General features: G+C 33.2%; 2 protein-coding genes across 3 annotated transcripts; both read right to left on the reverse strand.

Moving 5' to 3' along the window:
• Positions 1–31,546: 31,546 nt before the first annotated feature.
• Positions 31,547–38,749, reverse strand: LOC137398568 (caspase-2-like). 2 transcript variants are annotated; one of them, XM_068084709.1, is made up of 10 exons: positions 38,149–38,749; positions 37,979–38,050; positions 37,013–37,105; positions 36,761–36,853; positions 36,449–36,633; positions 36,052–36,228; positions 35,338–35,557; positions 34,851–35,078; positions 33,444–33,556; positions 31,547–32,286 (listed from the first exon to the last, which is right to left on the reverse strand). In XM_068084709.1, exons 1-10 carry the CDS (start codon positions 38,657–38,659, stop codon positions 32,164–32,166), a joined length of 1,815 nt encoding a protein of 604 aa, XP_067940810.1. In that variant the 5' UTR covers positions 38,660–38,749; the 3' UTR covers positions 31,547–32,163. The 2 variants fall into 2 exon arrangements, with proteins under 2 accessions (XP_067940810.1, XP_067940811.1); XM_068084710.1 differs by lacking the exon at positions 36,761–36,853.
• On the reverse strand, positions 38,665–60,710 carry LOC137398237 (leucine-rich repeat-containing protein 1-like). The gene is made up of 10 exons (XM_068084344.1): positions 60,694–60,710; positions 59,532–59,672; positions 57,213–57,353; positions 55,819–55,959; positions 54,697–54,837; positions 53,230–53,370; positions 51,758–51,898; positions 44,139–44,258; positions 38,865–40,133; positions 38,665–38,674 (listed from the first exon to the last, which is right to left on the reverse strand). Exons 1-10 carry the CDS (start codon positions 60,708–60,710, stop codon positions 38,665–38,667), a joined length of 2,262 nt encoding a protein of 753 aa, XP_067940445.1.
• Positions 60,711–60,948: the final 238 nt, after the last annotated feature.

A 60,948-nucleotide genomic window follows, 5' to 3' on the forward strand; every position in this document is an offset into this window, starting at 1 on the left:
GTAATTTCGCAACGGAGGTCAGTTTTTCCAAAGAAATATGTCTCTCCTATGAAAAAGTAAGGAAAATATCCACCCTGTCCAATGCAAGCATGGAGCTTACGCGCGATATGGAAACACTGCCTCGCGGCCCAAGAAATGCATTGCGCACGATCACTGGGCCGCGCGTGATCATTGCGCTGTCATATGGAAACTAGGCTTTAATTACATACATGGTTTTACTTTTAGTAAGTTTTAAAAATAATTATTTTTTTCTCTGTATATTATAATAACCTGTTTATTTCATACTTCAATCATATTTGAGTCTTAACATGCTGATATTTTCCCAAAATTGGTAGCTTGGCAATCAGTCTTCATTCATCAAGGTGCTTAAACTTGATTTGCTTCATTTATTGGGCCTACTTGCTCTCTATCTAATTTTTTATTTTTTTTATAGGAGTAAGTTGTTTAGAAGTTATCCTAATTTGTTAACATAGTTGCGTGTTACAGCAATTTTTTCCATCAGAATACATTTTAGATAGTTTAATAAGTTCTACAGTAAACGCTAGGCATAACTTCATCGCAAGACTGCAAGTAAATATGCTCACAAATATACTGAACTTATAATACACAGTACACCTCAGGTTACACCATTACACCGAGCATCTTTGTATGCTCTGGTTTTATCAAAATGACTTACATTTTGACTTTGTTTATTAATTTATTTATGTGATCTTGAAGGTATTTATAAATTCACTTATTAGATTTGCTCTGCTTATAAGTTCATTTTCTATTAGCTGTCCCAAAATTAAACTGTTTTGAGATTATTATTGCTCAGATGTGAATTTCCAGTACTTGAGGCAGCAGAAAAAATAGTTTCGTTCTCACTTTATAAATTGTACCAATAACTCAGATTTTGTTTATGCTATTTGTGGCTTGATTGTGTAGAAACCTGATTCTTGCTATAAGTGCGAAAAGTCTTGTGTTCAAATACAGGTGAAGCCCAAATTTTTGTTTGAGATTGATTTAAAAATGTGTTTCAGCATACGCTTTGTTGCTGTTTGGAGACATTACCAGCAACTCATATTTGGTTTAAATGATGAGTGGCTTGATGGCTTAGGGCATGACTTTTGTTTTTGGTATAAATATTGTTTTACAAAGATTTATTCGCTTTCGCTGATGTGATGTTTGAGTGCTTCAACTAGTACAGATGAAACCTGTGTAAAACCTTAAAACTCTTACTTTAGTAGACAATTACTTTTGTAACTTACTCTTGTAACTTACTTAACTTACTACTTGCAACTCATGCCTTTTACTATTGCCTCTATGAAAGGCAAGTTTAAACAAACTTACCTTTTGTGTATTTTTTACATTTTTTTGTAATTATTATTGCACAAAACTATTTTAAAACTTTGCAGGTTGAATATTGCGAAAAAATTTCAACATAGAGTCAGTATTCACCACAGACTGCCATTGCATATCTAAAAATTTTGTTGTTGAAATGGACATAATTAGAAATTTGAGTGTACCCACTTTGTCATTTGCAGGCTGTTGTAATGCTCACTGAATGGCTGAAAAACAATGAAGTAAGACTAAGTACGATTATCAAAATATTTACTAGTTCAGATGCTGCAACTGGTGCTAGCATTGAATGCTTTTATGTTTGATTGTCTAGGAAATGCGTGATGTTTGCACCCAATGACTTGCAGGTATGTTTAGACACACTGTCACTAGTTTAAGTAGTTTTTATATCACTTATGTAGGTTTACACTATTCAGTGCATGTAATGCTTTCGATTTGTAATTAAAAATTTGATACCAAAAGTTATACTTTCCGGTAAAAGGAGGATAAGCCTGGAAAGCAGTGTTAATTGCAATGGCTCAATATCTTCAGATACATTGTAATCTTCTTATGTCGTCTTTATGCCAATTCGGTCTGTATACTGGATTTTTTCATTTAATTTTTTCATGGTTCTTTTTACAAAGCATTATTTGTGACTTTCAAATATTGCTTAAAGTGAAATGTAGGAGATAACTCCAAGTTCGCAGATATGCATAGACCAAAAGAAAATGCTTATTGCGCACCTGAACTCGCAATAAAATAGTTACTTTGCTATGTTTTTTTTTTTCAAATGAGCACTGCTAAAGCGTGCATAAGCATTTTAAAACACATATTTAAACAAAAACTTGTTTGAAAAGTACGTTCCTAAAAATAAATATTTATGTAATCTACAAAAAATATTGAAAATTGTTAAATTATGGTGCTCTAAATATATCAAACCACTGAGCATTTTATGCTAATAAACTTTAAAGGATGACTTGCAACAAAATTCACATTACAGTTATTTGGTATAAAAAGTTTCACCATGTCTTAGTCTGCTGTGTTTTAAATGCAAAATGTGTGGAAATGCGATTACAAGCTCTTAAAAGCTCAAAAACGATCAGTTGATCGCACCCATCACGAGACCGACGTAGATAGGAATCAGTTTATCTTTTTGATGTAGTCATTACATTTGGTTGTTTTATGTCACGTGATGCTCTCACGTAATTTGAAAGGCCAATAAAAGGTGCAATATAAAAATTCTCGTAGCCCTAGTTTCTGACAAACACCTCGGGTTTTACCAAAGACCCTGTATCAAATATAGATGCTCGATAGTTTATAGTTTTGTTGTAGCTCGGTCTAATCGCCTAGTCGTAATCTCATCATGTGACCAGTTTTTTGAGAACATATTCTGCAGCATTTTTTGATTACCACAGGAGACCAAAAGGCTCGTCATGTTTATCAGACAATGATATGTACTCCTTCGAGTTAAAGTTAAAAAATTAAACAAATTTTCACAGCAGGTAATAAGATATCAGTGCTGAAAGTGACAGCATTACATTGACGCTGAAATGGATGTGTAAGAACAACATACATGGTTTTATTGAACACTTGAAGTATATTTGGGAAAATATTTCAGCGAATGAGGTTGCATGAAAGTGTAAACAGAAGCCATCTTGTACAACTACATCCCATTTGAGCTGTTCTGGAAAGAGATTCTAATCTATGGCGGTTTTGTAATGGCTGCGATTAATTGTTCATTTTTGAGCTTTTAAGAGCTTTTAATCACAATTCCACATATTTTGACCCTACAACAAAGCAGAGTAAGACATGGTGAATATTTTGATATCGAAAAACTGTAATGTGAATTTTGTTGCAAGTCAACCTTTAACACACTTAAAAAATTAATATGTTGCATTAAATTGTGTAATAACTAAGCACGCAAAGTGAATGTTCTGGTAAAAACCAACAACTAGCATTTAGCAAATGAAAACTAGCAACTGTCCACTAGCCAGTAAATCTTGGTAGTGAGCAGCAAGCAACTAGCAAATAACACTAGCAAAGAATTTTTAGCAAATTAACTTTCTGACAGCTAGCAAATGCAAGCTATCAACTAACAACTGCCAAAAAGCAAATAAAACTTGTCGATTAGCAACCAGCTAAAAGACTATGAACAGGTCTACGATTGAAACCCTGAAGCTAGAAGACAATGAATAGTTCGATAAGTTCAACCCTAAAACTTTGAACTAATGTAAGTGTGTAGGACTAGGTTATAATAAACAACGGGTAATAAAAGTGCGACTTTAACAGGCAGCCATACTCAGGGTATGAGGCGGACATGAAAGACATATTATAGGCAGACATGGAACTGAGTTTACAAGTGGATGTACTTGTTCTAAAAGAATCTACAAATATACAAATCTAAACTATATTTTATATTAGAGAATGGTGGTCTTTTGGAAAGAGATTTTAATCTACGGCGAGTTTAGATAGCCACAATAATGCCCCAAATAATGTGCTGTAAATTTGCAAATTTACAAGTTGTATAGTAATAATCTATCAATTGCTACAAAAGCATGTTAAAAACAAGTGACATAATCAAACCATGTTTATAATACAAGCAGAAGTAAAAATTATCATTTTTAAAACCAAAATTATTTGCATATTTTTCTCCGCCAGTTGAGTTCTGATTGTTTTTTCTGTTTAAGCCTAGTTCATCTTTTTTTGGCTATTCATTACCTTCTGCTGTGTCTTCTGATCTCATATTTTCTGCTTTGATAACCTAGTCGATGTTAGCATTCAAAAAGTTTTTTAGCAAAGCTAAACTTATACGCGTTGCCATTCAGATTACACTTTCTGCAAAGGATAAAAAAAAAACTTGTGTATTCTTGCACATGCATGCCAAACAAAGTTTTCAGTCTCAAAATAGTAATAAAGATTCGACGGCAATTGATTAAAAAGGTTTTTCACATACATTAGACTATCAAGAGTGTGTTAAACAAATAATTACTATCAGCCTGATAGAAATATAAATTATTTTAATGATGCTGCTTTTAAAATTTTAACGAAAAATATATTTATGGAGTTAGAAAACAAACTTTGATATAAGCAGCAACAACAAAAAAACTTATTGTTATTGATGTAATCCAGTCATTGTTAATATGATTTTGTGGACACTTTATGCTGATCACTAACTATACTGGGTCCATAAAGATCACAGAATGTCCATGTGCTGGTCAAATGAAGGTGACATTTAATTAAAGGGTAACAATCTGATTTTTAACTATTTTCATATTGTATCAGTCAAATGAAGGTAGCATTTAAATAAAGGTGGCATTAAAATAGAGGTTTTACATTATTTTATGCTTTTAGATACAGTTCAGAATCAAGTTGCTTTTGTTCAATAATTTTCCAACTGAAAAGCTGAGATATTTAACACTCTTAATGAGGAGGCATCAATCCAGCTGTAAACATGTCTTCTACTAAAGACTCAATAAATAGTGTACTTGATGGAAAATTGATGGATCACGTGGAAATGGGTGTCTTTTGCAATATGCTTAACATTATTATCTTGCATAATCTTACATTTCTTTAAATATAATACTTTAAGCAACCAGGGAATAGGCGAAACTCTCTAAATAAAAGTTGTTCATGCCAACCTTTACTTTTTTAACTTTTTGTTGTCAAAAATGTCTATTTGAACTTCTCCCTCAAAGTTATATACAAGGTTCAATTGAGTCTAAATGCAATTTAGCTTTTCTACTTGGTCAATGTCTTTAAAATCTAAATTCATAGTACTTTTCAACTTAGAACAGAAGATTAGCAAATATTGCATAGAACAATGTTAATTTTTGTATTTTATATTCTTAGAGTATATTATAATCACTTAATATATTTAGTATAGCATTGATTTAGGAATTGATTATTGTCCTTGTTAGCAGTAGGCCTACTAGTCCACAAATGAGCTCAATGTTTCACGCCAATTTCACAATGAAGTTATGAAAATAATAAAATAAGTTATTAAACCAATAATAAGTTTAATAAAGTTATTTATATTAGCAACTTTTTCTATACAATGGTAGCAGCTAGTTTTACTTAGGAAAATATGATTAAAGCAACTTCCAGTTCAATGTGTTCACTATTGGTCTCAAAATTCTCCATCAAAGTCTTAGTGAGTGAGTTTTTCAATAAAAGTGTCAAAACTAAGACATGAATTTATTGGTGATAAGTAGATAAAATGATTCAAGTTTGCTTAAATTTTGAAAAGATTTATAGTTCACTAATGAAAAAGAGAGCACAGTAATGACCTAATTATAGACAAATAGAGAGCACAGTAATGACCTAATTATAAACTAGAAATAAATAGTCAGGTTATCAAGTTATGAAAATCTGTAATTATAAAACATTATTAACTTTTTCTTGTTTCATAAATATTCCAAGAAATACTTTGACTTTTTGATATATTTATTCTTGAAGTTACATTATCTGTGCTGTCGGTAAAATTACCTATCAGTTTTTTAAGTAACATGCATCATTATTTAAAAAGTTTGAATTATTTGAAAACTGTTTGTATACTTATTCAAATCTACTACAGCTTGAATTCCTCAACAGGTACTAGATACAGCCTCTTATACAGGACTTATAAATTGTTACTCTTTTACTGACTGAATCATTGAATATTTTTTCTATCTTGACTCATTTATAAGGAATAATTGCAGCAGTAAAAGTGTTACATTCAGGTTACATAAAGTAAATGTAATCAGGGCAAAATAAAATCTCGCAAATTTTGAGAGACAGAAATTCTACTGATGACCTGAATGAAATAAAGCTATATGCGAACTAAAAGTTACCTGCGCTCTTTCTTCAGGAAAATGTCGTATATTAAAAAATCTTTGCTGAAAAGTTGCGCTCCTGTTATAATTTGCTTTATAAAAATTATCGTTTATGTAGTTGAAAGGAAATCTTCCCGGTATGGTTAGATTTTGTATCCCTGGAAGATCTCTAAACTCACAGTAATCTGTCTGTTTTTGAGCTATACTTGCCAGCTCATCATCCCATACCTTAAAGTATATCACATAATAGGTAAATAATCAATTAAGTCATAGATACATGCATTTACTTATGTCTTTCTCTAGGTACGTGTTTAGTTAAGGCAATTGAATTTATCAATTAGTGAGTTTACATTATATAAATTTGCAATTTATACTAAATATTTATCTGCCAATCACAAATTATGGTTATATTTTGGTAGTCAACAGAAAAAAAGATAAACAGGAAATCTTGCAAACATTACAGAAAGCGATCCCAAATTATTATAACAAGTTAAAACGCTGCCTCTTTGTTAAACATATAGTTTTTTAAAAAACATTTTTATGTTTATATTCTGTGTTTAAAACCAAAAAGTGCCATTTTAAAAATATTTTAGCTACTTATTTTAGATAGAATGAGTAGAAGCACTGTAGGATTTCTATTTCTACAGAGTTTATTAACCTGTTGAAAATGTTAATTTACATTGTGAAGGAGCTAATTCTATATCCTTATTTGATTTCACTTAAGTGATCAGTCTCTAAATTAGCAACAATAATTATTTCATAATTATAATAATTTAGTCGCAAAGAAAAACACTTTTATACATGAACTGAGACGCACAAAGTGTATTAAAATACATGACCCAGCTGACCAAAATTTCCTATTTTATAGTCCATAACAAACTTGAGTCCCTAGTTACTTACCATCTTCTGCATGTTAATAGTATTCGCTTCACTTCGTAAGTTATTAACCATTTCTAATATGGCTCGTTTATCCTCATCGGAAACTCCTAAAATTACACAAGCCATTGCTTTAATTCACAAAAAAATAACCAGACACTATTTGGAGCTTATTAACAAATCAAGCCATGAAACTATTATAGAAACATTTTGGGTAAAAGTTGACAATTTCAGTGAATGGTTTAGCTAATGATCTACATACATGTATATTCATAGAAACAAGCATAGCAACAATTTATTAATAAACACCACATAGTAGTCTCTATCTTATTTTATCTTTAAAATATTACAAACTATTGTAGTGTACTTATCTATCTGCTGTTACAATTATTCTATTTCCTGATGATAACTAATAACCTTCCAACTTGCAAGTTAAGTCTTTGAAGTAAGGTCATGGAAGTAAAACAACTCGTGTTTGCTGCTTCAACTCGTGTAATCTTTTCACAAACCCATCGCTTATTGTATTACAACATGATAATATTATGTTGTAATACTTCCATGAACTATAAACACATGAGATGAAGCTGTAATGCATATATTATATGCATTAAAGCTTCAACTTGTGTTGTCTTTTTACAAAACTTTTAACTTGTAACCTATGTAAACATATGTAATCAGAGTGATAACTGATAACTGTAATCAGCAAACCAGCAAGCTTTATAAATAATCCTGTAAATAGTGCCCTATATATACTAAACTTCCAATGATAAGGCAATTATTTTGGAAAATAGTACGAAAACCCGAGCTTACTTTATTAATAGAAATTATTAAAACAACAAGAACTGTAAAGCTATACATGCAGACTTATGTTACACATACACAAAAACATACACACCACCAACATGCGTGATGGGGTGTGTATGTTTATGTTTTCACATTCACTCAATTGCACTCAAACACTTTCACACAAACCCCCCCTTCACACCCCCACGCCTACACCCACACTCACATCCACACCCACTCATCACAGGCATGCATCCAGACACACACATGCATGCACACATGCTTTCACATGCGTGTTTGCATACACATGTGTTTTTGTATACACAATTGTGTAAATGTGTATGCACAGTCATTCACTCATTCAATTGCGGTTAAACACTTTCACACCTGCACGTATGTACGCATGCACACAAATCTACACTCACACGCATGCACAAGCACGCATGCACGCACACACACACACACGCACACACGCGCACGCACGCACACACACACGCACGCACGCACGCACGCACACACACACACACTCGCACACACATGCACCTGCCAGTTTGTATACACACATATGTGAAGAATGCATGTTATTGCGTGCACGCAGTTGCTATTCACACACAGGCCACTCACACATCATACACACAAACAGTAAACATGCTCAAAAGCTACAAAAACACTAAGCACCAAAACATGTAATCCACATGCAAGTATGCCACCAGTTGATCCCATGCATAACACACACACACACACACACACACACACACACACACACACACACACACACACACACACACACACACACACACACACACACACACACACACACACACACACACACACACACACACACACACACACACACACACACACACACACACACACACACACACACACACACACACACACACACACACACACACACACACACACACACACACACACACACACACTACACACATCTCACTTTTATGCCATACACAAAATTAGAGAATGTACTCACGAGCTACACATGCCCCAAGACGCACACACATGCTCACAGCAAAATGGTCCTCAAGCTACGTAAGCATAAAATCCACAGATTTGGCAGACAACCAAAGGTCTGCTTTTACTACACAGCACTAATTGCTACATGGCAAATACTAGCCACAAACTGGAAAAAATATAGCACACGCATCATTGATTGCAAACATACACACTCCTAACATGTACTAAAAACTTGAACGCCACACAGACCTTGTACATGTGATGTGAGCATAACTAGCATGCATATCATACATTCATCATGTTTGCCACAAATGCTGCAAATTCCTTAGGCACACTGCATTGCCTGCATATACGATACATACATTTTTCATGCGGAGGGGAGGGGGGGGTGTTGTGCACTCACCCCTTCAATCACATACACCTGCACACTTACCCTTACAGGATCAGCAGTAAATGAAGCATAGCTGTGTGAGCAACCATACCTGTTGAGACAGCCATTCGTACCTTTGAGATAACACTTGTTGTAAAAAAAACGCACAACAGTCAAGAGAGCTAAATTTAAACTTGTTTGTGTGGTAACCCGTTGTTACAGATTTGTAATGTTTTTGTCATGTATGTTTACGGAAGCTCAAAATTCGAAGCTACATATTAAATGGCTACAAAGGTTTAAAAAAAGCCAATTTTGTTTCAAAGGAGAACAATTTTTTTACCCTACAGATACATTAGATCACAGTATGTAACTAATTTGGCTAGAACGACTAGAGTACTTTTAGAAATAGTTTAAACCAACTGTTTTAAAAATGCGGAAATGCTTTGGTGGTAGTTAGGGGTTTTGTTTGTTTTTGAAAAAGAAACATTGATTGAACTACAGAATCTCACCTGAGTTAGTAGCACGAGGGGACTTGGGGAGACAAGCAATATGATTGTTTAAATAGTAGTAGTACTTTTCTGAGAGGCAGTCAGGGAGCAGCAGCTGTGAGAACAAGATAGATAAATTAGCATAAACTAGTTTAACGCACTTAGAATGCATAATTGAATGTCACCTTCATTTGAATGCCACATCTATTCAAACACCATTACAGACGTGATGGTGTACCTAAAAAGCTCGATCATTACAATAATCAGAACTTCATTCTGAATCGAAGTTAATAAGGCCGAAATCTGATTTAGTGTCTTCAACTTCATCCAGAACGTAGTTTAAAATTTCACCAGAAAACTTGAAAGCCCTTTGATAAGTGATAGAAAGGTTTTTGAAAATTAATGTACAATGCATTAGCAGAAATTGCTGACATTTTGAAGTTCGTCTTTTTTAATTTGAGAGCTTTACAGGTTTCTTTATCTATTTTAAAGGTGACCTATTAAAATAATTAATTATTGAACTTGGCTATAATATGTTTTATTCAAAGTAGTTGTTCCTTAACTCAGTCTGATAATTTGACATGCATGGAAAATGGTTAAGCAAAAATGCTGAAGCTGACAGCAAGAATGTTGTTCTACTCAAAGAAAAGCGCAAACGTTTGGGTAAAATTAACATCGCTTCGATCTCATAAGAGTTAAACTTATCTATCTAAACTTCTGATAGGCCAATTGAAAAAAAAACATGCAACCCTCTATTTGAACGTAAGCTCTAATAAAACATCTTCAAGGGTAAACGTTGCATAACACAGGGCTATGGGATTTAAGTAGAGGTTTTACGGCATGTCACCGTTTACCGGTTGCTTGACGTTGGTTAGTGTCATAATGGTAAAACAAATATTTGCAAAACAAATGCTTGCAAGTATACCACAAATTCTGTCGAAAATAATTGAATTTTAAGATAAGTCAAAACTCTAAATTATAAGTCAGTTTTAACAGCGGCTTCTTAAAGATAGGTTTTTGTTTAACCCTGAGTTACCACCAAGTTATCTATTTTAGTATCTTACACACAAATGATGTTTAAAAACTGGCCACAATACTTTCTTACTTACTATAGTTTCACTGTCAACTGTAGCTGTTTACAGTTAATTCACAGTCTTGGTTTGTATTAGGCAACGTTTAAGGATCAAAGCTTAATAATTTACAAGTGAATTGAAGTGTTTTGCTTAAAATGATAGCAAAATTTCCTATGTTTTCACCAGCTATTGTCTACAATTTTGAGCTGCAATTGGAAATATCTAATTAAACTAGCGTATGGTTTCATTGGTTTGATGCATGTCAGGTTCCTCAACCACAATGACATGATGAAATAAAAGATTGCTTCAAGTGATATTCACACTAGCAACATTTGCTGTGTTCAACCAACACTCTTTAAATAAAACTATTCTAACAACTTTCAAAATTTTAAAATACCTGTTGATGCGTCGAGTGTGTATAGCTATAGTTTTGCCAAAATTTAGTTAACCAAAATATGGTGCGGAAAACCGGACGTCCGGTTTGCGACAGTGAGGAGAGGATTGTGGGATCTTAACTGCAAGAACGGAAAAGGAAGGAAGCAAGAACTAGGAACTAAAACTAGTTCAACATTGCTGAACAACCCGAGATAAGAAACAGAAACATCCAACAAGATGTACCTACTCTTCGGGAGTATGTGAAGTAGAAGAAATCGAATGGGAACAATCGTCAGGGCTTAAGGAAAAGGTAATAGTTAGCAGAGAACAATAGAGTGGATAATAGACAGGGCTAAAAAAAAAGATCAAGAGAAAGGAGAGAAAGGGAGGTGTGATGCGGAAAACCAGTTGTCCGGTTTGCGACAGCGAGGAGGAGATTGTGGGATCTTAATTGCGCGAACAGACGAGGAAGGAAGCGAGAACTAGGAACTAAAACCAGGTACGTTAGACAAATCATTATTGCAAATAATGATCCTGCAATGTTTATCGTTTAAAGGTGTGCCAATAAATGTTTTTCAATTTTGTAGCATTCATAGCAATTGAAGAACACAGATTAAATTTGTTCAAATTAACCATTTATTCTAACTTCAAACTATAGCCTCGCAGAAACAGATGGGCAAACAGACTGTGATCTCACGATACTAAACCTCTTTTTCAGTTTTACTTTATTTTAGACATTTGCAATAATTTTTATTGGAATGTCCAAGGTGTGTCAAAGGAGTGTCAAAGGAGTGTCAAAGGTGTGTCAAAAAAGTGTCATAGGTGTGTCAAAGGAGTGTCAAAGGTGTGTCAAAGGAGTGCCAAAGGTGTGTCAAAGGAGTATCAAAGGTGTGTCAAAGGAGTGTCAAAGGTGTGACAAAGGAGTGTCAAAGGTGTGTCAAAGGTGTGTCAAAGGTGTGCCCTCCTCTAAACTTTAACCAGCATCATGACACATAAATGAAATAAAAAGGATACGAAAAAAAGAATAACCTCTCAGACCCAAACCAGTAATATTGCAGTTACTGCACTGTTAATAATTATAAAGTTAGGTTTTCTTCTTTTTCTTTGTTAAAGGTCAAAGTTGTAAGATCAGGACAACCTTTGAATGAGTTGAGATATTCAAATGTATAATTTGGATCATCTGCTGTAAACACCGTAGAGTTTTAACGTTTTATAAATGCATTGTTTGTTGTAGGAGTGTCCGCTGTATAGGAATATGTGTTTCAACTGTATTAATGTATAGATAAAAGAGATGTGCCTGTCTGTATGTATGTCTTTCCAAATTCATAGATACAGGATAAGATGAAAGATTGTTACAAACAAGTTAAAAACTTTCTCCATTCAGCTTGGTATGCCGATGGTCAAACACTTGCGATCTCGACTTTAGTCGAGTTCTGGTATTTTAGAGTAACCATGGAGATATTTACAGTCTGTGCTTAATCAGCAGACATGATGATCACTGACAACACACAAGACTGCCAGGTTCTAGCATGTTTGCCAGTTCACTACATGTTCAGCCCATTATCAGTTAGATAAATATATTATGTAGTGTGTGTATTTCAAAACTTTTATTATGTTTATCATGCCAAAATTATAAATCACAAATAAAAAACTGTGATATATTTTTACCCAAATCTAATTAAGGTTTTTCCCAAAAAATAATCTTCTCATTTTATTGAAAATGTATTCTCAATTCAATTTAGTCCAACTCAGACAATTTATTGTAAATCGACTGAAGGAGTTTTCCTAGCAAATCTCTTTGGTAGATAAAATGTGGTCCCACATGGTTCCTTCTTTTTTGTAAAAAATTTATGAAGCGTAACTTGCTTCTCCTTTTGATTGAGAACCTTCCAAAAGTTTGCATGCTGTTTCCAGAGCTGTTTCGAAAGTTTACTTCTAATGTGCATGCTATGGTTTAGTCAAAAACCAAATTTATGTTTGAGATGCGAGACGAAAAACTCTCCAAGTTTTTGGTCAAAAACTGAGTTGTTTGAGAACTGAGGTTCCACTGTACCAAAATTTAGAGAAAAATGAATGGTTAAAAAGTTGGTATAAATTCGCCGCTAGTTATTTCAGAAGCAACTAGCTATTCAATACTTTTATATTTCATTAGTTACCCACAATAAGACCATCAATGCCTAAAACATTTTTCAATTTACAACAGATAACCAGCAGCAGGCGTATAGATTTTTAACACAAATTATAACCCTGCTTTCATGAAAAAAGTTCACAAACATATCCATTCATTTTAATGCACCCAGCATGGTTCTTGATACATTCAGAACACATCCAGTAATCTTTGTTTCTAGTTTTTAGTCAAATAGAGAGCGGTGCGTTTATATACAAAAATTACAGTTGAAGATTCGCGATTGCGATGAAGTCGCGATGAGTTGTCTTGCTTTTTTCATATTAAATAAGCCATCAATAACCTGTGGCGTTCTGCTCTGTTCCGTTCTGTAACGTCTTCTCTTATAAATCTTCCTCCACATGAGATTTTATAACATCACAGAACTCTGCACTTATTATAGTAAAGAATATTCTCTTAAGCTAGAAGGAAGTAGATTAGTACAGGTAGAAGAGTATCATACTGTTATTAGTAAGCTGGGTGATGTCATTGATTTCTTTACTTTCTATTCAGAGGGTCTGCTGGTGGATGTTGAGAAGTTTGGTTCTCATGAATGATATGAAGCTTTGTGACTAACTATTTTTCATCAGTGCAATAGAAGGATTGCAGCAAACCAGCCAAAATATGGAAATTCCTAGCATTTGCTCAGATAAACACATCTGCAGCCATAGACACAGAATGATGAGCGTGGAATTTATTAATTTGATAAAAAAAGTCAATAAATCAGAGAAATGTTGATTGTTGATTGATTGTTGGTCATTTGTATGTTTTACATCCATTATAATATTTTATAGGAAGTTAAAGTTTTATCAATTGGAAACTACTCATATTCAGGTATTTAACCCAAGTTAAACAGTAGGGGAAGGCGAGGTACAGTGTGCCAAGGGGCAAAGTGATCCACCATATATTTTTTAATTTTAATTTGTATTTGGAGTTATTGTTTTTACAAGAGGTCATGTGATCACTGAAGGCCCTTTTGAATATAGAAAGAGCACTAGAAAGCTGAAGGTAAGAAATTTATTAACGAAAAACTGACTTTTGATGTTTTTTGTAAATTTTCCGCTTTGAGTTTGTGGTCTTCATTTTGCATTAATGCTTTGTTTTACATAAACAAAAAAGTAGAGAAATATTATCCCATATGATTATAGTAAGCATGTAAAACATGAAAACTTTTGCTCATCTACATTTTCTTGCACGCTTATTTTTCTCAAGAAGTCAATTGGGGCAAAGTGAGCCAATGGCTCACTTTGCCCTTTACATACAAAACCTCTTGAAAATGTTACACAAAACTAAAGCAAATACAGCTTACATTTTAGAATGGTATGAAACTACAAGAGCAAACCTGGGCAGGCTGACATGAGTCAAGTAGAATATGCTGCAAAGCTTATTGGAGAAGGAAACGGATAGTCAATTAAAGAAGCTGCCAGAATTCATGGTGTTAACTGTATGACTCTTAAGAGGTATTTTGAAAAGGGATGTGTTGGAGGTGCACAGCGTAGAAGTGAAACTAGTTTACACCAACAAGCGAGACGAAGAGTTGGCTGGCCATGTAAAAAATGTAGACAACATATTTTATGGTTTGTCTACTGAACAAGTACGAGACCTTGCTTACGAATACAGCATGGCTAATGACTTGAGCACTCCACCAAGCTGGTCAGGAAACCAAAGAGCAGGTGAGCCTTAAAGTCTGTTTAAAGTCTAGCAACATGGTCTACATGGTTTGGATCTACGCTAAAAACATCCAAAGCAACTGTGACGAAGAAAAAGACAAGAAAAACTAAGAAAAACCAGCAGACTGATTCTTCATCAGAAGAAGAGATAGCCCAAGAACTATTGTGTTCCGAGCAAAAAGTCCAGATGAAGATGAAAGTGAAGATGTGCCAACTCTTGCTAGGGACAATATTAACATAAATGATCTTGTTTTAGTTTGGTATGAAACTGGTAAACTTAATGTTTATTATGCGAGAAGAGTCATGAAATGTAATGAAAACTCTGTTACCATCAACTTCATGAGAACAACTGGAGACTGCTTTGTTTATCCAGAGGAGGAAGACGTGTATGACGTCGACTTCGAATCTATAGTTATATTTCTGAGACAGCCTGTAAACACTGGTGGGCCTCTGAGGATTAGAAATCGAACTACATTCAGTGTGGATTTATCTGCTTATACTGTAAGATAAAATATTCTCAATAATACAGCTGATGGATACATTCTAGGCGACACACTTTGTACTACATTATTACATAATAATGCTTATACAACTTGCTCTCACATTTTATGTTATAAACTCTGTATATTTAGTTTACAATGTTCTATGTTTTAGTCATGAGTCAAATTTAGTTAGCCAATTGTGACACTTTATGTTTTAACACAGTTAAAGATATCAAATACAGTCAAACATGGATAACTCGTCTGTGGATAGCTCGAACACATGGTTAACTCAAATGGTTTCTTTGATCCGTTCCCACGTAATAATAAATTGCTATAGATAACTTAAACTCAACACTGTTAACTCGAACTGTTTTTTCCCCAAATGTTACCAAAACGGTTGTTATCGCTTTTGAAAATCACTTTATTCAAAGCCATAAAGGTAAACCTCAACTTTTCGTAATTCATAAGCGTCGTTGTTACCACCATCGGCAAAAGACTTTCGTCTACGACTTTTCTAAAGGTTTGGTGAAATTTAATTTGTACCAAACATCCGCTTAGCGATTGCTCTTCGGAAGCAAGGTAAAGTGAAGTAATCTTTGCATAAACTTCAAGAAAAATCGGGAAAAATTGATCATGGGTAAAACGCTCAAAAGAAAAAGATGTCTTTTCTTTTGAGCATTTCAACAACGATCGGCAAAATTGATCTTGGGTAAAACGCTCAAAAGAAAAAGATGTCTTTTCTTTTGAGCATTTCAACAACGATCGACAAAATTGATCGTGGGTAAAACGCTCAAAAGAAAAAGATGTCTTTTCTTTAGAGCATTTCAACAACAATCAAGTTTTCCCAATGTCAATCTAAAAAACGTCCTGGCAATAACATCACCTCAAACAACAAACCAATCTCAAGGGATAGAAAAATCTCTATACTTTTTGATAAAAACGTTTTAAACTTTACATTAGAAGCATTCAATTTGAAACAAGCCATATGTGCTTTATATTTATATTAGAGTTTGTATATGTACATGTATCTACTAATAAATAAGTAAATACATGGACTTGTAACAGTGCTCTGATAACTTGAACGCTCTGATAATTCGAACACTTCCGCTCGGGCTACATTTTATTAGAGAAACAAAAGAATTGGCTCACTATGCCCCTTCTTCCCCTAAATGGTTACATCCAGTAAAATACTTGAGATTAAACTTTTAAATAGTTTGACCAGGTGCAAAGTGCCTGACGATGCTGTAACCTCATTTACTTACCGAGTTTGCTGGAATTATCATTACAATAACCATAACAAGCCTTTCTACCCTTTCTATAGTCACTCTCTGATACATGGTTGGTGTACCTTGTCTGCAATAAATTATAAGGAGTTGGTAGATGTTGCTAAAGACCTTGTAGAAATAATTTCTTTACTGAGCATTCATATATGGCTGGAAAATGACTCATCTCTCTTTATAATCTACACATTGGTCACAGAATGTGCTTGTTGGGCATTTTAAATGTTATAATGAAGTAATTTAGATGGTTTATTGAACATTTTACTTCATAGTTCAATCACAATTTAACTAACACCATGCTAAGTTTGGCAAAAGACCGTGACCTTTATGGTGAAGGAAAGTGCTATTGGAGGTTAGCAACAGGTTAACTAATAAACATTCAGACAGGTAGAATCTGGGAATGTCTTATTGAGTTTTAACAACGTTCTTTGGTAAATGGATGAAACCAAATTACATTTTTATAACTGTAGAAACCTTTCAATCATTGTTATTTTATAAAAATGCATAAATTATTCACATTCCCTCCTATCTTTTGAATTTTCATTTGTTTTTTGAATATTTTTCATCTGCGACAGTTTTTCAGCATTCATGGCCAAAAGCGTCTCAATAATTTTTTTCACATGTAAAGCTCTTGTTAAACCTAACCTCACGCGCAATTTTCAAATTTTCATTATGGAGGAGAAACAATAAATAATGACACAAATTTAGCTGCAATTGCCCATAAAAATCAAAATTACATGTATTTACCTACTAATATAATTACTTACTCTAGTTTTAAAGCTTTGTAGAGTGTAAATGTTATTACCTTCCAAACTGTCCAGCAGTTGTCTCTATATTAGTGAGTAAAAAAATTAAATAAAACTATAGCTGCAATATTGATGATGTCACTGAACTAAGTGTGTAAATAGTGGCATGGCAGGAATTAAATAAAATTTAAAAGTAGTTTTCATAGCAAAATTCAAAGAAAAAAACCAGTGATTGGTTTTTGACGCAGTGAAAAGCTCAAAGAAGCTTCAAACTGAATTTTGACTATTGCAACTATTGTCGTAAATTTTATCATAAATTTAATCAACCACAAATCTTAACCAGCTATAGGCCCAGCACTTTATAATAATTTATAATTATTAAACTATAGAGGAAATGTGTTAAAACTAAAATATATATTTTAATTTATCATCAGAATACTTTTATGTACAAGTACAACACACAAAACTATTAGAATGATTCCGTTTTATCAATAAAAAACTTCAGCTAAATAAAATGTACATGACTGTTGGCTGTTATGCGCCCATCATCTTGCTTTTTTCGCTAAGCCAATGAAATAATAATTTTCTAAACTAATCAGTGACATTATCACATAGGTAGTGACTCGATTACCCTAGGACACTTATGTATTCGCCTCATCTAACTTTCGCGTTTTCGCGGTGTCATCCTCTCGCGAAAATCTCATGTGCGAACTAAACTATTATAACAAACGAGAGAAGAAGCAAAACTAAATAGCTTTGTTCATTGATAGTCAGGCCGGTAATCACTGGATGCAAGTTGGTGCGGCTAATGTTAGGCGTCTAGTTATACACACCTAGGGTGTGGAGGGGGGCGGTGTAAGCCCCCAACAGGTTTCTTTCATGTAGGGCCTTCGGCCAGGCCTCTCGTATGAAGTTTTAAAAAAAATTATCGGAAAGTATCAACATTTTTCTATTTTCTTGAGATTTGTTTTGTTTTAGGTGATGTGACCGACGAAACATTTTAAAATTAAAATAGGCAAAACTTGGCCGCAGTTAAAACGCTCAGAAAAAAGACATCTTTTTCTTTTAAGCGTTTTAACAAAGATCAATTTTGTGAATTTTATTTTAAGTTGATTCGGAGGCTTTTTTGCATTTGATGGGACATAGCCAAGCGGGTGTTTGATAAAACTTAATCTTTTGCAAACCTTTATAAAAGTCCTTAACAAAAATATTTGGTCTCTGATGATGATAATAATGATGCCTAAGAACTACTAGAAGTTGATGTTTGTCTCTATGGATTGGAATGAAGTGATATGGCCGTGTCCATGGCTGTTGGGCAAATAAATTTTCAAATAAATGATGTTGAGGTCGAGTTATCTGAAGCAATTTATCATTGCATTAAAACTGACCAAACAAATCCGTTCGAGTTAACCTTGTGTTTGAGATGAAACGTTACATTTTATCCGAGTGCGAGTTATCCGAGTTGGACTGTTCTTACCGTTAAAAATTCCCAAAAAGTTGTGGCGGCTCAGCCGGCCAGCCGCCCCAAAAAAACGGGCCTTTTGATAGTCCAAGAAACAAATGGCAGCAAGCGATCAAATTTCATTATCAACTTTGCCCACATCATTCTACCTGCGGTTCACAATTACAAACTAGTCGCAAATTGAAATTTTTTTTTATCGGTGAACTGAACCTGATTTAATTATGTTCGTTCCACTGCATTTTTTTCACATCACAATATTTTCGCACTTATTAGAGCTGCGAATTTAAGTTGCTGCAAAATTTTACTCTGTGAGCTACTCACGAAACTAAATACTAGAGAAATATAAGTGTCCTAGGGTAGTAGGAAAGTCAATTGGGAGGATGATTGTCATGGGTTCAAACCCCATTCAAAGCAACATATTTTTCTAATGGGCACAATTATTCTAATGCTCTGAAGGTAGATGAAAAGCTCCGGTTGTTAGAGTGTCAATTGTATAAATTGAAGGTGAATCTGTTAGGATTCATATTTCTAAAGGTTTTATTTGTCTTAATTATTATTTCTGCAGAGCCTTTTGATTGCAAGCAAGTTGACCTATGTAATCTTTTCATTATCAAGTGCACACAATTTCAAAGTGGCGCAAATACCAAACTAGTTAGGAGCCAAATTTTGCTGAAATTAATGCCAAATTTGTCAAAGAATTAACTTTTATTAACATTGTAAATTTGAATGTTATTTTGGATCCTATAAATTTATTTAACAATCTTGTATAAAAGAGCGTGCAGTAAAACTGCCTTGTTACGTACAATACTAGAATAGTTATGAGCGTTGATATAATACAAACCCAGTTTTTATAAAAGGCTTGGGTCTATCAAATGGTATGCTACAGATCTCCAAATTTATGAGCAATCCAATAAAAATTAAATATCTTTCACAAATATGCATTCAAAAACCAACAAAATTTTCATAACTGCTGAAACCAAATTAAAAACATTTGAATAGGTATTTAGCATTGTAAACTTGTTGGAATCGCTGCCAGTGTATTTTGTCCTTCCATTTAACTATCTCACATTTGGTTTTACCAAAACAAGTGTGAGAACAAATTGATGGTAAGAATAATAAGCGAAAGCCTCGACATGCCATTTCTCCATGATGACCAATGCAAGTTTTGCATGTTACAACTGCAAGTGTTTCATGTTAAAAATGCAAGTGCTGATGAAATTGATCTTGCACAAAATCTTAGATGATTTTATCAGAAAGTATCTGTATTTTTTAAACTTTTTCATTGTGTTTCACGTTTGAGGTGATCTGACAGCCAGGATGTTTTTAGATTAAAATTGACTACACTTGATCATGGTTAAAATTCTCAGAAGAAAAAAATCTGTGGAACGATGTCACTATTGGTAATCTGTGGGATAGTTGATATCAACTATTGGATTTGAATTGCGGCGTAATGCAACTTCGTTCTGCCGGTCTCTTTGCAACCGGTGATAGCATTTTGCAATTTTGCTTGATTAGTGTGTTTCAACTAGGATCAAGTTTTGCCAATTTTAATTTTGAAACATCTTGACAGCCAAACCACCTCAAACATAAAAAAAACAATCAAAAATGAAAACAAGTAATGATATTTTTCGATAAAATCAAATAAAGTTTTATGTAAAATCTTCTTTAACACGATGAAGGCTGTGGAAGAGCTACGCTAAAAGAGCATAATTCGAGCACCATGGACAAGCTCAAAGAATTGCCAGAAAAATTTGCTAGTGTCATGATCAAAAAATCAAAAGCTTTGCATGCATTGCTGAAAACTTCCAAAAGCCTGTGCATAAGTGAAAACCTTTAATTAAAAAACCTGCTTGTGAATAACAAACTGGTAATTCTTTTTGTATCGTAACCAACCATGTTAGAATAAAAGACAGGTCCCAACATACCAAACCTGTAAGCCTACCTGGTCCTCTTTGCGATGTATATTTTTGAAATCAATTCCTTTATTTGTAAATTGGTATTTTAACAATTAATTATTGATTTAAGATCTGTATTTCTATTTAAAGGCTAATCTCTGAAACTTTAAAGTTTATCTCGCATGGGCAAACTGTACACAGGGGGTTAAAAGTTTTACTCTACTAAAAACTATGTAGATGCTAATATAAACCAGCTCAGCAGGCAGAAGAAGAGTTGATGTGGGAAGAAGGCAGTAGAAAGTATCGAACAGTCGGAAGAAGAGTTGATGTGAGAAGATGCAGTAGAAAGTATTGAACAGTCAGAAGGAGAGTTGATGTGAGAAGATGCAGTAGAAAGTATCGAACAGTCAGAAGAAGAGTTGATGTGAGAAGGTGCAGAAGAAAGTATCGGACAGTCAGAAGAAGAGTTGATGTGAGAAGGTGCAGAAGAAAGTATCGGACAGTCAGAAGAAGAGTTGATGTGAGAAGGTGCAGTAGAAAGTATTGAACAGTCAGAAGAAGAGTTGATGTGAGAAGATGCAGAAGAAAGTATCGGACAGTCAGAAGAAGAGTTGATGTGAGAAGGTGCAGTAGAAAGTATCAAATAGTCAGAAGAAGAGTTGATGTGAGAAGGTGCAGTAGAAAGTATCGGACAGTCAGAAGAAGAGTTGATGTGAGAAGGTGCAGTAGAAAGTATTGAACAGTCAGAAGAAGAGTTGATGTGAGAAGGTGCAGTAGAAAGTATCGAACAGTCAGAAGAAGAGTTGATGTGAGAAGATGCAGTAGAAAGTATTAAACAGTCAGAAGAAGAGTTGGTGTGAGAAGATGCAGAAGAAAGTATCGAACAGTCAGAAGAAGAGTTGATGTAAGAAGATGCTGTAGAGTGTATCAAACAGTCAGAAAAAACTGAAATAAGTTTCAATAAAAGCCACAACAAGTATGAAATTAAATAGGCACACTTTAGATTCATCTTTATAATCAAAGAATATTTCAAACTATTGGCGATTGGTAATTTGACAGGTATTAACTGTAGAGTGACATGTTAGTTCTTTCTGTTGACATGGAGAATACCTGTTACTCATCACCATAATCAATGAATCAATAAAGTCATGATCAGATGCTTGCACTTTTTACCATTCCTTGCAGAGAACTACTCTATCATCATCTGGATCATCACTCAGCAGTGGTGGAGCAAGCTTTGCCGGAACATGTATCTTATCCAGGTCTTTATCAAAGTAGAGTAGTATGATCTAAATGGCAAGCTGCGGTCATTAGGCGTCTCTTTGCATATCTCAATTCTCTGTATCTGAAAGTTCTAGAACAGAGAAGCCTTTTCTTTTCCTTGCCTGGTTGATGGTCTTCTGGAGCTGGCTGCTTCTTTGCCACTTGTTCAGCCACTTCGAAACTTTTTAATCTATTCACAGTGCCTTTATTAGGAGCAACTTACCAATTATTCGCTACAAGCTTTCGGTAATGCCTTTTTTTAGCTGTTCTCTAATTTCACTAAGACGTTTATCACAATTCTTTGCCTCTATGCCACTGAAATGTTGGTGATGTTTGCTGAAATGAACCTCTGTTCAAGGTGACCTTACACATTTAGGTATACATTATATACTTGATAATTCATAGCTGAAGGCTAATATCCAACTGTTGACTAACAACAACGTTTTGCTCAAACTTGTGGAAGGTATAGAGAAAGCAACTTTCGCGGTGAGAATATCACAGCTATCACGGATATAAAGTTACTTCAATTTAACAAATTTAACCAAAACATCACACTGAGATGAGAAACTATATTTTGGCATTGAAAAGAAGTTGAATAGGTCAAGAGACATTTATTATAATATTTATTTATATTTAATGACGCTTCATCAGCCTGGAGTTACTGTGAAAAACACATTTAGTATTCAGATACTGACCAATTTATAGGTAATCAACATTTTGTTATCCTGAGACACTGAGAGAAACATTAGTGTAGCTGATAATTATAATATACCATGAGCTTTCCCCATATGATTTTAGTTTGTTCCAGCGTTAGCATTGCAAGGTGAAATTTTTGTAAAGAAACCCATAGCAAATATCTAATGCAAATACATAAATACCCATAAAAATCCTTAAAACTTCATGAGCAAGCACTGCTGTTAAATATATTTGGTAGATATTCAAAAGTATTATCAAAATAATATGTTAACTTTAGTAACAATAGTAACCAACAGTAACTTTAGTGTATTTAGTTGTTATGCTCTACTATCAAATTTAACATTACAATGTAATATTTGCAGTACCTACCGTGGTATAGCATTAACATTGAGTTTAACTTAAATGAATTTAGCTTGGTAAACTCATACTTGAAGCTAAATTTTAGCTTGTCTTTTTAACTATTTTACCGAGCTTCAACTTTTGCTATCTTGCTAGTTCAGCTCAGTTTTGTTGTTCTCCTACTTAGCTTCCCTATTCAGACTCATATTTAGCGTTGTTCAGATTTTTTTAACTAATAGCAATGAACTAACCCAATAACTTTTTTACCTAACTTTTAGCTAATAAATGGAATCAATTACATCAATCATCAATATCGGTTATCATTTGGAGTTTTCTACAAATTATATTAGTTACATCGTTTTTTCTATACGCAGTTATATTATTATTTTGTTTAATATGCATTATGATTATTATATTAACCATAAAAAAGTAATCATAGATAAGATAATAGATCAATAGAAAAACCAAATCAAAAGTTACCGTTTTCTTTTCTTACAGCAAGAACAGCACGGTCATATTATTTTTTTAAGATTATGGCTGAAGTCAACTTACAGTCTGTTAATATTGACAATAATAAAGAAAATCAATTGAATGCTGCAGTAGATACACAGTAGAAAAATGACAAATGAACAAAAATTCCCATTCCCATTTCTTATTCTAAACGAACGGCAATCGCGGATGTTGCATATAGACTATACACGCGCCGTTCGTTGAACAGAGGATCTTCGGAGCATATTTGTGGAGATCGAGTTAAAATTTGAAGCACAATAGTCAAAATCTGCTCTTCTGTTTTCAAAAATCATGGTGAAGGGTTGTGGGCAAACGCCTTTACCACACAATGTTTGCTTGATTTTCCTGAGAAACCAGAGCTAGTCTGTAAATTATGTACTATCGCCAGAAGCGTTTCACATCTCAGAGCCAAAAAAATCATTATACGTAACGGCGGTAAGGGTGCGCAAATCCGGCACATGAACATTAAGTCGATTTCATACGTCACAGTTTTCGGGATTTTCGAAGGGTTTTCCCATATATATAGTAAACCCTAGATATGCGAATAATCAAAACAAGTGAGGCCTATAATTAGCTTGACCCAACGTCATGGTGATGTGCAAAGCGAATCAGCTGATCTATTAACTTCTATTGACTTAGCACTAAAAACTACTCAATTTTTTCCATAGTTTGTGCATCTGAGACTGCATATTTTATTGAAAATATGTAAAACTTATATACAGTAATACTTCAACTTACGTGTGCCCTAACAACATATGAGAAACATGAGATACGAGCCAGTTTTCAAGCAAGTTTTAGCACTAACATCCGAGCCATGTTTGAGATACGAGAACATGAGTCAGTTGCCAAGTATGTCGGAGGTGTTTTATGGGAACAGCATCACTCTGTATTTTTCAACTGCTCAGATTATACTTTTTTACCATGTTTTTTATGCCGTTTTTCAGTGCTGAATTATGTGAATTAAAAGTACCGTGCGTAGACCGAAAGTTTGCCAGTAGAAGGATAGATAATGCAAAGAAAAAGCGAATGATAACAATTAATATTAAACAGATAATTATTGAAAAATATGCAAAATATGTATGCGTGATTGAGCTAGCTCAGCAATATGACAGAAATACATCCACAATTATCAAACACAAGGATTATATTCAAGGCATTTAGTTTGCAAAAGGACTAACCATAGTTTCTAAACGCCGCAGTGATCTTCATGACCGCTGATGGTGAGACTCTAAAGCCTGGTGCTCAGGCTTTAGATAAATGACAAACAATTAGCCGGTGACGGCGTAACTGAAACGATGCTACGTAAAAAGGCCGGTGCTATCTATCAAGACTATAAAAATAGACATTCGGACAAGTTGGCCAGTGGTCGTGCATTAACCCTTGGTGACGACATCTGTGTTCGTCCTGATCGCAACATGTTGAAAGGGCGACAAAGGCAAACGTCCTTAGACAGGTTTCTCTTAAAACCACCGGCTGGTCGAGAGAGCGAAACAAAATTAGCTAACCAGCGAGAAAGTTAAAACTATGAACGCCGAAGAAATTTTAATTACGTTAAGTTAAAGATTAAAGTTTGCTTTTTGGTTTGCTTTTAAGCTTGTCTTTTAAGACTTGGATAAAATCCAAATTTATCAAAGTCAGCTGTTGTAATGAAGAATAACTTATCTCTCTCTTTCTGGCAAATGCTAGCGTTAGCTGCTATTGTATGTATTTAATTTTACATTTTAATTAATCACATTTCCTTGCATTATTTTTTATTTGTTGCTTTTTGAAAGCATGTGGTAAGTTAGGACAATAACCAACATGTTCTTTCTGCCACAATATATTGTTTTGAGTGTTTTATTTGCATTTTTAGAGTATAGAAACCAATCAATATATATTTAATTGTTCTATATATAAATAAATTGCACCAACATGCGAGTAAATTGACATACGAGCTCAGTCTCTGAACGCATTAAGCTCGTAAGTCGAAGTATGACTGTAATGACTTTGGATGAGAGAGGCAAGAATCTTACACACATGGTAATGAATAATACCAATGATTTAGAAGCTTCTATATCATTGATAATACAAAGAGTGACCAAATAGAAATTAAACTGATAACAAACTAATGAGTCAAATGGGATTTAGAAGAAGTTACGCTGGACCACTATTAAACACCCATTAGACGACTGAAAATAACTAGACGAGATAGTTTTTTGTCTAAGGTTGTTTGAACTAGATTCCTGCTTTGAAGCGGCACAGTGTATTCTGATTTTAGTATAGCGATTTACTATAGTTTTGAGTAGACTGTTGGCATGCACTGTACATTTAAAATCTTGATTGAGGTTATGTAATAAGACATATATGTTATTGTCTGCGATGTTACTTGTTTAAAAGCTCTCTGTGTGATACCATAGCTCTCCATGTGTGAACGTAGGCACTTTTCTGCAGCAATACATATTCGGCCTATCAATCTGGTCACCAATCCTCCTTTGTTTTTAACTGAGATTAGGGTTATGTCATCACTATTTCTATATCCCACTACTTCTACATTGGTCAAGAACTTGATACAACTCCTCATCTTCGCCTTCCTCAGCTTTTGTCTCTTATTTCTTTTTCTTTCTAGCCAGAGAATGTAGCAGGAGTTGGCCAGTTTTTTCAGCCCTGCTCACATCCAGATCAATAGAGTTAACATTGGGATGTGGTGTGATATCTGCTTTTATGAACAGTGCTCGATTTGCAGATCTAAAGCACTGCACATCCGGGTTATTGTTATAGCCACCCTTAGATTGTATTGTGGAAAACAGAATCTCAATGTGATCCTGGTTGATCTTAAAGGTTAGGAAGTAGTTGATGTAAGGGTAGTTGCTGAAAAGATATTGAGCAATGCCATGTACAGATTTGGCTGCTGACTCAAAACCAATGACGAAATGATGATGATTTTTCTATTATTTTCCACTAGCAGCTTTCAGCTTGGTGTCTTTAATCAGCATAGATAGCTTAGGATATTGTTGAGAACTTCTTGTTTTGAGTTGAAGTTCTGTCTTGTTATGGGCAATTCAAAACATACCTGGGGTGTTGTGGTCTCTTCTGATGACATTTCACTAAGAATTTGGTCTTATTGTTACGTTTATGACTTAAAACTAGCATGCCATGCGTGCTTCCACTACTAAACTTATTGCTCAATTGAAGGCTTTGATGCTGTGATGCATATCACTACGACGTAACATCGTGAAAACAACAGCCAATTATAGGCCTCACTTTTGCTCCATTGTAATGATAGGTATTCGCCAATCTAGGGTTTACTATATCTATGGGTTTTCCGCTGATTCTTTATTTGGTAAACCTGTGTTTGGCTGGCTATATCTCAGCTTCTAATGGGTCAATCTCCTTGATTCTTTTTTTAGAAGATCAGTCTACACCTCAAGATAACTAATAAGCCTAATAATATTATGCTTTCTCTATTCTTTAAACAATTTGTAGAAAGCTTGCTAGATTGACCAGTTAACTTGTTTAACTTTTTTTTATAAATTGATAACCAAAGGTTTTCTAGATATATGAAATAACTCTCAGATACATTCAATAACTTATCTGTTCTTCCAGAAAATCAATGATAAAATAAATGGGTGTAAAAAGCACTGCATATCCTTTTCCCACACACGACGTGTTTCAATTTCATTTGCCACATTGTTAAATAATCATTTTATAATTCGAAAATGTATTTGCATGATTTTGTTTTATGTTGTATGATTGACATTAGGAAAAAGTTGGTTCAGCTCGACCTTAAAGCTAATCAGTCGTCAAAGAAACATACCCACTTTGAAGAAATCTTGAAAAATCCGGGTTACACTGTTAAAGTGCCCTTTAGTGTGCAGACAAACAATACCCAGAAAGTTTGATTCACTTTTCCACGTTCTTTACCTTTCCACTACTTGTTGTATGTAGTCATTTTACGCTATTCAACGATGAGACTTTTTGTTGATGTTATTAGTCTGAGGAGATGAGCCGTTCAGGGACAAGGGACGTTTTGAGGTTGCAATGGATGGTCACATTATTCTTGCAAAAGGAAAAGTTTTTTATGACTCTCATTCATGGATAGTTGTTGATGGGTAATTTTAGACCTCTCTGGACATGAATAGCTTTACAGGCATATCAGAGGCTCCATTTGTTTGTATAGGCAACGCAAGCGAATGTATAGTCATAAACCTTCCATCAATCATATACTGTAAAGCATCTATTTTAGCGACGCTATGCTTTATTTTTCAAGCCTTCTTCCATAGTGGCTTTGAATTAGAGGTCACGTTCAAATTGAAGCGTGGCACGATACCTTATGGCTAGCTGGTTTGACTTTAGGAAGTGAATTAACCCTTTTTACGGGCAAATTGACTCTGATGTCACTTTTATTTTTACTATCTCTGGAGGCTAAATTAGTGTAGTTGGTGTCAGGAATTTTGCTAATTGGTTTTTTAATTATGTCGAAATAACAGACCTCACTAGGCTAGAGACTAGTCCGAGTAGAGGTTATTAGATTGATACATCTAATACCTATTTTGACGGTGTTGCCTTCAAACTATTGAAAAAAAACGAAAAGCCATAGAGTTGGAAAACGAACTTTAAAACTTTGCAACAATTTTGCAACAATCTGGAAAGTTGCTAGGGTCATACCTATTTATAAAAAAGAAAGTAAAGAATTATCCACTAACTATAGAGACCAGTGTCTTTAACTTGCATTACTTGTAAACTTCTCGAGCATGTTGTATCTTCTAAAATTCATGATCATCTAAACACATATAACATTTTGCACGATAGTCAGCATGGATTTAGAAGTGGAAGATCTTGTGATTCCCAGCTTGTTTATACAATAAACGATCTTGCTTCTAATCTGGATAACAGAATTATTACATATGTAATCATATTAGATTTTTCTAATGCATTTGATACTGTGAATCATCGTAAACTTTTACTCAAACTCAACTATTACGGTAAAAATGAAAAACTTTTTTTTTGGATAGAGGATTTTTTATCGAACCGAAGGCAATTTGTTTCCGTGGAAGATGCCAACTCTCCATTTTGTCCAATTAACTCAGGAGTGCCCCAAGGGTCAGTTATGGGACCCCTTCTTTTTTATTGTACGTTAATCACTTGCCAGACCTTATGGTGTCAGAATGCCGGCTGTTTGCTGACGATACTCTTTTATTTAATTCCCGCGTCAACAAAGCGGTATTGCAACAAGACCTTAGGGTACTCCAAAAGTATTCTAATGAGTGGGAATTGACTTTTAATGTTTCTAAATGTGCTGTTCTTTCAGTTGGAAAGTCGAATTCAAAAGCAAGTTATTTTTTATGTTACCAACGTTTAGACAATGTCGATTCACATCCTTATCTTGGCATTGAGTTGCAAACTAACCTGAAATGGGAAATTCACTATGTAAAAATAATAAGAAAAGCTAATAAAACATTACATATGCTAAGGAGAGTTTTAAAGCATGCTGACACAAAAACTCGGCAGATTGCTTATTTTTCTTTGGTGAGACCACTTTTAGAGTACGGTTGCACGGTATGGGACCTGTTTATGAAAAAAGATATTAAAAGATTTGAGAAAATACAGAACACTGCTTTAAGGTTCATTTTTAAACTAAAGGGGCAAGTCAGTTTTACAGAAATAAAAGCAAATACAGGGATCGAGAGTTTAGCTAAACGGCGAAAAGATATTAGGTGTGCATTTTATTTAAAAGCAGTGGAAAGGAACTTTACGGTCCCTGATTTTAAAAATACTATCAAGCACCACAACACTCGACAGAAAGCAGGTCTGTTTGTGCAAACAATTCGGACAATGCGTTTTTTAATTCTTTTTGGCCGAAAACAACTTGAGACCTGAGAGGTTTTTAGTAAAGAATTTTTGTAACAAAAGAGTTCCCACGCCTTTCCTTCTTTCTAGAAGGGTGAATTGGGAAAATTTTTAGATTAGATTAGAACAATTGCTGCTACTACGTTGTATGCTGTTCTTCAAGAATATTTTCATCAGTCATCAAAATATGTTTATAAGGTATAAAGTGTTTATATCTGGTTGCAAACCATGTTTTGAATAAAATTGGAAACAATAAAATGGATTTAAACCTTGATGACTGCGAATCAGAGTGTAGTTTTGATGATGGCGACAATCGGTGTCCGCAGACACTCCTTCATTAAAACCATTGTAACAACTAAATAATTAACTGTTATTCATGTAATCCAGTCCTTATTGAACCATTTTGGGAAATATTTTTTACTGATCACATTCTATTATGGGTTAATAACAGTCAAATGTAGTGACTTCCAAAGGGAATGTCGTCATCTATTAGATATGGCGTTCAAACAGAGGTGGTGCTCAAATAAAAGTTTTATTGTAATAACTCTAATGTATGGTTTTATTAGCTTCCTAACCTGATTCTGGCATAAAATGTACCTAAAGATTAACTTGCTCAAGTTTTAGTAGACTTTATCAGCAAGTATATGTATGTTCTATCATTGGCAATTCATTTTTATGTTTGAAGTGATCTGAGTTCCAGAATGTTTCAAAATGAAAATCAGCAAAACTGAATCGCAGTTAAAATGCTCAGAAAAAATGCTCAGACTCTCAAATTGACAACACTAGTTGGAATAGTTGATATCGGCTATTTCATTTGAGTTGAAGCAATATGCATCTCTATTTATTTCAGTATTTTTGCGACTATAGATGTCATTGTCATACTTTCACTTGCTGTGGAGCATTTTAACAAAGACCAAGTTTTACTAATTTTAATCTTGATAATTCTAAACATCAAAATCAATTGCTAGTGATAGAAAAATATCAAGACTTTTTCATAAAATCAACTAAAGTTTTTTGCAAGTTCATTTTTAAGGAGACTCATTCCAAACCAGTAAATTAAGAAGTGATTCATTCATGTTGATGTGACTCACATTGACAACGAATAAAAATGATACAAGCATTTCAGAAAGGGAAACAGCATTACTGAAGATTTAATTGAAACAACGAGGAAGCCTGCTATCTGCCAAACTTTATGACATACAAAATCTATGCTTTGTAATCATTCAAATGAGTACACTAGTTATGACAAGATTTAGAGGTGGATAAGTTACTTGATAAATGCATATGAGAATGTGAGCAGAAAACAGATTTATTTTGTATGTAGGAAGATTTATCAAATTTTTGAAATTTTGGTAAACAGAATGATAATTACTGACAACATCACCAGATAGCTTCTTAGTCTTTCTATGAATCTGTTGAAAGCTATAAAAAAGATTTTCCCGTGAGCATAAAGTGGAAAAAATAAATTTAAATTGATATTGAAAGTGTGACGCTCCTCTCCTGAAGAATTACTCTAATAATGGACCTTAAACCAAATGAAAGTGATAAGAAAAATGGAAGAAGTTGTCGACACAAACAAATAATACCACGGTTACTGTACAGCCATTAACTTATTTAATTTTAGAAACCCATCTCAATAGTCAAGGCTCATCGAATTTTAAAACCGTTTTTTTGTTCAACATGTGCAGTTTTTTGCTTCATATATCACACGGCCTTCTAAATTGATTTTAGATTTAACTGCTCTATTGAAATATGTGCAGCCATTAGCTCTACATTAACATGCTGGTACACTGAGAATGTAATTATCTTCTCTCATCAGTAGTAATGAGATAACTCCTAAGAGACATTGACAGTAACTGATGCTGGCAATACGTACTTGCACAAACAAAACTGCCAGAAAACAGTTATCTTCTCTTGTCAGCGGCAATTAGATAGCTCCAAAGAATTGTTAAGAATCCTTAAAATTTACAAGATGCAAAATCATCGTCACCAGTGATGGAATGGTTCATATTGCATTTTGTTTACAATGTTATTGCTACTAGATAAAATATGCTTGACTTGACAAATGTTCTATTTTTGTTCGCATGGTTTAGGGAGAAAATAATTTGTTCGATCACAATCAGTGCATGAAACATACATCTCAAAACGATTTTATTATAAATGAATTTCTAGGGGCCGTGAAAGTACAGATGACATCTCACAAAGAACTAGAGAAGTGTGTTCAAACAAATCAGTTTACAATAAGAAATGGTATGCATGAAAGCAGCAGCATTTGTTGGATTGGTACAGAAAGCTTGTACAAGACTAAAATAGTGAACAACTTATAAAGTAAAAAGAACTGTGTGTCATAAAAATGGTACCAGACATTGTTGAGGCGCATGTAATACCAAAAGTAACGCCATGAGCATATTCATAACCTATGAAATACTTGATTAAGAATGTATGAACTACTCAGAGCAACCTCAAATGTGATACCATCTGGTTCCTCAATAATAACTTAGAGGAAATCAGGTAAACCAGAGGAACACATTATAAGTAATCTAATAAGAATGTATTTATATATGTACCACAATGTAAGAATAGAATATATGAGAGTTTCTATGTTCGACAAGTCATCCCTCAAAACAGTAATATCAAAGGAAATAAAAAGAGATGTATGACTTGTCACTCCCTTTAACTTTGTCTTTCCATTGGTCAGTAAACACGACGGCTGTCTATAGGCATGAAGAGTGGTAAGGCAACAAAGGATTAGCAGGTGATTATTCAGGGTCAGGTGGGTTGTATCCAGGGAACAAGAAGAGTTTCTTCTGAAGAGTGCAGCTCATATCTGGTTGTTGACCTTCTCCATATTGTATGCTTCGCTTTCTCACTTTCTTCCTAATCTATTGTCACAAAAGACAGTGTCATTTATGCCAATGTGTAATAGACCTATAAACATGTTTTGACAATATATAAAGCAGTTATCTACAATTTTTGTAATGGCAAATTGAACCAACCAGTTATAACCACTTTGCATAACATTAAAACAGTCAGACGTTAAGTTAAGATCACATAAGATAATGCAATTAGTTGTGCATTTCAGAAACTATTTGTCTCAACAGGTAAACTAGTTTTCAAATATGTCTGAAGTTTTTTTGAACATCTCCAATAAATACGTGTTTACAGCTCCCCTTCAAGTAGTTTGATTCTATGTTACTCAAATAATGTTTAACAATGCTTCATTTATACACTTCCTTAAATTTTAAAATAATGGACCTCAGCTAGAATTGTAGTAAAAGTGAAAAGAGGAAATTTAAAGAAAATTTAAAGCCGCTTTCAAGAAATCATGGTGTATTTTTGTATCAATTATTTCAAAAATCTCTGAAAAGCTGTAGCAGTTGTTGCAACAGAAGGCTCTTTTAAAATAACAACGTTGTCTTTGTATTATTACCAAATATGGCCAAATGTTAAAAATATAGCTATCATGAAATATGCTGCGTGATGAGTAAAGATTCACTCAGTCTTACATGTATTCATACACTTGGAGTTATCATTTATATGTGACTCTCAGTACTGTTTTCCTAACACAGTAATTACTCTATTAAAGAAAAAGAAATGATTCTAATAAAATGTATTTTCATACACTGAACTCATTTATAACTAAGCAGGTGTTTGCACTGTAGAGTGAAAGCATTTATTAATATGTCAGGCTATGAATTTTGTTAATGAGCCACCGGACAGGCTGTTATCGCGTGTCAACAGCCCATACCCAATTTTATTATGGTGCATCTTTTTACCTCAATCAAGGAAAATGCAACTATATTTTTCCTTAATTTCGAGGAAAACGAGATAAAAATACGAACCTGATCAAAGCAATTATTGAATCTCATAGAGGTTTTGGGTTGAGCTTTGATTGTGCTTGGCTCATAGTTTTACTTTAAAAATTGTGTAATGTTGCAGACATAGGTATAATAATATTAACAAACAAATGTTGAATGCTGAGATAGGCATCAAATTTAGCTCGAACATGAAATTCCCATTATAAATAGTTTACTCTTACCTGTTTGTCAAACAAAGTCTTGAGGTCTCGATGGCAAGCATGTTTGGAAAGGGACTCAACCACAGCATTAATAAACCAAGAGCCATATCGTAGGTGTCTATATGCCATGTGACCTGTCACATTGGAATAGAGTTTCAGTGTTTAATAATATTTGTGTAGGTGAACTGAGATCACTCTTAATCATTTGGGGCCATTTTCGTTCTACTGCCTAAACTTTTGTGTGACCCGAGTGCCATTTTCATAGCTCTGTGAACTTGCAGTGGCTCAGAATCTACACTATCACACCCGGCAACTGGTGAAAAGGCATAATATTTTTACAAAATATCTACCAACCTAATATATTTACAGTTACAACAAATCCTGGTTGCTCACAGGGCAGTTTCATTATAGTGACAAAACTAATAGCTAACTGAAAAATAAAACGCTTTTTGTTGTGATGTTCTGAAGAGTTCTATATATTTATCGCAATTTAAAAACTTTGTAACAGCACATTTAAAATAGGCTTCATTATAGCATAAATGTCTGTAATTCTGTAAAATATTCGAATGAATGGTTAAAGTGCTTGGTAGTTGCTGAACTCACCAATTAAAAATAGGACATCTTGAAAAAGTTAAAGATTCGAAACATTTCGTTTCTACTAGCAATAATTACAATTCTGTTTTGTGACTTTGTCCTATGTTGTTATAATTATTGTCAGTTAAAGTTCAAAACTATTATTTGTTAGAGCACTATTCTTCGTTCACTTTTGAAGGTTTTTGCTATTACTAGTTATTATTATTATATTTTGTACAATACAAACTTGTTTGTTAGTCAACCTTAATCAATCAACCTTCCGGGTTTGTTTTATATTGTATTAGGTTATGTGACTCTGTGGGAAATTATTTTAGTCTCTTTGAACTGCTATTATGCTCTCTTAATACTTTTAACAGAAAAATAAAATGGATAGCTTTTACACAATATAAGCCATAGCCCAAACAACTGTTTTTTGCTTACTTCCAAAAGCATATTCCAAATCCCAAAAGGCTTATTTTTATATTTGGCATCATCTGGTTTGCTGTAAGGTCACCCAAGACAAATACCATAAGTCAAATTCTGTTGTTGAGAGGCTTTCAGTGATATTTTTCTAGCTTGGGTTTGTCAAAACAAGTAAAAGCAAAGGCCGAGCCAAAACAAAATGCTGTGTTTAGTTGAAACAAATGCTGCAATGAGACACTTTGAGTAACAAATAAAATTTCAGTCAAAACGCTTAAACAGGATGTACTGAATATCAAATATGTACACCTCAAAACGCTCACCAAAGTTCAGTAATCAATTTGTTTAAATATGCAATGAAATACAGCGTTGACCAGCGAATATATTCTCAATCAATTGTTTCAATTTAAAAGTGTAGTTAGAAATCAGACTAACCACGAAAACTGGCTTCCCAGATTAGCAGGTCATCAGTTTCTAAGACTGCATGAGACCCCGCTGGGTGCATCCAAACGGAAGATGTGATTGGTGTTGAAAGTGGTAGAGTCATGGTTGAGGAAGAAGGAACTTCATTGGTAGGCAAGCCAAAAACTGATGGCAGTGAAGAACCTGGATGGGGTGATGAAGTGGCAGGTTGTGAGTCAAGAACCACTCTATCTTGCAATCCTACAATACATAAGGAACTCATAATAGTAGAACTTAATAATGTAGAAAAATGTAGAACTTATTATAAAAATTGTTCATTGAGGTTTAATCACTGATAGTAATTACACCATATTTAGCAATCAATAGCAAAAAAATATAAGATTCCAAGTGTTTAGCAAGATCAAACAGCTATTACTAAATGGCTGTTTTATGCTGAATAAATGGAATAAGGTAAGACAGACTCATTTTTACAAATAGCTGCAGAAACCAGGTAACTCACCACCAGAGCATGCCTGAACAATAAGTAGTTTTGGTTTCCTAGCCATTGCTGGAAAGTTCTGAGCTGATAAGGCATTATTAATGTCTGTTCTCTGTACCATTGTTCCATCAGTCCCAGATATGCCTGTCTCAGAGCCATGACTCATGATAACCAACACAAACATGCCATAGTTTTCATCTGCATGTCTGCCTGTCTCATTTCTGATAACTTCCAACATGCGCTGAAAGGCGTGAAAGAATTGCAAGTATTAGAAGCGTTTGAAACTCAACAAATAAAGGAAACAATTAAAATTCAGGAAAGGGAAGTTAATGTATTTTATAAACTGATTATTGACACTGATGCAGAATCAATACAATTCTAAGTATCATTTTGAAATACCAATAAAATATTGCGGGATGTCTGCAACAATGTTTTAGCATGAACTGCACTATTTTGATCTATTCTAATGATTTACTCGATTGGTTTGCATTTTGATAATATTACAGTAAATGCAGCATTATTAAAATAAATATTATAAGTTTTATACTTTATAACATTAATCTATGCTTTGATATCCAGATATTTAAAATGTCAACAGAAAAGTTAAGATATAATATTACTTCACAAAATAATTTTTCAAATACCAGTCTGTGTTCACCAAGTTTAAACACATTCTAAAGCATTACATTTTTTGGAATAGTTGTTAAAATAGCGTAAGCAGATTTTATCACAAACCTGACTAGAGAGATTTTCCTCACTAAAGCAAAGAAATCCGAGTTGGCGAAACAGAAACAAGATTCTCTGACCATCCAAAGCAGAACCTTCCCTGTTATCTGAAGTTCCATTAGGATATGTAAAAGTTATGTTGTTAATAAGAAGGCAACGTCCTCTCATGGTGCTCATTCTGTACACCTGTTCAAACAAAAGGCGTCAATAGAACCCACGGTAGAATATGTTAATGACTTTTCAATTCACACTCAATCGATTACAATCAAATCAATCAATCATTCAATCAATCGATCAATCTATTAAAGCAAGCAATTTGTTTACAATTGCAATAGATACGTAGAATGAAATTTTGATTACTTATTAGATACTAAACTATTAAGGATTGACAGGCTAACATACTCACATAATCTGAGTGATAGAGATCTTTGACAGAAGATTTAGAGCAGAGTTTAACAGTCCAACCCTCAGAAGCCTGGTCTAAAGTGTCAGATAGCTCACTGTCACTTTGTGAGTTTTCACTTTGTTGTAGTTGAACAGAAATTGCAAGGCCCTCTGTAGCTGGTTGGGAAACAGGAGTTACCGGATGCACTGCAAGAGTAAAATTATGTTTAAAATATGTCATAAAAGAGATCTTTGACAGAAGATTTGGAGCAGAGTTTAACGGTCAGTTCCTCATTAGTCTCTTCTAACATATCAAAAGCAACAGATAGCTCACTGTCAATGGAATCTTCGTCTTGTAGTGGTTGAACAGCAATGGCAAGCCCCTCTACGTGTTGTTGACGAACATGTGCCACAACCTGCGTTGTAGCTGTAAAATTATATACAATCAAATATTAACCATTTGACAGGCTAAAAAGACTCATATAACTTAAAGGAAAGGTATATTTGACGGAAGATTTGGAGCTGAGTTTAACAGTCGGTTCCTCATAAGCCTCATCTAAAGTATTGAAAGCATCATAGAGCTCACTGTCAATTGAGTCTTCATTTTGTTGTGGTTGAACAGGAGTTGCAAGCTCCTCTATGTGTTGTTGACGAACTGGTGCCACAACCTTTTCTGTAGCTGTAAAATTATATGCTAATGTTCTATCATGATGATGTGTCTATAAAATGGAGTTGAACAAAATAACAATCTATAATAAAAGCATTCTCACAAACCTTTTAAAAAAATGCATATCCCAAATATTTAATGCAGTATTATAATATTCTTACACGTGACCAACACATAAAATTTCAGTAAACTTGTACAGTAAATCTCTATGAGAATTTTGGAAAGAGAAAATGGATTTTGATAAAAAAAATCAAGATCATTTAAAAAATTGATAAACTCCTGTCTGTATTGACATAGGAATAAAACATAGTTTTTTTATTTTTTAGTTTCAATTAAAAAAGATTAGTAAGAACTTATTAAGGTATAAACTTTTCATAAATTGCCAGTATAAAGCCTGATGTTCATAGATGATTTATGGTCAGTAATTTTTCAGTAACAATGAGAAATAAATCCAAATTTGTTAAAACTTAACACAACAAAAAAAATAAATTGAGTTCAGTCATTTTACTGACCAACCACTATTATACTCAATACAGTTTTTATCTTAACAAGTAATTGTTAGCTAGCCATCCTTAATTGTTAAAATTTGTCTACTGGCAGTTTTATTTCTAAAATATTAAATATTTTTGATGCTATGTGACCCATACAGTATGAACTATGTAGAGACAACTAACAAAACTTGTGATAATTCCGTTGTAATCGATGTCAAATCATCATTCAAAGTTATGGAAATTTATCTCAAGTGACACTTATCTCTATTTTAACTATTGAACTTGATCTTATTAAAGGAAAAACTACTCGAACGCATTAACTTCAGTTCTATTGAACCTTCAAAGACTGTCAAACTATAATTGTAAGAAAATTGCTTTTAGATGATGCAAGTACCTGCAGATCTCACAAGAAGAGTGTTCAGATACTCTTGTATAATGCGTCTTTTCTCTTCATCAAGCTGATGACCTAAAGGTAGATTGGTATAACATCAATGTAAAATAGTTAAACTGATAATAATTACCAAAATGTTTCATTAAATTCAATTAGTTGACATTGTAACTCACAAGGCCTCACAAGAGCTGATAGTACATTCTCCTGGTCATGCTTTTCACAAATTAGCTTAAGCACTCCAGAACAGCGTTCAACTGTCAGTGTGTCACCTTCTTGACAGAACCAATCTGGATTGAAAATTTCCTCTGGGTCTGGCTCTCTCAAAAATAGGCAATGACCACAAAAGACACGAATATCTGACCAACTTGCAGGCCAAACAGTTGAAAGCAACTTTAAGATGCTGCCAGTTGCTTTTTCGAGCTGTTTCCAAATACCGCCAAAATGAGGTTCATCAGAAGCAACTTGTATGGTAGTCTTTTGCCCATGGGCATCATGGACTAAATGCAACTCCAATCCATCGTGGTACACTATTGCTCCATTTGCGAAAACTTTTTGTGTGTTTATGTTACTTGAGAGCTCATTTAGCACAGCCACTGTCATTAATTGAAAGCCATAATTGGGCAGCGGAAGTCCGCTCAATTCGACGTTAAGCCACAGTTGAATCCTTTTTTTTGTCTTCCACATCTCTTCTATGTTTTCCTGTGCAAAATATGGTATCGCATATCCATTTTTATCCTGTTTTGCGTTCAAAACTATGGGACCATGTACGATCCAAAAGCTTTTTAGCAACTCAATTGCAATTTCAGGCGAAAACTCTGATTCAATTTCAATGAGACGGTTTAATAGTGCCTCATCAAGGATGCCATTTCGTTTAAAGTTTTTGACAAACTTTTGATAAGAGGACTTACTAATAAATCTCCGTTTAAAATCGAATTCGTGAAATTCTTGTTCTCTTTTCACCCAAAGATGGTCTGACTTGTGATGAAAGAGAATGGAAATCATTTCAGTCATTGCTGGGATGTCACGAAATATGTAACTCATCAAAGGCTCTACTGACTGAAACCACAGAATATTGCCTATGTTATGCATGTAACGCAAAATATGCAATGAACTCTCGCCAGGAAAGCTAGCTTGAATTTCTGACACAGTGACTACAGGTTTTGTTAAACTCTTTTCAACAAAGTTGCACATACTATTCCATTTCTGTGGTAGAGAAACCTTGTGCTCCATGCAACGAATATCAAGAGCTTTTCTGAGATCTTTTATTTGATGTGACTTTTCGCCAAACACAAATGTGTTCTGTTCAGTAAACACCTCAACTCCCTTGTTTGATAAAAATTTGATTTTATGGAGAACTTGCTTTTTTGCTCTAGTTCCTTGTTGCTCAACTTTTAACATTTTATCCCTGAGTTCCTTGCAATACTTGAACAGACAATCTTTGTAACTCTGTTGCTCTGAATCTGAAACTTTATCAGAGTGAGTGAGAACTAAAAGAGGAGACTCTACTAACAAGGGACATGCAAGATAAATGTGAGCCAACCACTTCCAGCAGAGCTCCTCAGTTGCTGCTTTTTCCCCTTCTTCTTTGGCCAAAGATTTGAACTCATTCAAATTAACCACGATCAACGGAATGTTGCGTTCCTTCAGAATGTACCGATAGGTGATATGATATACTTCGTGCCCTCCGTGGTCAATCATCTTGGCATATGAGTTGTCTAGTTGTACTCCTTCTATTTTGAATACTTTTGTTGTTTCATCTAGCATGTTGGTCTCAGACCGGTGTGTGAGTACACGGTTTCCTGATTTCAGGGATCTAATGAGGCTTGTTTTCCCTGACATTGAATGGCCAACTACCGAAACTGGAACAATCGTCAGTTCAACTTGTTGTCCTGATGCAAAGTCTTCAAAAAATGATTTAATTGCTGTTAAACTTTGTTGACACACTGCATAAGGAGGAGAAACTAGATTAAAGCAGCCATTACATTTAAAACTGGTGAGATGTTTGAGATTCAGAATCTTCTCATCGATCTTTGTCAGGTTCTTGTTATCGGAGATGTCCAGTTCGCGTAAATTCTGCATTTTGAACACACAAGATGGAATTTCGGTTAGTTTGTTGTCACCGCAGTCTGACTCTTCCGACTGATCACAATTACCCAGGCTGCAACCAGACCCAAATATATGAGAAGGATGAGCATTATTTATATTCAAACTAATTGTGGAAATTTGTAGCTTGTGGGTCAAATGGAAAATCTTCAACCTTGTCTGTCTATGCTAAAGTATCGTAACTTTATTATAGTAACCCAAATTTCTTTTCCTATCAACTCTGCCTTTATAATACAATAATGCTAAAGTTTCATTTTGTTTGAGTCAACAGCGGTTAATACCAAATCATTGCTGCCATACTTCCTCTAAAGAGATATTGCTTAGAAACAAAATCTTACCATCAAGACTTAGCTCAGCTGTGTCATGTTATTTAGAACATAGTTTAATGACTAAGCTTACAAATGAAACAAATCAAGGAAACCTCTTTTCTCTGTTACGTACCAATATGTTAAAAACGGACAAGAGGCTGTATAAAGTCTAATGCTGCATTTACTCAAGTTTTAAAATTTTAATATTGCAAAATTTTTTATGGTAGGAAAATTTATTTGTACCTATTATTTGTAAATTATACAAACATTGCTATGTATAACTATTGTTACAGGTAAAAAACTAAACAGTCATTTAAAATTCCAACAGATAAGTCACACTAATCTAATGAAAGTGCAAAACATTTGTTATTTTTCACAGCTTCTTCTCAAACAGATTAGAAAGCAATCATTCCCTACATATCACGTGTATATTAATGTTTGTTATTAAGTTGGTCTCTACTGATAAATTAAGTGATTGCTGAACAATTTGCAAACTACTATTTAAAAAAAATTAGTCTATTCATTTGAGATGGTATTTTACGACTGTATTAGACAATTATATTAAATAGAAATGCTCAGCTTCTAGCACTACTGTCCATAACTACAATTAATGTCATACAAACTGAGGTTACTAAGTAGCTCTTCCATGGTATGGTTGCTGGTGGTAACTAAACTTATTATTGGTTATTTTAAATATAGGCATTTTATTGGATGTAACTGAGGAATACATTTAATACTCTACATTAATATTGGTCATAAAGTGTAATACAAAACTTTGGCTGTTTTGAGTTTAATACTTGATTCAGTGAGCATTTTAAAATTAGGTGGTCAAACTACTATTATTATAGTTAAATTAATAAAACAATATTCAAGTTCTTTTCATATTATTCAACGAGTGTAATAAATATTTTAAACAGGTTTTTACTAGACACATTTGACAACTTTGAAATTTCATTTTTTGTAAATAAACTACTGTACAATAACTTTTTGAATATAAAAACTAAATTTTGGTATCAAACATTGCATATATTTTAAACTCAATTTAGATTTGCAAATTTATTTCGAAGCTAAAAATATATTATAATGTGCAAGTGTATGGCTATCTACAAAGCTGAAAATAACATTTTATTTTGTTTGGCTAATTAAATACATTACAATACTGCATGCATGAGCAATTGAACAAGCCAGTGTCTCTATAGTTACACGCACAGAGTTGTAAAAATGGTTTATTTAGACATAGCTTATGATACTAACCCTAAAGATCTTAGAAGTGATTGAAATTTATTATTAAATGATTAACTTTTTAACTTTTTCTAAAGTTTGATTTCAATTAAAAGATTAAACTTTTTATTTTAATGCTTTAGTATAACTGTATAAAAGCATGACAATAAAATCATTTGAATATAATGCAACTTTTTCTCATAACAATCTGCAAGTTGATTCAAAGATGACAGTTCAACTATGGCGTAACCTTTTATGTGCATAGCAGTGTTCTGACCATCAAGCAACCCTTCAGCACAAACGAGTGTTATTTTAGTAAGCAAAATTTCTTCAAATGAAAACTGCAGTTATTAAAAAAGTCAAGATTTATTGTTGAACTAAACAAGCTCATTAGCAATTCTGTTATGTGTACCATTTAAACCATGTCACAATGGCTTATTGTTTTTATAGAATCATCGTCTATAGTGATTGTTGCCAGTTTAGTTTCAGTAACCCCTGTGCTTTTGTAATTTAAGTTATTTTACCTGCCATTTATCGCTAAAATTTCATTTCATATTTTGGAGTGAAATATATTTTTATCTACTTGCTACTGGCTAATTTTTGCTAACTTGCCAGGCAGAACCTAAATGATGATGACAGATAAAACTTAAAATTGACAGCAGAAATTGGCTTGTAACAAATCAGTGAAGGTCAGTATGTGCAATAGAATGGACAATAATTACAACCAATCATTGCTATCACTTTTCGGTAAAATATTTATGAATAACCCTTTTTATCAACCTATCTTCAAAAATCATCAATTAATTTCCTATTTGCTAGTTGTTCCATTTGTGTGAAAAACCCTCACATAAACATGAATACTTCCTCACAGCTTCATTTGCAAAAACTGGAATCTTATATGTATAATAAACTCACTGATATTACCAATATAGTTTTTTTGAATTATTTGACTAGAACAAAACTAACTCACTCTCTATGAGAACCAGCCGCAGTTGATAGCAATTAAATATTCTAACAATACTTTTAAAAAATTGTTGGAGCAAACTAATCTTTGCAACACTCAGCTTAAAAATTTTTTATGTTGCTTTCTTAAATGCTCGGCAGGGTTTTTGGACAAATTAACAACAAATTGGTGAAATCAATAAGCTTTCAGTAAAGTTCTGTTAAATAGGAACAACAGTTTTTTGACAAAGTTAAACTTCTTTGCTGAATATGTTGAATTTGTTTGCTAACCAATTAGCAAACATGTTTTCTGTACCAGCCAAACCATGTCCATGTCGCAACAGTTTTTTGCTTTTGTAGAGAATCATCATCTAAATTGATCAGTAACGATTATGTTTCAGTCACCGCTGTGGTTTAGTACACCAACTGATTTTTGTTGCTGGTTAAAACTAAATTTTCTATAGGATATATAAATAACTGCATTTTTTGCATGTTCTTATTAAAATAGACTGTATATACACTTTCTACAGATTAGATTTTTTTAACCCACAAAAAGTACTTAAACGGTGCTGGCAGAGACGATCTTAGAATTATCAGCAAAAACATGTTTCTAGCAAAACGGTGAAAGTCAGTAAGCGTAAAAGGACCAGCAATTATAATAACCAAAATCAAGCACAGTATTTGTTCATTTTATTAATTTGCACTACTGATTAAATTTGCTATTACACCAAAGTGATTTAACCTGACTTTCAAACATTTGATATACCGCTGGTATTTATGCAATATCTCAAGATTTAATGCAGATATTGTTTCAGCGTAAAATGTATCTTACTTACAACAAATTCTTCTTGTTATATACAAGTAAGGTACAGAATATTGTAGTGAATCCTACTCTCTCAAAATTCCTGGCTCTGCATTTGCATTAACCACAAATGTGGTGAATTTATTTTTGCGGTGTTGGTAGCGATCTAAACTTTCCCTTGTGAAAAATAAGTAAAAATGGAATTGCTTAACAAATAACTTTTAATTGGTTGGAGCTGAAAAACCGCAAGGTTGTTTCATTGGAGACACAATTTGATTGCTCTAGCTAATGTGTAGGGTTCGTAATGAAAAACAGTGAAACCCAATTTAAAAAAACAATTCATTGGCTGGTGGTCTGTATTTCTTTTATCGCACATGCCAATAGTTCGGCGTACGGTAGCAAAAGAATTAACAAAAAAAACAATGTTCGCGAAGAAACAACAAACACCAACTACAGCCACTTTTGTATTTTCTTACAGCAACTGACTAGTTGCTAGGTATATTTAAATCTTCTATGTAATATTAAAAGCAGAAGGTGAGCTTCTTTTGTGTTTGTTCTTACTAAAATAAACTACTCATAAACTTTCTAAAAGTTAGATTTTTCTCATCCAAAAAAATGTATTTCAAAAGTGTTGGCAGATGAGAACTTAGAACTATCAGCAGAAACATGTTTGTAACAAATAAGTAAAGGTCAGTAAGTATTATAAATTTAACAACAACCGTTAGAAACATTTCACCACTAATATGAGGACAGCTAGATGCATTATCAGTCTTTAGATGTCACTCACTTTTCAAGTCGATACACTTTACTAGGCTCCTCGAGCAACTCCAAAGAATCTGAAAGACCCATTGTTGAATACTCCGCGTTAGAGAGGTCAAGATATTCTAGTTGAGTAAGCTCAGAAAGGCTTCAATGCAAAAATAAGGGCAAACACTAAGACATCTAAAAACTACAGAAACAGTGTAGCCTGGTTATTGTTGGATACAAAAGTAGCAATAAACTGCATTCCACATCAATTAGATTTATATCAGTTCATTTACCAAAATAAAACTTTCTGCTTCAAACAATATCAATGGCTTTTCTATCTTCTAGCTGTTCTATTTGTTCTAACAAAGTACATACATAAACATGGCTGCTTTATCATGGTTTTACATGCAGAAACTGGAGTTTTATAGCTCACTAATGTTACTGTTTTTTTTTTTTTAGATAATCTGAGTGTAACAAATCTAAAAACTTTCTGTGAAAACCTGAAGCGGTTATTGACAGTTCAATATTGTGAAAATTCTTCTAAAGCGATGTTGATTAGGAACAAAAAATCTTTGCAAAAACTCAGCTGAGTTTTTCACGATACTTTTTAGTCACCAAGTTATTATCACAAACATAAGAAATGATGGAGAAGTGTCTACCATCTATACCTACATTTAATGTCATATAAACAGAGGTTACTGAGTACCCTGTGGGTTCTTGTTGGTCAGACTAGTTATTGATATCTGAAAATATTATTACTGATTTTAATTATAAGCGTGAGAGTGGATTTAATTGATAAATAATGCTAATATTTAATATAAACTTTAGCCAAAAATAACAAAACAATATCTTATACTGTAATTTACCATTGTATTATATCTTTCACTACTGGGCTAAATTTGCTATTCCACCAAATTAATTTAAACTTTTTTTTTGGTATATCAAATTTTTGAAAATAAATTTTTGAAAATTTGATATACCGCTGGTATTTATGCAATATCTCAAAAATCAACGCAGAGACTGTTTTACTTTAAGACGCATCTTACTTAGGACAAAACCTTCTACTAGAAGGTATAAAATAATTTAGCGAGTCTTATTCTCGAAACTTTCTGGCGCTCCTTTGCATTGAACGAATATGGTAAATTTATTTTTGCCATAATGGTAGCGATCTAATTTTCCCATTTTGATAAATAAGTACAATGGAATTGTTTAGCAAAATGACTTTCTATTAATAGAACCTGATTGACAACAAATTTGTTTCATGGGAGAAAAAATTTGATTAATCTAGCTAGTGCTTAGGCTTCGTAATGAAAAAGTGAAAGCCTATTCATGGGCTGATAATCTGTATTTCTATTATCACGGTTCCAGATAGTTTGGCACACGGTAGCAAAAGAGTTAACTGAATATTTTATAATTGTGTTGTTATTTAGGCACATTAATAAATTGTAAAAATTCTGCTCATAATGGTTACACAAGGTAACAAATGTCATTAAATTGTCGTTAAAGAAATGCATTTGTGAACATTAATTTTTGTGTGAATAAATCAATGTGAAATACCTTAACAGGTTTTGAAAATAAATTTTTCCTACCACCATGTTTCAATCACTGTAAAACTTCTATTTGAGCATCACCTTTATTTGAACGCCACCTCTATTAAAACACCACTGTAAGAAAAGGGTTGAAAAATACAACGGGAATCTTTAATTAAATGCTGTTTTTAATAAGATGCCACTATAATCAATTCTAGATGTTTCCATGTATTATAAATAAATATATACATTATTATGAATTCATATGAATGAATATGTATGTATATATTGATTTGCGCTTATAAATAAATTATAATTTAAATAAAAAAATTGTGTATATCTAAATGCATAACTTTTTTAAAATAAATTCTAGCTACCACTAAGTTTCAAGCATTTTAATTCAAACAAAAATTTTATAGCGACCGAATAAATATTATAACATATCACCAAATGGCAATCCTATAAAATTCAATAGGAAAACATGTTATATCGATTATTTTCTGTATTTAATAGTGTGCTGCATAGTATAAACTAGGATTAAAAAATAAATAGAATAAATTGACAATTGAAAATCTATGATCAAGCTTTATTTGTCACAAAAATGTTTAAGAGCAGACAACACATTGAATTTATATCACTGTAATTCCTTAGCAAAAATGCAACATTTTTGCATTTACCTCTTCAAGGTATTACAGTCCAAAACGTATGAAAACTTTAAAATAATGCTGTCTCTCTAAACTTACAGTCACACAGTTAGTTAAACTGATCAAGTACGAAGTAATGGGTAGATGATGCTAGCGACCAAGTTCTTATACAAGTTTGCATTTTACCATTTAATGTTTACATTTTTGGTTTCTCACAAAGTCGGAATTCATCAGACAATTTTAAGTTTCTTACCAACACTATAGAGCAACTGCTGGAAATTGAGTCACTTTTGTTTCTTAGTAGAAATGCAAAAACTTTTCCTCATAAAATTCCAATAGATTTATGGTTAACAACTCAACTGCTGCATCATCACTTACATCTTCGATGTTGTTTTGGGAAAAGTTAGCAATTTTTTGTCTCACAGATTTTATGTCGGTAAATTTATTTCCAACAATAATTTGATTTCACAGAAAACATAAATTTTTTTCCTCAATGAAACATAGTTTGTTAGCAATCTCCTTTTGTGTTCTTGCAAACCATGCCACAACAAATTTTTCTATTTTTACTTAGTAATCATCTATAGCACACGTGTCAAACTCACGGCTCGCTGGCCTCATCCGGCCTGCCTTGTATTCTTATCTGGCCCGCAAAATCATTTTACATTATAGCTATCCATGGCCAATTGATATGAAGCGCTGACAGGCCCGTATTTCCTGAAGCGGCTGGGCGTCTGTGCCGCCCCAACTTTTTAATGATTTTCGGTGGCTAACTACTAAGAATTGCATCCTAAGCGCATTCACTTGGAATTTCCAACAACTAGCAACTAACTATTGCTAGTCCATCGCAACTAGCAACGAGGTTGAGAGGCTCACTAATCTACGTAGTATTAGTTTCGCCTGCCACTAATGCAGTGACTGATCCTTTTTTGCATTGAAGCAAATCAAAACGTTGATTAGGAGCACCATGGACAGGCTGTCTAAATATTCTTCTAATATTACACATACATAAAAATGTTGAAATAGATACAAACCAGTAGTAAAAGATTTCTGTCATAGACACATTGACAGAACAAGAGCTATTGCAATAAAGAGGTGATAGCTCTGGTTCTGTCAATGTCCCTCACAGAAATCTGTAGTGTCATGAGTTTTATATCATACATTGAATAAAGAAAAAGTTTCGCTTACCATGGACCATAAACAATATATTTATGTAGATTTTGATGCTTACAATTGATTGCATTTATGCATACATTGATGCTTACAATGTGTATAGCAGTTAGCCTGATGAGCGCTGCTGTCTATTCTGAGAATCTCCACAACACAAAACATTACACAGAACGTGAATGAATTTGTTGTTTCGGTCAGATCATATAATCAGATCAAAGTCATAAGAGCAAGAAAACTGAATGATTTAAATTGTTATTGCTGAACAGCACAGATTTTATGTATATTTCCATGTTTTTTAGCCGGTTCATATTTCTAACTTGTATAATTTTGATAGGAGATATTTTTAAGGAGAGTCTAATATTTTTAAGATATGTAAATTTATTTTTATATACATTAACATAGGAGCAATGAAATTTGAATTTTTTTAAAAGATCTCTTTATGAAAAGTAAAAAATAAATAGAAGAAGTTTAAATTTTGACTTGCAACAAAATTCACATTACAGTTATTTGGAATCAAAAGATTCACCATGTCTTACTTTGTTGTCTTGTAGGTGCAAAATATGTAGAAATGTGATTACAAGTTCTGAAAAGATCAAAAATGAACAGCTGATCGCAGCCATCTTGAAAACGGCTATCTCTCTCAAAACGGCTCAAATGTGACGTAGTTGAACGCAATGTGCTTTTGTTTACGCGTTAAGGCAACCTCATTCGTCGAAATATTTTCACAAATATACTTCATGTGTTCAATGAAAACATGTTTAGTGTCCTTACGCATATATTCCATTATCATTGTAACGCTGTCACCTTGAGCACATATATCTTAAAACCTAGAATAAAAACCAGTTTAATTTTCTAACCCTTGCTCAAGGGGATGCATATCATCCTCTGATAAACATGAGGAGCCTGTTGGCTACATGTGATAGTCCACAAATGCTGCAGAAGTTGTTCGCACCATATAGCGGGAAATATGGGTCACATGATCAGATAACGACTAGATGATTAGATCGAGCGGAAACAAAACTTTTAAGTAGTGAGCATCTATATTTGATACAGGCTTTTTGGTAGATCCCAAAGTGTTTGTCATAAACTAGTGCTACGAGATGTTTTATATGGAGCCTTTAATTGGCATTTGATTTCCCGTAATAACATTACATGTCAAAACAATAACCCTGCCGAGTTGAATATATTGTCAACATATGGGATTCTAACCTACAACCACTTTTTTAACTGTTCATTTTTGACCTTTTAAAAGCTTGTAATCACATTTCCACATATTTTGCACCTACAACACAGCAGAGTAAGACAAGGTAAATCTAAGATACCAAATAACTGTAATATAAATATTGTTGCAAGTCAACCTTTACGGTTTAAGTTTGTTTCAGAATAATATTCCTGTCGGTTTTTATTCGTATTTATGTACAAACATTTAGTTTTATTGTGTTAATTAAATGTTTATCCTGTTTGGCCCGCAACCTAAAGTATGTTTTAAATTTTGCCCCCTTTTACAATTGAGTTTGACACCCCTGGTCTATAATGATCAGATATATTTCTTCAACAGCTGCTGTGGTTTTGTATTCGAACTTATTATAGCTGCTAGTAACATTTCAACTTTTTGATAGGGTTCTTGTAAAATCAAGCCACATCACTATGCGATGATTTAGGGATAAATATATTTTTATACCCCTCTTTCTGGCTGGATTTTGGTAAAATCACGAAACAGTGCTAACAAAGTTTCCTTTAAAAAAGAACTTGAGAATTTAGCTGCAGAAACATGTTTCTAACAAAGCAGTGTAACTGAGTAAGCATAATATAATGAAAACTCACTACTGCTCCTTTTACTCAAGCTATCCTAGTCAAGTCAGCTTTGAGAAGCTGTAAATTATAAATGAGGACAAAAACTTAGAAATATGGAACATTCCAGGAAACAGTTTGGCATGCCTATTGTTGAAGCCAAACAGTAGCAATAGGTTGTGCTCTACTCCAACAGTTAATACATGTATGTAAATATACATGTAAGTGTAAAACAGTATATCTAAATACATATTATCAGGGTTTGTAGTTTTTTGAAAAGAGCATTTTGGTAGCTAGCAAAAGTCGACCTTTTACAGAGCTATAATAATAACTATAGACCTTTAGCCTAGCACTAATAAATGCCTTCTACAAATTTAAAAACTTTGTATATAACATTGCGTAGTAAGAAGACAAAATGCAAACACATGTTAATCAAGTTACTAATAAAAAACTATTATGAGTACATTCACGGCAAAGCATGAAGTTTGCAGAGCAGAAAATAAATAAAAAATTTAAACATATACAATGTGGGCTGTAAAAAATGGTTGAAAGCAAAAGAATCAGTAAACTAAATATGTAAACTCTATATAAAGCTACTTAGCACCAGTTGTTTTTTTCCAAAGTAAAATCATTAAAATGTAACCTTCAGTCTTTCAGAAACAAACTCCTTCTGGAATTTTGGATAATTTTGTATGAAACATCGCATCAGCAAAGGCAAACCCAAAATGCAAATACCCCTGAATCCAGTAACTGAAAAGGATTTGCTATGAATACAATTAGAGGCAACAGTAAAAGCTGGGGGCTTAAATTGGTTGACCAGTTTAAAAACATATCAAGAAGGATAAACACACTGTAAGGATTGTGAAAAATATATGCCTGATAAAACAAGGAATAAAGAAAAGATGTGAATTCCATGTAAATGAATTGAACTAAAAACAATATAATCTAAAATGGATTACTAACAGAGGTATTAAACTGTAACATATAACAAAGTTTCTAATAAGTTTGTGTTTTATAATTGTCGTCACCAACAGTGAACAGGCATCAGAGAAAATTTTATTTTAGTAACTGCAGTGATTTCACACACCAATAGCATTTAGTTGCTAGTTATAGTTGAGTTTTTATCAAGAACTTGTAATATCAAGCTGAATTTTTGGTGATAACTCTGAGTGAAATATATTTCTAAACACTTTTGACAACCTGAAGTTTGGTAATACATAAAGCAATCCTTACAATAGACTCCATCAAACCAGACCTTGATAATTTTGCAGCAGAAACATGTTTATAACAAAGCGGTAAAGGTCAGTAAGCATAATATAATGAACAATGACTACCACTATTTTACTGTTGATAGAATAATAGCTGGAAGCGACATCAGTCTGTAGATATTACTCATGTTTCTGATAGAAAGGCCACGCTGCAACCCTGAAGGTTCAGCTTTTTTAAGCTACCACAACCACCAAACCAATCTGGTAGACCTCCAAAAAATTTATTGCCAGAAAGTTTAAGCTCTTTTAGTCGAGTCAAATTTAAAAAACTGTAAATCGCAAATGAGGACAAAAAACTAAAAATGTTGAACCCCAATGAAAGCAGTTTGACATGATACATCAATTGCTGGATCCTAAAAGTAGCATCAAATTGTGATTCACTCAAACAAGCATATAAATGTATGTAAAGAGAGATTTGAAATGTTATAAGTATCTTAATGCATATTCTCATAGTTTTCAATTTTTACAAAAAGGTGTATTAGTATTTAGCACCAGATGAGTATTTTCAAAGAAATAATAATATTAACATATAACCTTTAGCCATCCAATAATAAATCTCTTCTGCAAATTAGAGAACATCGTATTAAACATCGCAGTAGTAAATACGAAGACAAAATGCAAATTCAACTAAATTAATTTACTGAAAAGGAAATGTTATGAATAGAGTATAGCAAAAGTATAGTGCTTGATTTGTTTGACAAATTAAAAAACATAGCATGAAAACAGTGCAAAATAGATGATTGATGGAAAAAAAATCAATGAGTAAAGTAAGTGAAGTCCATATAAAAAAATTAAACTGACAACAAAAATCAACGTTTGATTATTAAAGGAGGTCGTAAATTATAACAAACTGTGTAAATTTTCTAAATTATTGATTCATTCTTTGAAGTTATTGCTGTAAAGAGCGACCAAGCATCAGATATAATTTTGTTTCAGTAACCACTGTGATTTTGCACGCGATTTGACTATAGTTTCTAGGTATGGTAGAGTATATTTTAAACACTAGGAACATCGAGCTCTGAACTCTGAGTGAAATATATTTTTATACACTTCTTACAAGCGCAAGTTTAGTGATTCAGAAAACGGCCCTTACACAGGTTTCCATCAACTACGACTTTGAAAAGTGGGGGAGCCAAGACATTTTCATAAAAAAAGCAGCAAAAGTTGGTAAGCGTAATGTAAAGCACTCTGACGACAACTCGATTTTACCATTGATAGAATGATAGCTGAAAGCATTACCAGTCAGTATATGTTACTCACGTTTCTGGTAGAGATGTTAGCTTGCAATCAAAAAGTTTTAGCTTTTTTAAGTTACCAAGATCACCAAACATATCTGGTAGTCCACTAGAAAACCTATTTCCAGAAAGGACAAGCACTTCTAGTCGAGTCAACTTTGAGAAGCTGTGAATCATAAATAAGGACAAAACTAAAAGCTATCGAATCTTTCTGGATGAACTTTGTCATGGTGATTATCGAATCCAGAAAGTAGCAATAAGTGGTGTTTCACTCCAACAGGTATAAATATGTAAGCAAGAACATGCAAAAGCAAATCTAAAGTATTTTTAATATTTTAATGCATATTATCCCAGTTAGTAACTTTTATAAGAATGTTCTTAGTTGTTAGCACCAGATGACCCTTTTCAGAGAAATAATTATATTAACATAAAACCACCAACCCATCTGGTATTCTAACAAAACTTTTTTTTTCAAAAAGATTAAGCTTTTTTAATTTAGTCAACTTTGAGAAGCTGTGAAATATCAATAAGGACAACAACTAAGAAATATTGAACTTTCCTAGGATCGGATTGGAGTGATGAGTGGCGCTAGGTCCAGATAGCAGCAATGAGTAGTTTTTTGCTCAAACAAGTATATATATGGAAAGATAAATTCAAAAGATTAAAAGTATCTGAATGCGTATTATCACAGTTTGTGTTTTTTAAAAAAAAAGGTTCATTGGTAGTTAGCACCAGATGAGTATTTTCAAAGAAACTGTAATATTAGCATATAACCTTTAGCCACTCAATAATAAATCTCTTCTGCAGTTGTTGAGAACATCATATAAAACATCGCAGTAGTGAATACGAATACAAAAAGCAAATTCCCCTAAATCCATTTACTGATGAAGAATTGTTGTAAATAAAAGATAGCAATTAGTGAAGGTTGCAGTGCTTGTTTGACAAATTTAAAAACACCATGAAAACAGTGCAAAATAGATTATTGATAAAAAACTCAAGGAGTGAAACACTTGAATTCCATATAAAAAAATTAAACTGACAAAAAAATTCAACGTTGGATTATTAAAGGAGGTCGTAAATTATAACAAACTGTGTAAATTTTCTAAATTATTGATTCATTCTTTAAAGTTATTGTTGTAAAGAGCGACCAAGCATCAGATATAATTTTGTTTCAGTAACCACTGTGATTTTGCACACGATTTGACTATAGTTTCTAGGTATGGTAAAGTATATTTTAAACACTAGGAATATCGAGCTCTGAACTCTGAGTGAAATATATTTTTATACACTTCTTACAAGCGCAAGTTTAGTGATTCACAAAACAGCCCTCACAAAGGTTTCCATCAATTACGACCTTGAAAAGTGGGGAGCCGTGACATTTTCATAAAAAAGCAGCAAAGTTCGGTAAGCGTAATGTAAAGCACTCAGATGACAACTCGATTTTACCATTGATAGAATGATAGCTGGAAGCATTACCAGTCTGTAAATGTTACTCACGTTTCTGGTAAAGATGTTAGCTTGCAACTATGAAGTTTCAGCTTTTTTAAGTTACCAAGGCCACCAAACACATCTGGTAGTCCACTAGAAAACCTATTTCCAGAAAGGCGAAGCTCTTCTAGTAGAGTCAACTTTGAGAAGCTGTAAATCATAAATAAGGACAAAACTAAAAGCTATCGAATCTTCCTGGGAGCATTTTGGCATGGTGATTATCAAATCCAAAAAGTAGCAATAAGTTGTGTTTCACTCAAACAAGTATAAATATGTAAGCAAGAGCATGCAAAAATAAATCTAAAGTATTTTAAATATTTCAATGCATATTATCACGGTTTGTAATTTTTATAAGATGGTTATTAGTAGTTAGCACCGGATGAATCTTTTCAGAGGAATAATTATATTAACATAAAAACATCACACATCTGGTACTCCAAAAAAATTTTTTTTCCAAAAATATTAAGCTTTTTTAATCGAGTCAACTTTGAGAAGCTGTGAATCATAAATAAGGAGAAAAACTAAGAAATATTTATCCATCTTGGGAGCAGTTTAGTGTGATGATTGTTGGATCCAAATAGTAGAAACGAGTTGTTTTTTGCTCAAACAAGTATATACATATAAAAAGATAAATTCAAAAAATATTGAGTATTTTAATGCATATTATCACAAATTGTAAATTTTACCAAAAGGTTTATTGGTAGTTAGGACATGATGAGTATTTTCAAAGAAATAATAATATTAACAGATAACATTTAGCCATTCAATACCAAATATTTTCTGCAATGGTAGAGAACAATGTATAAAACATCGTAGTAGTAAATAGGAATACAAAATGCGAATTCACTTAATTCCATTTAATGATACGGAACTGTTATGAATAGAATATAACAAATAGTGAATGTCGCAGTGCTTGACATGTTTGACAAAATTAAAAACATACCAAAAAAACAGATAAAAAAAGATGGTTGATAGAAAAAAATCTATGAGTGAAATATGTGAACTCCATATAAAAAAATTAAACTGACAAAAAAATCAACCTTAGATTATTAATGAAGATCTTAAATTATAACAAACTGTAAAGTTTCTAATTGATTCGTTCTTCAAAGTGGCTGTTGCAGAGAGCGACCAGGCATCAGAGATAATTTGTTTCAGTAACCACTGTGTTTTTGCACACAATTTTGTTATAGTTGCTAGATATAATAGAGTTTTTTTTAAACACTAGTAACATCGAGCTCTGAATTCTTAGTGAAATATATTTTTATTCACTTCTTACAAGTGCAAGTTCCGTGATTCACAAAACAGCCATTACAGAGGTTCCCATCAATTAGGACCTTGAAAAGTTGGCAGTCGAGACATTTTCATGAAAACTAAACAAAAGATGGTTAGCTTAATGTAATGAACACTGACTACAACTATTTTTACTGTTGATAAAATGATAGCTGAAAGCATTTTCAGTCTGTAGATGTTACTCACCTTTCTGGTAAAGATGTTAGCCTGCATCCATAAAGGTTCAGCTTTTTTAAATTACCAAGATTACCAAACACATCTTGTAATCCACTAGAAAAGTTATTTCCAGAAAGGTCAAGCTCTTCTAGTTGAGTCAATTTTGAGAAGCTGTGAATCATCAATAAGGACAAAAACTAAGGAGTATTGAATCGTCCTGGGATCAGTTTGGTGTGATGATTGGCGTTAGATCCAGATAGCAGCAATGAGTTGTTTTTTGTTCAAACAAGTATATTTATATAGGAAGATAAATTCAAAAGATTAAAAGCATCTCAATGCATATTATCACAGTTTGTAAATTTAAAAAAAGGTTCATTAATAGCACAAGACGAGTATATTCAAAGAAACAATAATATTAGCATATAACCTTTAGCCATTCAATAATAAATTTCTTCTGCAGTTGTTGAGAACCTCATATAAAACATCGCAGTAGTAAACATGATTACTAAAAGCAAATTCCCTAAATTCATTAACTGATAAGGAATTGTTGCGAAAAAATATAGCAAATAGTGAAGGGTGCAGTGCTTGATTGGTTGGACAAATTTAAAAACATACCGTAAAACAGTGCAAAATAGATGATTGACAAAAAAAAATCAATGAGTGAAACATGTTAATTCCAAATAAAAAAAATTAAAGTGACAAAAAAAATCAACCTTAGATTATTAATGGAGATCTTAAATTATAACAAACTGTAAAATTTCTAAATGGGTCATTCTTTAAAATTATTGTTGCAGAGAGCAATCAGGCATCAGATATAATTTTGTTTCAGTAACCACTGTGATTTTGGATACAATTTGACTATAGTTGCTAGATATAGTAGAGTTTATTTTAAACCCCAGTAACATCGAGCTCTGAATTCTGAGTGAAATGTATTTTTATACACTTTTTACAAACGCAAGTTTGGTGATTCACAAAACAGCCCTTACAAAGGTTTCTATCAATTAAGACCTGGAAAAGTGGGGAAGCCGAGATATTTTTATAAAAAAGCAGCGAAAGTCGGAAAGCGTAATTTAAAGCACTCTGACGACAACTCGATTTTACCATTGATAGAATGATAGCTGGAAGCATTAACTGTCTGTAAATGTTACTCACGTTTCTGGTAGAGATGGTAGCTGGCATGTATCAAGGTTCAGCTTTTTCAAGTTACCAAGATCACCAAACACATCTGATAGTCCACGAGAAAAGTTATTTCCAGAAAGGCCAAGCTCTTCTAGTCGAGACAATATTGAGAAGCTGTAATCATAAATAAGGACAAAATTAAAAGCTATGGAATTTTTCTGGGAGCATTTTGGCATGGGGATTATCAATTCCAGAAAGTAGCAATAAGTGGTGTTTTACTCCAACAAGTATAAATATGTAAGCAAGAACATGCAAAAATAGATTTAAAGTATTTTAAATATTTCAATACATATTATCTCAGTTAGTAACTTTTATAAGAATGTTATTAGTAGTTAGCACCGAATGACCCTTTTAAGACGAATAGTTATATTAACATAAAACCACCAACACATCTAATACTCCAACAAAAATTTTTTTTTTCCAAAAACATTAAGCGTCCTGGGAGCAGTTTGGTGTGACGATTGTTGGATCCAAATAGCAGAAACGATTTGTTTTTTGCTCAAACAAGAATATATATAGAAAGATATATTCCAAAAATGTTGAGTATCTCAATGCATATTATCACAAATTGTAATTTTTACAAAAAAGTTTGTTGGTAGTTAAGACTAGATAGGTATTTTCAAAGAAACAATAATATTAACATATAACATTTAGCCATTCAATAACAAATATCTTCTGCAGTTGTAGAGAACAATGTATAAAACATCGCAGTAGTAAATACGAATACAAAATGTGAATTCACCTAAATCCATTTACTGATAGGGAACTGTTATGAATACAATATAACTAATGGTGAATGTTGCAGTGCTTGACTTGTTTGAGAAAATTAAAAACATACCGAAAAAACAGTTGAAAAAAGATGGTCAATAGAAAAAAAAGTGAAATATCAGAATTCGAAATAAAAAAATTAAACTGACAAAAAAAATCTGCCTTGAAATATTAATGAAAGTATTAAATTATAAAAAACTGTAAAGTTTCTAATTGATTCGTTCTTTGAAGTGGTTGTTGCAGAGAGTGACCAGGCATCAGAGATAATTTTGTTTCAGTAACTACTGTGATTTTGCACACAATATGAATATAGTTGCTAGATAAAGTAAAATTTTTATTAAACACTCGTAACATCGAGCTCTGAATTCAGAGTGAAATATATTTTTATATACTTCTTACAAGTGCAAGTTCAGTGAATTACAAAACAGCCATTACAAAGGTTTCCATCAATTAGGACCTTGAAAAGTTGGCAGCTGATACATATTTATAAAAAAGCAGCAAAGGTTGGTAACCGTAATGTAATGAACACTGACTACAACTCTTTTTACAATTGATATAATGATAGCTGGAAGCATTATCAGTCTGTAAATGTTACTCACCTTTCTGGTAGAGATGTTAGCGAGCATTCATGAAGGTTCAGTTTTTTTAAGTTACCAAGATCACCAAACACATATGGTAGTCCACTAGAAAAGTTATTTTCAGAAAGCTCAAGCTCTTCTAATAGAGTCAACTTTGAGAAGCTGTCAATCGTAAATAAGGATAAAACTAAAAGCTATCAAATCTTCCTGGGGGCATTTTGGCATGGTGATTATCAAATCCAGAAAGTAGCAATAAGTTGTGTTTCACTTCAACAAGTATAAACATGTAAGCAAAGACATGCACAAAAAAAGCTAAAGTATTATAAATATTTCAATGCATATTATCCCAGTTAGTAATTTTTATTAGAAGGTTATTAGTAGTTAGCACCGGATGACCCTTTTTAAAGGAATAATTATATTAACATAAAACCACCAACACATCTGGTACTCTAACAAAAAAATTTTCTCCAAAAAGATTAAGCTTTTTTAATCGAGTCAACTTTGAGAAGCTGTGAATCATCAATAAGGAAAAAAACTAAGAAATATTGAACCGTCTTGGGATCAGTTTGGCGTGATGATTGGCGTTAGATCCAGATAGCAGCGATGAGTTGTTTTTTGCTCAAACAAGTATATATATGTAAAGGTAAATTCAAAAGATTAAATGTATCTCAATGCGTATTATCACAGTTTGTAAATTTTACGAAAAGGTTCATTGGTAGTTAGCACCAGATGAGTGTTTTCAAAGAAACAATAATATTAGCGTATAACCTCTAGCCATTCAATAATAAATCTCTTCTGCAGTTGTAAATACAAATACTAAAAGCAAACTTCCCTAAATCCATTTACTGATAAGGAATTGTTGTGAAAAAAAGATAGCAATTAGTGAAGGTCGCAGTGCTTGATTGGTTTGACAAAATTAAAAACACCATGAAAACAGTGCAAAATAGATGATTGATAAAAAAAATCAATGAGTGAAATATATGAATTCCATATAAAAAAATTAAACTTTCAAAAAAATCAAACTTGGATTATTAATGGAGGTCTTAAATTATAACAGACTGTAAATTTTCTAATTGATTCATCCTTTAAAGTTATTGTCGTAGAGAGTGACCAGGCATCATATATAATGTTGTTTAAGTAACCACTGTGACTTTGCACATGATATGAATAGAGCTGCTAGATATAGTAGAGTTTCTATTAAACACTCGTTGCATCGAGCTCTGAACTCTGAGTGAAATATATTTTTATAAACTTCTTACAAATGCAAGTTCAGTGATTCAGAAAACGGCCCTTGCAAAGGTTTCCATCAATTAAGACCTTAAAAATTGGGGGAGCTGAGACATATTCATTAAAAGCAGCAAAAATCGGTAAGCGTAATGTAAAGCACTCTGATGACAACTCTCTTTTACCTTTGATAGAATGATAGCTGGAAGCATTACCAGTCTGTAAATCTTACTCACGTTTCTGGTAGAGATGTTAACTCGCATCTATTAAGGGTCAGTTTTTTTAAGTTACCAAGATGACCAAACACTTCTGATAGTCCACTAGAAAAGTTATTTCTAGAAAGGCCAAACTCTTCTAGTCGAGTCAACTTTGAGAAGCTGTAAGTCATAAATAAGTATAAAAACTAAAAGTTATCAAATCTTCCTGGGAGCATTTTGGTATGGTGATTATCAAATCCAGAAAGTAGCAATAAGTGGTGTTTCACTCCATCAAGTATAAATATGTAAGCAATAACATGCAAAAATAAATCTAAAGTATTTTATGTTGTAGTGTTTGACTTGTTTGACAAATTTAAAAACATATCACAAAAATAGTGCGAAAAAAATGGTTAATAGAAAAAAATCAATGAGTGAAATATGTGAATTCCAAATAAAAAAACTGAACTGACAAAAAGAATCTACCTTGAATTATTAATGGAAGTATTAAATTATAACAAACCGGAAAGTTTCTAATTGATACGTTCTTTAAAGTGATTGTTGCAGAGAGCGACCAGGCATCAAATATAATTTTGTTTCAGTAACCACTGTGATTTTAAACATGATATGAATATAGTTGTTAGATAGAGTAGAGTTTTTTTAAACACTAGCTACATCGAGATCTGAATTCTGAGTGAAATATATTTTTATACACTTCTTACAAATGCAAGTTCAGTGATTCACCAAACAGCCATTACAAAGGTCTCCATCAATTAGGACCTTGATAAGTTGGCAGCTGAGACACCTTCATATAAAAGCAGCAAAAGTTGGAAAGCGTAATGTAATGAACACTGACTACAACTCTTTATACTGTTGATAAAATGATAGCTGAAAGCATCATCTGTCTGTAGATGTTACTCACCTTTTTGGTAGAGATGTTAGCTCACATCCATAAAGGTTCAGATTTTTTAAGTTACCAAGATCACCAAACACATCTGATAGTCCACCAGAAAATATATTTCTAGAAAGTTCAAGCTCTTCTAGTAGAGTCAGCTTTGAGAAGCTGTAAATCATAAATAGGGACAAAACTAAAAGCTATCGAATCTCCCTGGGAGAATTTTAGCATGGTGATTATCAAATCCCGAAAGTAGCAATAAGTTGTGCTTCACTCCTACAACTATAAATATGTAGGCAAGAATAGGCAAACATAAATTTAAAGTATTTTAAATATTTTAATGCAGATTATCACGGTTTGTAATGTTTATGAGAAGGTTATTAGTAGTTAGCACCGGATGACCATTTTCTGAGAAATAATTATAATAACATAAAACCACCAAAACATCTGGTACCCCAACAAAAAATAATTTTCTCCAAAAAGATTAAGCTTTTTTAATCGAGTCAACTTTGAGAAGCTGTGAATCATCAATAAGGACAAAAAACTAAGAAATATTGAACTGTCCTAGGATCAGTTTGGTGTGATGATTGTTGGATCCAAATAGTAGAAACGAGTTGTTTTTTGCTCAAACAAGTATATATATAAAAAGATAAATTGAAGAGGCTAGTGCTAAAAGTGCTTAAGTCACAAATTCAAAAAATTTGAGTGTCATCTCTTGTAAATTTTTCTGGGTGTAATCAACATAGTCCTCACTTGTTTTGTACGAAAAATGTGCTTAAGTCTCTGTTTAAAGCAGTGAGATTATGAGGAGTGGATCCTACTCCTAGTTAAAAGTACTTAAGTCCAAGGATTGTAAGCTATAAGTTCATAACTCCATAGTTGGCCAATCATGTGTATTGTTGAAGTCATGTGACTCATTGTTGATTCTCAAAATGGCTGACAATGTTGATATAAATGAGAATAGAGAGAATGAGCAGCCAAATTCAGATAAGAAGAGACGATATACCCCAATCAAGTGAAAAAGAAATGAAATAAAAACAGCCAAGACTGCAGGTAATTTGATAACAATACAGCCAATTGCTATTTCAAAGCTTTTACCAACCTTTTTGAAACTAGCAATCTACCTTGTCAGTGTGATGTGACTGTGAGTGTGAGTGTGATTCACTCATGGGCAAGCAAACAAGCTGACCCTAGTTCATCAATCATTCCTTACAGCTTTATCTCAGTAAATAGAAGGATGAAATATATGGAGGCTATGATAATGAGCCCTAGAATAAAATCTTTACCACTAATATTATTATATAATTCTGCATAAATTTTCCAATCAATCCTGCAGGTTCCTGTGTCACTGTAACTGTCAGAGTACCTAGTGGAGTGCAGTGTCTGCTTTGTGATTTTTGTGTCAAGTTCATGTTGTTTATATTAATATTAATTTTCTTATATC

This window comes from Watersipora subatra, chromosome 6 (assembly GCF_963576615.1).
Source record: "Watersipora subatra chromosome 6, tzWatSuba1.1, whole genome shotgun sequence".
Classification (NCBI taxonomy): domain Eukaryota; kingdom Metazoa; phylum Bryozoa; class Gymnolaemata; order Cheilostomatida; family Watersiporidae; genus Watersipora; species Watersipora subatra.

What these genes read in the sequence shown, in the direction of transcription:
- LOC137398568 (XM_068084709.1), bottom strand. Translation starts at nt 38,659, where the DNA reads ATGTGGAAGACAAAAAAAAGGATTCAACTGTGGCTTAACGTCGAATTG. An exon ending in ATCAGCTCTTGTGAGGCCTT is followed by an intron (nt 38,051 to 38,148) that starts GTGAGTTACAAT and finishes ATCTACCTTTAG; the next exon opens with GTCATCAGCTTGATGAAGAG. An exon ending in TCTTCTTGTGAGATCTGCAG is followed by an intron (nt 37,106 to 37,978) that starts GTACTTGCATCA and finishes ATAATTTTACAG; the next exon opens with CTACAGAAAAGGTTGTGGCA.
- LOC137398237 (XM_068084344.1), bottom strand. An exon ending in CTAACATCTTTACCAGAAAG is followed by an intron (nt 53,371 to 54,696) that starts GTGAGTAACATC and finishes TATGATTTACAG; the next exon opens with CTTCTCAAAGTTGACTCTAC. An exon ending in CTAACATCTTTACCAGAAAC is followed by an intron (nt 51,899 to 53,229) that starts GTGAGTAACATT and finishes TATGATTCACAG; the next exon opens with CTTCTCAAAGTTGACTCGAC.